A 62977-nucleotide genomic window follows, 5' to 3' on the forward strand; every position below is an offset into this window, starting at 1 on the left:
CTCCACTGTCTCACCCTGGCGTAACAAGGGTGAGTGGCGCCGAGAAGAGGTAGCAGCGATCCCAGAGCGATGTACAAATACATCGGCGCCAGAATCCTGGCGCCGGATGAATCTGTACTTCGCCTTGATGCTGTACCACTTCACGGTGCCAGTGATGGTGGTGGTCTGCTCTTCTCCCTCAGGCTCAGCTGCCAGGTCAGCCCCCCTCAACGGGTCGCGAGCTGTGGCACAAGTAGAGGCCATGCTGGAGAGAGGAGGAGATGTTGCTGCTACCGCTGCTGGACGCGAATGAATAAGGCAGAGATCTATCTATTTATATACCTAGGCTGCTTCCCCCAAGGAAAGGGAGGTAGCCGAGACAGGACGACACACTCCCCATTAACTCATCCATTCAAACACATTCATTCGCATCTTAGCCCCAAGGCAGAGATACAAAGGTTAATACATGATACAGTAATTCCTGTTACTTTTCAGCAATATAAAAACAATAAGTACAAAGACGACGAGATTAATACAAAATAAATGAAGAATAAAGAACAATTATTAACACTACACCGACGCTTCCATCTCGTAAGCAGTGGTGCCCTCCCCCCTCCCACCTCAATGCCCTCCCCTCTAGCTCACACCCCAACTGTGTATTTCTCCTAACGCTTTCTGTCACATCCATATCCACACCACAACGCTCCTTCACTTCCTCATTTGTCAGTCTGTTTTTCCTTTTAACTCCACATGCTCCTTTCAGTAATCCTTCCTCCATCCCCCTCACTTGCCATGACGCGAGACTGGTGTGCATTGGTACGCTGTGGATAACCAAGACAGCCAGGCATCGCGGAGCTGGGCGGCACACGTCAACACTACCACCTAACATTGGGGTAACTAAGGCGGTAACCGTTGGTATGGCGGCGATATGTGAATGTAGAGGTAGACGGCCTGGCGCCATGACCTAAGCGAAGCAGATGTACACTACACCATCCCAAGAGCGACACTGAGGGTCGCTGACTGGGCATAGGGGTTTTAAATGGGTTGAGGCAGACAGGTAGACGCCGCATTGGGGGCGGGGCTTGCAATAAAGAAAATTCCCACAAAATGTAGGGGACCCTTATGTAACTTCGACGAATCTTTATACCGTCCATTGTCGTTTCGTTTTTATTTTCTCTCTCTCTCTCTCTCTCTTGTTCTTACGTTGCCTCATGTTCAAAGGTACTTTTATTTCTTAATGGCGGTGGTCTAATATGAATTTCCATGTGGCTCTATATGTGGACACTCAGTGGATTGTGTTTTCCATTCTTTCCAGCTAATCTACAGTTTATCACATCTTACCTGGCTTATTTCCCAGCGATATCTATACTGCATTCGGATTCTACACTAAGTTATTGGCTGCTTAATCAGTTGCTTTGTACTGTGATCGTATCGTATCATTTATAAAAGCTCCAATAAGCTTGTATGGGTCGGCCTTAGTCACATGATGGCTCTCCACGCTGCTTGATCTCTGGCAGCCTCCCTATTCAGTCCCTTATCCCTGAGGTCACACTCTATGACCTCGTTTCAGGTCTTTTTCGGTCTGCCTCTCGCAACCCTACCCCCGACGTTCACACTTCTTACTGTAGATCCATAATATCTGAATGTTTCTTGTCTGCTTCTTACCATTTGTAGAGGTTCCCTGTACTGTGTGTGTGTGTGTGTGTGTGTGTGTGTGTGTGTGTGTGTGTGTGTGTGTGTGTGTGTGTGTGTGTGTGTGTGTGTGTGTGCGCGCGAAGTGAAAACACGAGTAATGGGGACAAGGATGGCGTTGGTAATGAATGGTGATGGATGGAATATCTCAAATTTGTTGTATGCTGATGATGCATGGTGTGGCATGAAAATGAAAAGTCAAGAGTGAGAGCAGTGGAGATGAGACTGCTGAGGAATGTATGTGGAGTACAGAGAGTGGATAGGATACGAAATAACGATTCGCGGAAGATGTGGAGTGAAGAAGTCGGTGGACACCAGAATCGAAGAGAGTGTACTGAGATGGTATGGTCATGTGGAGAGAATGGATAACAATAGAGTGGTGAAAAAGGTATATCTGAGCGAATTTGATGGAGGGAGGAGGAGAGGTAGGCAAAGGAGAAGGTTGAGAGATATGGTGGATGAGTGTGCTGGGATGAGAGGTATGGAAGTCGGTGAGCCTGGCTGGATGAATGTTGTGAGAAGTGCATAACCAGGAATTTGGCACCCCATTTTAACGTGACAGCGTTCTAATTCATTGTATCAGATAGGTATATGAGAAGCTACAGAACGTGGTGAAAGTTTTTTTGGTTTATCTGATGGAGCCAGGATTCCGGGGGCTTGACTAATGAGTGAATGGAAGCGTGGTCCATTGAACTGGGCAAACTTAGGTTGTCTGGACGTTGCTACTTCTCACCCTGCCGTAGGGTGGTAAAGGAGGTCTGGATGATGATGATGATGATGATGATGATAATGATGATTATGATTATTATTATCATTATTATTATGTGGAAATTGTGAGGCGTGAAAGGACTGAACTTTCTGGTGAGTCTTTTGAGTGTGTGGAAGAGTTTTGTTATCTGGGACACATGTTATGTGATGGAGGTGGGGATGGAGCAGCTCTGTGGCTAGAGTGAGCAATGGTTGGAAGAAGTTCAGGGAGCTGTTGCCTCTCCTGACACTGAGAGGGCTCTCCCTACGTGCTAAGGGGTCTTTGTATGTGGCATGTGTTAGGAGTGTAATGCTGTATGGTAGCGAGACCTGGGCAGTAAAGAGAGAGGATATTCACAGACTCAAACGTACAGAAATGACAATGATTAGGTGGATGTGCAGTGCGTCCCTGAGTGTGAGGCCTGGGGGAGGAGGGGGGGCTAAGTTTGTGACGGAAGAGTTGAGAGGTAGGATTGGACTGGAGTGTACTGGTGGTGTGATGAGGAGGGGTAGATTGAGATGGTTTGGTAGGAAGGATGGGAGTGGAGTGTATTGGTGTGGTGATGAGGAGGGATAGATTGAGATGGTTTGGGAGAATGGATGAGACTGGAGTGTATTGATGTGATGAAGAAGGGTAGATTGAGATGGTTTGGGCATGTGGAGAGGATGGGGGATGACAGTTGGGTGCAGAAAGTGAGAAATGTGAACATTAGAGTTAGGGATGCGAGAAGCAGACCGAAAAAAAAAAAAAAAAAAAAAAACGGGGCGAAGTCATTGGGTGCGACCTCATGGATAAGGGACTGAATAGGGAGGCTGCCAGAGATCGAACATCATGGAGAGCCGCCAGTAGGTGACTAAGGCAATGCATGCAAACAGGTTGGAGCGTTTATAAACGAAACGAGACGAAAAACGAAGCGATGATAGTACCGTACAACTGGCCTGGACATGGCACTTGTACTGTAGATGCCACACAACAGTAAAAGTGATTTTGTTCTCACCAAACACTACCAGTCTGATGTAGCTATTCAGTCGAGGTGTTTACTGTGCACGGCCATGTAAGACAATGCACACACGGGGCTGGAGGTGACTGGGTTGATCACAGAGGACTGGGGTGACCTAGAGGTTCACCTACCACAACAACAGGGGGTCAGAGCTCATGGTACGACACTCCAGCCATTGTGGAAGTGTTGCCACTGAGAGGATATGATAATAAACATAGTGTCAGTGAGGGGCAGCGTCTGTGGCAGCCATCCAACGCGGGTGACGCTAAGCACCTGTGCACACGTCAGTCCTGGCAACACCCTTCACTGGTGCACTTAAGGTAGGCTACCAGTGCAAGGGGCCAAAAGAACACCGGGGCAAGGTCTGACTGATGATATGATGAGTGACATTATCTGGCTACCCCACATCACCAAGACATGTCACTCAGCAAAACCATACAGGTGATGGAGCACGAGGAACCTACCGCACTCAGTGTAAACATGAGAAGACCAAAGACACAACACATACGGTAATGAAGAGACCAACACAGCGGCAACTGAGCAAAATATCGGAGGTGGCCGACTACTTCAAGGATTAATGGATATGATTCCAAGGTGGCGACCATCATCCACTCACTTGATGTAGTGCTGCCTACTTCTTTCTTTACCTCTATCATTCTTTTTCTGTGTCTGCTCTCCTCTCTTTCTCTTTCTCACCAGCATCCACTCACTTGATGTAGTGCTGCTTACTTCTTCCTTCACCTTTATCATTCTTTTTCTGTGTCTGTCCTCCTCTCTTCCTATTTCTCCCATCTTTCCTGTCACTTTTTGTTACTCCTCTTTCCTTTTCAGGTGGCTTTACATTGAGTGACAAGCCTAATGGTTTCCTGTAAGCCAGGAAACCATTTACAACGTTGGGTGGTAACCATATAACCAACCCATACGTGTTCCTTAAGTGTCAACAAGTGGGTTGGCGGAGGGTTAGTGCCCCTCCCCGTAAAACAACTAACTCAAGAGACAAACGGCCACCCCTTGCCGGATTATGGCGTCTGGCGATAGATAGATAGATAGATACGGAATTATGACGTCTGGCGATATAGATAGATAAATATATAGATAGATGAGGGATTATACCGTCTGGCGATAGATAGATATATAGATAGATATGGGATTATGGCGTCTGGCGATAGATAGACAGATGGATAGATAGGGGATTTTGGCGTCTGGTGATAGATAGATAGATAGATGGATAGATACGGGATTATGGCGTCTGGCGATAGACTGATAGGTAATGAATTATGGCGTCTGGCGATAGATAGATAGACAGATTGATAGATATGAGATTATGGCGTCTGGCGATAGATGGATAGGTACGGGATTATGGCGTCTGGCGATAGATAGACAGATAGATTGATAGATACGAGATTCTGGAGACTGGCGATAGATAGATAGGACGAATAACTGTCTATCTATCTATCTATTGCCAGACGCCTCAATCCTGCAAGGAGTGGCCATAAACAAATCGCCTCCATGTCATCCTGTCCCCCGCCATTTCACTGCCCTGCTCCCAGCTCACACACCCCTCTCCCATATACCTCTCCACTCCATCCCTTCATCTCATCCTTGGCCTTCCCCTCCCTCTCACCCTCTCCACCTCACTCACATACACTCTCCTCGTCAGTTTCTCACTCTCCATCCTCTCCACATGGCCAAACCACCTCAGTGTGTTTCTCCTAACGCTTCCTATCACATCCACATCCACACCACAACGCTCCTTCACATCCTCATTTGTCAGTCTGTCTCTCCATGTAACTCCACATGCTCCTCTCATTTTTTTTTCAATGCAAGGAAGAAGGAACCAAAGGCCAGGAGCCCGCAAACCGTTCCTTCCAAGAAAAAATAAAAAAACAATACAAAGGAGAGCCCAATTCAAGATCCTTTCATTTCGAGATGCCTGGACACACTGCGTTTGAAAGACTGGAGATCATAGGATGTAAGAAATACAGGCAGAGGGAGACAGTTCCAGAGCTGACCTGTTGCATAAATGAAGGACTGCCCAAAGGATCCTAGTGAGATATGCCACCTTCCCCTCCCTCTATAAAACAACGATAATAAATACAAGGAAATTATAGTACATGTAAAGACAGCGAGGAAAACTATTTAGTATGTGTTTGTTTATGTAGATGCATTTCTGATGGATTGATAAGTCTACAGGAAGTTGTTACATAAGAAGATGAAGGGTGAGCGGTTCTTCACATCCCTATCTATCTATCTATCTATTGCCAGACGCCTTAATCCAGCAAAGAGTGGCCGCAGACCAAACGCCTCCCAGTCGCTCTGTCCCCCACCATTTGACTGCCCTCCTCTCATCTCACTCCCCCCTCCTTCATTTACCTCTCAACTCCATCCCTCCACCTCATCCTCGGTCTCCCCCTCCCTCTCCCTCCCTCCACTTCACCTACATACACCCTCTTAGTCTTTCATTCTCCATTCTCTCCACATGTCCAATAAGGCTTAAAGATACAGTAATACACAACTCTGTACGGTAAGTGTTATGCACAGCTTTGTTTTACTGTTTACATAGAACTATTCCTACTTGTTTTTATATATTTGCTTTAGAATCCATTGTCATTATACAGTGAACTACGCTATGTTGTAGTTTCCTCTTTCTTGCTTTACTATCCTTATCGATCAGCATGTAGAATTAGATCTCGTAGTCATAGTCTACTCTGTAACAAGCAGTCTCGAAAGGATCATAGGGTCTGTTGCTGTTTGCTGTTCTTTGTATTCCTTTGTACTCCCTCTTAACACTATCTTGGAGGGCGCGGGCTATGGCATTATCCCCAGCTGACACCCCCCCCCCCTCCTCTCCTCGGCTCTGTAAATGAGTAGCGTGTAATTTTTCCCACGTGCATGTCCGTCGTGTGTGTGTGTGTTGATATTCGCCCCGCACATGTAGGGGCACGGGCAAACAGAGAGCCCGTCAGGGAAATGGCGGAATCAAGCTCTCGATTCAGAGCAAAGCGGGAACAGCAGGCTGAAGGACGAGGGGAAGGCGGCAGGGGCAGGGGAAGGTGCGATGGTCAGTGGTGAAAAACGGCTGGGCGAAAAAAAGCACCTCAAGTCTGCCCATCAGAGTCCGAGATGTCGGTGTACTCGGAGTCGCGATCTATATCCTCGTACAACTCTAGCTCCCCCGAGTCCCTAAGGCGAGGTGGAACGCCTAATGGGGAGTCGTGAAGGACCCGGCTAAGAGCTAGAGTTATGCCGCGTTCGAGCCTGGCTGCGAGGAGCTCACGAGTACACACGCAGCATCGTCGGACTCAGCAGAGGATGGCAGAACAAGGGCAGGTGAGGGGCTTGCAGGCGGCGGATCGGTGGATGAAGTTGTGAGATCCACTCCCTCAGCAGCAGGTGGAGAAACGGGGGGGGGGGAAGGGCCCTCGACGTCGCGGTGGTCGGGCGAAACGGGGACGGCAGCCCTTTCCCCCTCAGCTGCAGACGGCAAGGAGTGGATCTCAGCAACGGTGGTGATGGTGTCAAGCTCCATGGCCGTGATCGGTGCCGGGTCGGTAGGGGGAGAGACAGACGAGCCAGTCGCCCTGTTGAGGGGTCCGTCCAGGCACAGCCGTTTGCGCGGTGTGCAGCGGGGCCGAGGTGGAGGTGGCCGGGACTTGGGCTGCGCAGGAGGCCGCCGGGGACGACGATCTGGACGAGGGGCTGAATATGCGTATCCGACAAAGCTCTGGGGGATGACAAGTCTTGGTAGCCCGTTCTCCTCAAAGATCTGAGGGAGGAGAACGTGCAACAGAGCCTTGTCACCCCCACAAAAAGCCCGTGCCGTAGCGACTCACATCGAGACCAGGAGATTAGTCTCCCCAGAACACCCAGGATCACGAGACTGGCGTCTCTGGGCCGTGGGGCGCCGCCGTGCATGGGCAGAGCCCTGCACAGCAGCACCTCCCGGCCCAGTGACATCCGTAGCCTCGGGACCCTTGGGTGACTGACGGAGCCGAAACTCCACAGCCTCACCCTCGCCAAGGGAGCGCCGAAAGTGTCGGGGGTTAGGTGCAACGATCCGGAGTCTGTGCACGAAAACATCAGCACCGGTGTCCCGGCGCTTGATGAAGCCGTACCCAGACTTCACGTTGAACCACACCACCGCACCTGTGATCTTCGTGACTCCCGGCGGCCTAGAACTACTGCTTAATGCCACCCTCAACGGGTCGTAGGCGGTGGCAGTAGATCGCTGGTCGGGCATAGCTGGGAAGGTCTCACTAAGCCGGCAGTGATCCTCCTACGGCTGCTAGACCGGAACTGCATGTCCGTCGCTTATTTGTTTTTCCACATTAGCAGACGATTTCCACGGAGCGGCAACTCTGTCAGCCTGTCTGTCTCTCCACGTAGCTCCACATTCCTCTCAGATAACTTATTTCCACACCACTTTTCACACGAATAAAGATTGGTTAGGAGAAACACATTAAGGTGGTTTGGCCATGTGGAGAGGATGGAGAGAGTGAGACTGACGAGAAGAGTGTATGTGTGGTGGAGGGGCGGAGATGGAGGGCGAGGCCAAGGATGAGATGGAAGGATAGAGTGGAGAGGTATATGAGAGAGGGCAGTGTGAGCTGGGAGCAGGGCAGTGAACTGGTGGGAGACAGATCGACAAGGAGGCGATTAGGTTGTGGCCACCCCTTACGTAATTAAGGCGTGTGGCAATACTGTAGATTGATAGATGGTTCAACTGAAAGAACAGGCAGTATCAAAGAACTGATGAACAATATCCTGCCTCACCTTTGTTCATCTCGGCAAGATGGGCAAGCTGTTGAAACACTATCAACACTGAGAATAGACACACAGCTCGAGCGTCCTTCCCCTCTCACGGTTAGAGGGTGACTGACGGGATTCGAAGCTTCTCTGGGTCGAGATAAAATACTTGTTTTTATTATGCTGATTAATGTTTACCTTTAGTATTATTCCTATCTATATATCCATCTATAGTCAGACGCCTTCATTTGCGTAAGGAGTGGCCACAAACAAATCGTCTCTATGCCACCCTGTCCCCTGCCATGTCGCTACCCTCCCCCCATCTTACACCCCCCCGTTTATGTACTTCTCTACTCCATCCCTTCATCTCTTCTTTGGTCTCCCCCTCCCTCTCCCCCCTCCATCTCACTCACATACACTCCTAGTTAGTCTCTCACCCTCCATACTCCCAAGTTACATCCCCCGCTCTCTCTTATAGGCCCTATCCTACCGCTCTCCTCCATTCCACCATCTCCTCCTCGGTCTCCACCTCCCTCTCCACCCTCCACCTCATTCACGTACACTCTCCTAGTTAGTCTCTCACCCTCCATACTCCCAGCTTTCACCCCGTGTCTCATACCTCTCTCCTCCATACCCCCATCTCTTCCTCGGTCTCCCCTTCCCTCTCCCCTCTGCACCTCACTCACATACATTCTCCTAGTTAGTCTCTCACCCTCCATACTCTGAATTTTCACCCCGTGTCTCACATACCTCCCCCCTCCATCCCTCCATCTCTTCCTCGGTCTCCCCTTCTCTCTACCTCGTCCATATTACTCACATCAACTCTCCTAGTTAGGCTCTCACTCCTCATACTCCGAACTTTAACCTCTTCCTCGGTCTTCCCCTCCCTCTCTCCCCCCCTCCAACTCACTGACATACACTCTCCTAGTTAGTCTCTCACCCTCCATTCTCCCATCACTAATCTAGTCGTCTGGGTTGATGATATTCATCTGAAATATAAACCACATTTTTATTTATCCTTTTTACTGGCATGCATCCCAACCCGCACCAGGGTGGTGGTGGTGGTGGTGGTAATAGCAATGGTGGTGGTGGTGGTGGTGGTGGTAATAGCAATGGTGGTGGTGGTGGTGGTGGTGGTAATAGCAATGGTGGTGGTGGTGGTAAGCCAGGAGACCATTTACATCGGTGGGTAGTAACCATATAACCAACCCATACGTGTGTGACATAATTATTATAATGTCACAAAATGTAAGTTGGTCCAGTACACCAAGCTAAGGTTTACAATCAACGCCTTATCTGGAATATTGCTCACCCTTGTGGAATGGATGTGGGCAGGCTTCACTAAAACAACTGGACAAAATTCAGAACAAAGCTGCTGGAATTATTAATAACCTTACTATTACAAATGAACTACCTCCCCTACAGGTGAGAAGGAATGTTGCTTCCCTTGCATTATTTTACAGATATTTCTATGGCAAATGCTCAGACGAAGTTGCGTCCATTGTGCCACCTCTCCATGCCTTCCCCTGTGCTACACGGGCATCTGGTAGCACTCATGACTGGAATGCCACACTGCCATACTGCAAAACTTCAGCCTATCAGAATCCTTTTATTCCCCGAACTGCATCTCTTTGCAGCTCGCTTCCCTAGAGTTGTGTCCCCCCAAATTCCACCCACAGTAAAGTTGTTCAAGTCCAACTGTTACAGATTTCCTATGAATGGGGGACACCTGTAATCTATCTATCTATCTATTGCCAGACGCCTCAATCCCGCAAGGGGTGGCCACAAACAAATAGCCTCCATGTCACCCTGTCCCCCTCCATTTCACTGCCCTGTTCCGAGCTCACATCCACCTCTCTCATATACCTCTCCACTCCATCCCTCCATCTCATCCTTGGTCTCTCTCATATACCTGTAATCTGGTGTATGGATTTGTTTGTTTGTTTTTTATTCATTTGTTTTTCCTTCCTCTCTTCTGTTATTTACAAAAAAAGTGATGACACTACAGGACTCAGAATTACAGCTAGGTTCAAGTTGCGGCAGCGAGCAATTCTAACCCATAGCTTTCCATCTCAGGTCCTACAGATTGTTCTCTCTCTCTCTCTTTCTCTCTCTCTTTAAGATTTGGCCAGTAATTGTCTGATCGAGTGATTTTTGCTGTTGGCTAATGACGTGAAACCGGGGCTGGGACACGTTTTAATTACTCGGGTGTTTAGGCTTGTGTTGGGGGTGGTGGCAGTACGAAGAGCTGGTGGTGGTGGTGTGTGTGTGTGTGTGTGTGTGTGTGTGTGTGTAATTCACCACTGGGTCGGTCAGGATCACTTGATGGTCGTGATCGTCAGCTTTTACCCTCCCGGAAGGGAGCTGAGAGCTCATATAGTCCGATCTAAGGGCAAGGCTGTGACCTTCACACACGCACACACCCGTCCCCTTGCTCAAGGGGGACAGTAACCACCCACTTCGTCAGTGAAACTTTTCGCAACCTGAGCGAGGCGCGAACTCCCGTCCACCAGTTGGCAAGCGAGAACGTTACCACTGCACCAGTGTGTGTGTGTGTGTGTGTGTGTGTGTGTGTGTGTGTGTAGTTGTAGATGACAGTAAGAAAGTAATAAAGACTGGCACCAAGCCCAAGAGAACTATATGGCACTAAAACCGCTGCTTAAAAAAATGACGGGTGTGCTATGGTGGAATAAAGGTAGAGGAGAAGGAGGGGAAGACATTAAATGTGAGACAAGATAAGGGTTTGAGACAGGAAGCGCATGAGGTGTGTGATGGAAAACACAGGGGATTCTCCAAGAAGATCGGCTAAGGTAGGGGCACGTCCAAGGAAGTAAAGGAACGGGAGAGTCCGTCTGCGCACGACGTGGAACGGAGGGCAGTCAAGCAAAAGATGGTGGACCGTGAGTGGAGCCTGGCAACATTGACAGGTAGGAGGAGTGCCTCCTGACATCAGAAAGCCATGTGTGATCCGCGTGTGGCCAAGGCGCAGACGGGCTAGGGCTGTTTCCAAACGCCTGTTGCGATGGGAGGACGACTGCCAGGGAGTGACAGTATGTGTGATGTAACGGAGTTTGTTGTCAGTTGTAGACGTCCATTCTGCTTGCCATCGCTGGCCAAGGAGACAGGTAACAATCGGGAAATAATCAGTTCCCGGGATAGGATGAGGTGTGACAGAGCGAGAGGTGACAGCTGTATGTGCCAGGCAGTCAACCCTCTCATTATCCGGTATCCCAGCATGGCTTGGGACCCAACAGAAGGAGACAGACTTCAGTCTGGTGTTAATGTGGAACAACCATTCCTGTACCTTCAGCACTAGCGGGTTGCTGGCAGGGATAGACTGAATACCATGTAGTGCACTAAGTGAATCTGTGAAAATAACAAGTGTGTAACCTTGATCGGTATATAACACGAAGGGCCAGTAAAATGGCCAGCAATTCAGCAGTGAAAATACTTGCGACTGGTGGAAGACGGATCTGATAGGTATGGTCTGGGAAAAGAGCAGCAAAATCCGAGCCCACAGAAGACTTAGAGCCATCTGTGTACACTGGGGTCGCTGAGGAGTGACAATGCATATGGTCCATAAAAAGATGATAGAGTTCCTGTGGGGTGGAACAGGACTTTGGACAAGAGAGCAGGACATCACAGACAGTAGGGCGAGGAAGAAGCCAAGGCGGGAACATAGAATCTCGCAGAGGGAGAACTGAAATAGCAGGGAAAAAAGGGGATGGATATAAATTGGAGACCCTACAAGGAAAAGATGAAGATAACGAGGGCGGAAAAGGAGGGGAGAGGTGCGTAACAGAGGAAGGGAAACCTGCAGATGGGTGTTGAAGAAGGAGAATGTGGTAACGGAGAGTCAACTTGTCACGTCTGGAGGATAGAGTGGACATACCCGACTCGACATATACAGTAGGCTCGTAACCGGGGTGGAGCGAAAAGCACCCAACGCCAGACGTAAACCATGATGAACAGAATCTAGGCGCCGAAGGGAGGCAGATGAGGCAGATGCATAAACCTGACAGCCATAATCAGTCTTCGACAAAACTAAGACTGTATGGAGCCGGAGCACAGTTGTACGGTCTGCACCCCAGGACATATGGCTGAGAGTTTGTAATAACCGAAGTCTGAGGGAAGCAGAGGTCTTAAGGGAAGTGAGATGCGGGGACCAAGTCAGTCGAGAATCAAGGATATGGCAAAGGAAAGGGGCTGATAATCGATATGGCAGGGGAGTACCATATAGTGTAAGAGGAGGTTGAGGGATTGAATGACGGCTAGTAAAAGTTATAGCACAGGATTTCGTGGGGGAGAATTATTTAAAGCCATGATTCGTGGCCCACCCTGCAGCGGCATCTATAGCTGATTGACGTAGGGCTCGTAAGGCCTGGACATCCGCCCCAGCTGTAATATTATTTCTTCAGCGAGAAAGGCAGTTATGTATCCCTTATAGCCCGTAATATATAGCCAACATTTACTGTCCGCAATAGGTCAGGAGTTTTGTGCGATGTCACGCCACTGTATCTAAAAAAAAATGCCTAAAAAAAAAAATCAACTCGGATTGAACCGCCGATGTTAGCTAGCCCGAAAAGTTACCAGACATTTCTAGTAATATAATTATTTGGAATGATTTCAGTGGTAATCAGATGTACTGAGAGAGGAGATTATACTAGTTTTTGTATAACATAATGCTCAACCACGCTAGTATGCCCTTTTTTTGTCCAGAATTTCAAATATACTAGCTCTTCCAGAATCAACAAGCATGCAAATGTAACCATATGGAAATACGAGTTGTCGAGCGGTCCATTCAAAACACACATTCTCAAAGTTCTTATTTTAACATATTTCCGCTTGATTACTGTACCTTAATGCTTCTGCAGTGTGTAATGATGTGGTAGGACATATATAAACGCTTCTGAGATGAGTCAAACGTGAAACTGAAATGATTAGGCTACAAAAGAAGAGATTTTCTTGTCGTTCATTCATGTTTTCTCACCCTTTGTTTACGTTACGTTCCATTCATAATTATACTCGTTACGGCAATGTTTACGTTGCAGACCTTTAAATTCATTCATACAAAAGTTTGTACTTCATTCAAGAAAGAAGAAATGCGAGAGAAAGAAGAAAGGAGAAAGAAAGAAGAAAGGAGGAAGAAGAAATGACAAAGAAAGAAGAAACAAGAAAATAAAAGAAAGAAGAAATGGATTAAAGATGAAAGGAGAAAGAAAGAAATGGAAGAAATGAAGAAAATAATGAGAAAGAAAGTAGGAGAAGAAGTCATGGAAGAAAGGAGAAAAAGGAAATGGAAGAAAGAATTGGAAGAAAGGAGAAAGAACGAAGAAATGAGACAAAGAAGAGAAAAGAAAGACGAAGGGGGAAAGAAGAAAAATGAGAAAATAGAAGAAAGGAGAAAGAGGAAATGGAAGAAAGAAAGGAGAAAGAATAAAACAGAAGAAAGTAGAAAGACGAAAATAGAAAATGAAAAAAGAAAGAAAGAAGAGGAAGGAGGAAGAGGAAAAGGAGAAAGAAGAGGAGGAGGAGGAGAAGGAGGCAGAGGAGGAAGGATGGGTAAGAGGAAGAAGAGGTATAGGAAGAAGGGGAAGAGGAAGACGAAGGAGGGAAAGAGAAAAGGCAGATGAAGAAGAGGGAATAGAGGAAGAGAAAGAGGAAGAATCCCAGCAAACACAAACAGAGCGGCCCTCCGTAGGCCAAACGTATGTCATACCGGCGGCCCAACGGTGGCAATTTACATAGGGCCGCTGTCAGCCGTGCTCATAGGTTCTACGGAGGCCCGCTAACAGAGGCCCAGCGCAGTCACTGCTACCATTAACTGCTTATAATATAAGGTAAAAAAATCTCTACCAAATGCTCATAAATTTACTATCATTGATAAGGATCACTCTGTGTGTCATTACAGTTCATATAAATTAATCCATCTAGGGAATAAATAAAATCCAAGATACTTACAATGACTTTTATTCTGAAATTAACTCATATAATCGCAAATGTTTGTTTAGTAGTGAAGAAAGTACTTCTAAAGAAAAGTATTCCAACTCATGCTTAATTCAAAATTACAGATCAGATGTAGCTATAGCTATTCCCTAGTTTAGATGAGAAATTTAGTTGTTTATCTCTTCAGTTTGAGGGTACTCCAGCTACTGTTTGGATTACTTTGTTCAATCTATACCCTCAAACTGAAAGGATTATTCAATGTCTAGTTTTTAACCTCAGCAAAACCACTAATATAATAATAAAAACGTTCCTCTTCATTTCTCAGACTATATACAAAGTATATCTTTGACTAGTAATTGTGAATAGCACCCCCACTCATTAAGTGTTGTCACATATAGCAATTGATTCTATTCCTATACTGAGTATTTACATTACCTGTATTAGTATGATTATCTCATCTCAAACTGCCATGAAATAGTGAGATTCAATTCTAACAAAGGCAATAACTTCAAGCAACTGTTAAAAAAAAAGTATACTAGTACTTAACAGGGTATACATTTCAAAGTGAAAAATAGTTTCAGTACAAAATTTCTTACATTTACAAGTAAAGTATGCTATGAACTTTATAAGGCCACTTTACAGTATGTGCTTCAGTTTCCCTGAATTTATAAAGCTGAAAACTATGTAAGAAATAAGATTGTTAAAATGACCGTGCACCCCTGACCAACTACAAATATACAAAATTATAAATGACTTCATATATGTACATCAAAATTTTTAACACCTAGTCAAGTATTCACTGTACGAAATTGCCAGTAAATGTTTGACGGTATATCATAAACTTGATAACACTGTGTTAGAAATGAGGCAGAAAAAAATTGACTTTCCACAGACTTCCATCCATCCATCCATTGCCAGACGCCATGTATCCCAGACAGGGTGGCCAAGGGCTCAGAGTTAATTGTTTTACAGGGAGGGGCACCAATCCTCCACCAACCCCACTTGACGTAGGGATGCCAACAGCATCTGGTGTTCCCAGGCGGTCACCCATCCAAGTACTAACCAGACCCAACGTTGCTTATAATGACTGCATGCCATGTGCTCCGATATATCATATTTAGAACATTAGCATAGCAAGAACTAATAACTATTTATAAACATTTTCAATAGAGATGGTGAAAATAGTTTAGGTACTCAGCTGTAGTCTACAGTGCTTTATATGAAGTACAACACTAAGATAAAGTAATACATTATTTTAAAAAATATATATATTTTTCAGTAAAGGAAATGTGTTCCTGTATCATTAACCATAAAAAGCTGTGTTACCAATGAGGTATATTAGTCAGGTAGCGGTAGTATGTATGTACTTATGTGGTATGAGAAAACGACAATGTGCCAGTAAACTTCTAGGGGGATAAGTTACCATAATGATGCAAATGGATGGAACTCTCAAGAGGCACATGTAAAGCAATTAGGCATTTGGATATAGTTTAAGGGGTGAAGGAAAAAAAAATCTTGCATGTCTACATGGTATCACTGTCCTGTGGCTGGGTGCCTCTTATTTCTCTCTGGCGACACCCTCCATCTCTGTTCCTGGCTGTACGAAACCACTCCTTCATTACTTTCTCTATTGAGGCTGATGTTGCAATCCTGTGTTCTGGATTCTTACGCACACTTTCTGTAAAAATAAATGCTACTTTGAGTTCATTAAACTGATATAAAAATTAAGAATGCAGATCCATATGAGGTGGAATGGGAGTGAATCAAATTTTACAAAATGGAATAAAAATCATTATCATCATCATCTGGACATCAAGTTAAACCCTTAGCTCAGAGATAATCTCAAAGCTTCAGCCCAAGTTTTCCTTGGTCATACTCTTGTTCTGCTTCCATCAGCATTCATACCTTCACACCAGAATCCTCAGGCATTCTCTCCACATGTCCAAACCACCTCAACCTACCCCTACAAAAGACCATAGCACTGCTAAAAAAAGTAAGTTGTTGGCATCATTCATTGAAGGCCCTCCAGAACTAGGCATTATTCTGACTGGAAAACTAGGCAGTATTCTTAAGGAGCAACTGATTAATAAGAAGTATGGTACTGAAAAAGCTGCGCAGTGGTGTTGTTGCCAACATTGTCATATGAGAGTGACACATGGACAATGAGTTAAGCTAATTTGTCAGAGATTTAGTCCACTGAGTTGAGCTACATTGGAGTGATCACAATCAAGAGAAGGATTGATAATGTAACTAAGTGAACAATGTGAAATATCTGGAATGGTGGAGCAAGGCATGAAATGAACTGTGGTGTAATGGAATGGATTAAAAGGAACACACTGAACTGATTTGGATATATGCAATTTCAAAGGGGAAACCATGTGTGGTTCAGATGAGAGTGGTGCAGTACTGGTATATCACTGAGAGAAAAGGTGGGAACAGACAAATGGTTGAAAGAATAAGAGAAAAGTGCAAGGATAACGTATCCTAGAAATATTTCTGCCATGGCCATTCCCTGGTGGGGGATTCCCAAGAGGGAACGAGGCATCAGAGATGACACCTTTCATCAGGGGTTCTCAACGTGGGCAATATGGCCACTTTGGGGGCCATGGAAAATTTGTAGGGGGGCCACAGGACAAAATTAGACAAATGGGGAGGCCACAAGGGGTTGAGAAACCCTGACTTGGATGAAGGCTGTTACCAAGCGAGCATATCTTAACTACTTACTAATTATTGTGTCCTTCAGCTTCAGGCTGCAAAAGCGGAGTTCTGCTCCTTTACCGCACCAATTGTACTGCATGGCTAAGGAGTTTGTCACAGTGTGACGTAGAATACGCCTCACCGTGTCCTGAGGACCTGCTCCGCCTATTACACTAAGTCTTGCAATCTGAAAGGGTAATTACAGGGTCATTATCTTTTGCAAAATATCCCCCCAAAAGACATTATAAATTATTTACTCTACCCTAAATATAAGGCTTTAAAACCACTGCCCCCCAATTAAGTCCCTGTAAAGAAATATCTATCTATCTATGGTCCATCACCATATCCCATACAGGGTGGCCATGACACCTTGAGCAGTAGCTTTTCTGTGGTTGCCTTTTACGACACGCAAGGAGCAAGAAGGTTTATTCTTAATCCCATGATCCAAGGAAATAGAAACTGAGATATAGAACAAGAAAGTGGTCAGTCTGTGCTGAGTCTTCGTGTAACTGTGACAGAGTTCCTTGCCTGACTGTGATGAGGAGGTCACTCACCAAGCTTATGGAAACAATACACTCATGTTAGTGAAATACACATTATTAGTAGTAGTATCAATGTTATGCACTGCCTATGAGTGTCCAAACTTGCTCTGAAATATCAATGCAAACATCATTCACACAACTTACAACTTTTTTTTCTTGTTCAGGATCCACAAGTTTTGATTCCAGGGCAGCCATATCCACAATTTCATTTCGAGAGATCCCTCAAGTCCCTCTTGATCCTGCTCTTGAAGTGAATTATGTCTCAAGAGTGTGTCCAGTTTTGCAGAAAGGGAATGAAGTATAGTACATAGCTCCTCCAGTACCATGAAGATCCTTGCATCATGGGCTGTAATTACAAAATGCATGTCACTGACCTACATACAACCCTAATATTGTATAGCAAGCCCTCTAAGGTTACAGCCTTGAAACTTACAGTGGATATTGAAACAGGATGATGAAATGAGGAGTAAGAAAACACTATCTATCTATCTATCCTATTGCCCGACGCCATGATCCCCAAGGGGGGTGGCCGCGAGTAAATTGCCTCCTGGCTGACCTGTCCCCCACCAGCCAACAGCCATCCTCCCACTCAATAGACACACACATTTAAACATAAGTAAACAGCCAAAACAAATGGTGTGTTAGAGCAAGTGTGCAGTGAGAGACTTCAGAAGAGCGCTGTCCATTTTAACAGCAATAGAACACAGTGTTGCAACCCTGCACTGAAGAAAGAGTGAAGAGACTTGGTAAGAGAAGAGAGTTGATGAGACAAACGACATTTTAGAACTGCTCAATTTCAGGTGCAGTATCTCATTGGTTCACACATTCTTAAGAGGAAGGTTTTACAGTGCTGACTGTACTGTTTGGAATTTTGCTTAACTGTAATTATATACACTTGCTCTGAAAAATATCAGTGCAGGGTGTGATTGATGACTACAGAAAAGATACCTTCAACCTGAGACATGTCAGGAGGGTTAGTTAATATGTGGGTGTTTTATTTCAGATATTTGTGTATTACAAAAATGTTGAATGGGAAGGACTAAATAAATGTCCATGCATAATGCTGGCAATTCATCAAGTGTAAAGGGCTGCCAACATGTGGCTGAAACAACTGACACATCCCAATACATATCATCACTGGTCTCAAACTGTACTGGTATGCACTGATATTTTCTGGAACTAATGCACAGTACTGTAAACTTATGCAGCAGTAAGAATGCAATAAAATTCAGTGGTGTATAAAAAAGGAAATTACCATAAAGACAATAGAGTATACTGTCTTACCTCTTAACGATATATGCTCAGATTGTAACTGAGACACTGACCCATCCAGACTTGATCTCGATGCGGTGTTGATGGGGCTTGGTGATGATGGCTTAGGTGGAACTGGTGTCATTGTTGCTTTCTTGTTGGAGCAACCTGCATCACTGTCACTGCTATGAGCCACCCGTATGCATTTTCTTGTCTTACTCTGAACTCTTGAACCAGAACCTCTCTCATCTGAGCTTTCATGGTCAGTGTATCTATCTGGAGATCTGCAATAAGGAATAAAAAATAGGTAATCAATTCCTCATAAACACATCCTTGAATAGGTAATCAATTCCTCATAAACACATCCTTGAATAGGTATTCAATTCCTCATAAACACACCCTTGCACACTAGCACAATCACACACTGAGTGGGAACCTCAAATTACTAAATACTGTATACTGTTTACCATACTGAAATTATACACTGTGGCAATATACTGTATGGTACCCTGGCGTTTAGTGCAGCATTTTTGTCTGCAGATCCCCATACTAAAATAAACCTATACTATAATAACACATAACCTCATGGGAAAAATTTATTTTGTTTGCAAACCTGCTAAAACACCCCCCACCCCAACATGACACTTATACCTATTTCAACAGGGAAAAAAAAAAAACTCATTTAAATGCTGTGTTGTTAGGCTATTTCACTATTTGAGAGAAGTAAGTCAGACAGTTCATACCTCTTTCTTCTTTTTGAATGACGAAAGCTGAAATCCTCAGCATCAGAATCAGTATCTGCTGTGTGTAGGTCAGAATGATACACAGCCTCTGGTAACTTAGCTCTGGCTTTCTCATAGGTATCTGTGGGTATATAAAGGAATTATATACGGTATGTATTAGCTTACCGGACCATCACTAAGAGTGCTCTAAAACAGTATTCTTTTATCAATGGTCACCCGTTGTGGGATTATGGTACTTGGCTAAAGAAAGGCAGAAATTTTCCTCCCACCCTGTCAATGCACAATTCATAATCACAGAAAATATTTCTTTTATACATTATTCTAGATACCCCATAATAACACTGAGGAGCTCTTCCTCAACATTTCCTCATTCTATTATGATAATTATGACTACATCATCTTAAGTCAGGTTAAGTAAGACATGATCAGGGAAGGTTTAGAATTAACAGTTTTCCTTTTACTTACCCAGTAATCAGAATTTGCCCAGTAGCCCTGGAGTGTAAGAACACAGACATGTGACACAAGATGACAGATGACAAGACAGACACCAGACACACACACACAGGTACTGAATAAGATGTGGATATGATGCCTCTTAATTCTGTTCAGAAATGTTGATAACATAAATAAGCAAGGAAAGGATTGGTGAAAAATGAAGTGACCCAAGTAATGGAATTAATGTATAGCATAGTGAAATCTGATTGGGCCTACTTTGAAATAAATATATATGCACAATATTATATTGTCCCATGGCAGTGCATTCTGTTTTTCCATGTTAGGTAGCTACCTTACCATTATGGTACTGAGTAAAAAAAAAAAAAAAAAATTACCTGATTCATACATTATTTTTATGGAGTACTTCAACCATTCTGTTGTGGGTGAGTCTCTGTTTTTGACAGCGCTGGTTAAACGAGTTGCAGACTGGTATTTAGGCCACACTGCTTCATGTCTGCTCTTCAGCCATGTTGAGGGAATGACAGCCACATCTTTTGTTTCAGTGAACTCAACAACCAGAAACATTTCAGCCATCTGTAAGAAAACAATACATAACAGGTACTACAATGTTATGATAAAAATGGTTGCAAAAAGGAAGAAATATACATTTTTCTAAGAAAAAAATAAATGGCAGACATACTGGTACGACATGATAATGTTTCAGGAATACCCATGCACAACCACTGCCTGGAAAGTAAAAGTGCCTTCTCAAATGTACAGTAATTTTTTATCAATATCATATTCACTGTGCTAAAGGCTGACTGGTTACTGCACATAGTACACACAGAATACATAGATACACAATAACCCCTAACTCTGATGATGAATACTTGGCATCTCATGAACTTCATTCTGGCTTCACATGAATATGTTGCAAATGTGCTGACACCTGCAGTTTTAACCTCCTCCTCTTTGTCCAGTAAGAATTACCATCTGCCATTCTCACATCTATAAGTAATATCACTCTTTCGCCAGTATTAAATGTTATGAGTATTTCAACCAGAATTACATGCCTTTTTTTTGCAGTAAAGATGAGATGATCCTGCAGCAAGTAGCTTTAACTGTTCCTCTCCCGCCTTCCGACTCAGTGAATCAAAACATCAAGTTCGTCAATTCATAATTTTTCGAATTCATACTTCCTTCCATACAATACTGTCGATACATTGTATATTGTTTAATATATTTTGGTTTAAAACCCATAACACACCTTTAAAACTAGATTTTCTAAAAGTATATTGTTTGAAGAGCCGAAAGTAGCACACATTTACTGCATAATTTCATGGGGACACGTTCCCAGACCTGCCTAAACTCGCACATTCACACACCTTAACACTCACATACATGAAATATCCTTATGTTTAAACATGTAAAGTAACACATTAATAATGAATAAAGAGGGGAAAAACATGAAAATAACAGTATACAGTAGTTCTTACTATTACTTAAGTAAATAGGATTGTTGATGTCCCCTCTGAGGCTAAGGGACAGTTAGGGCCTCACAGCCCTCACTCATCACTGGCAGAACTGGCTGACTGGGCAGGGCTGGCTGGCTGCACGGGGCTGGCTGATGAGTCTGGACTGGCGGATGAGACTGGGCTAGCTGGCTGGGTGGTGCTGGCTGATGGTGCTGGACCAATCGATAAGACTGGGCTAGCTGGCTGGGTGGTGCTGGCTGATGGTGCTGGACCAATCGATAAGACTGGGCTAGCTGGCTGGGTGGGGCTGGACCAATCGATAAGACTGGGCTAGCTGGCTGGGCAGGGCTAGCTAATGAGGCTGGACCGGTGGACAAGTGTGTGTGGTCTAATGCCGACAGTGTGAGGACGTTTTTGTTGCGTTTGCACATTCGCTGTTCACTGAGCCGTGGATGATCCATCGTTGTTGCAAATCATTCCTATAGTATAGTGGGCATAGGGTACTAAAATTTTGACACTGTATAAGCGAAATATCGTACAATGAGGCATTGTAAAATGAGGGTTTACTGTAATAAACAAATAAAATAACACATGACTTATAATTCAGGGGTTTAAAAGATTTCCCTTTTTAGCTTATTTTCTTTTTACTCTAACTTGGCCTAAAATTGCCATCTCTCCTTCTTGAATGCTTAGTTGTAACATAAGACTAACACTAAAATAGGGCGCCAGTATGAAAAGTGCTTGGTAAAGGAGGTGGAGCCATACTGTTGTCTTTTTCTATCAACGCGCTATGTGAAATAAACAGCAAAAGGACAATAATCTGGGCCAAGTTAAAGTCAAAAGAGTATAGTAATTTTCCTCCTTGGAAAGCACCATGTGGAGAGAATGGAGAATGAAAGACTGACTAAGAGGGTGTATGTAGGTGAGGTGGAGGGAGGGAGAGGGAGGGGTAGACCGAGGATGAGGTGGAGGGATGGAGTTGAGAGGTATATGAGGGAGGGGGGGGTGAGTTGGGGGGAGGGTAGTCGAATGGTGGGTGACAGAGTGACTTGGAGGCGTTTTGTCTGCGGCCACCCTTTGCGGGATTAGGGTGTCGGGCTATAGATAGACAGATAGATAGGAAAGCACCATTTGGTGGGAGGTCTGAATAACAACCAATAATCCAGTACAAATTACACTCAGCCATGACTTAAACCCTTCCACACCTGCCCCACAGTCCTTCATTCGAACCCTAACATCCGTAATTATCATTCATATTTGGATTGACGGCATTACAATATTTTCATCCTGAAAAGGGATGCCTTCATGTGGTGGCACTGATGTAGCTAGGTGGTGAAGCTACCTGGTTATACAAACATCCTCAATGCCCTCCCTACCCCTCAAATGGAGGATGATGGGCTGCAGGAGAGTGGCAACTTCACCCTGCAGTCCACTGGGTTCACAGTCAGATAATCCTGAGGTTACAACTGCTTCTAATTATTACATCACTCTAACTCCATCACCCGTCATTATACTCTTTTGACACTAACCTGGCATAAAATTGCCATCTCTCCATCATGAATGCTGATTTACAATACATTAGCATTAGAATATGATGCTAGTGTGGATAGTGGAAGGATGGCCTGCTGGCGACTCCTGACCAAAGCCTATAGTTGTCATCACTATCATCATTGTCATAACAATAATAATAATCATCATAATCATCATCATCATCATCATCACTATCCAGACCTTTATTCCCACATACAGCAAGGTTGAGGTAGGATCTAAGTATTGTATCATCACCACCACCATCATCATCATCATCATCACCCTACTTTACCCTTTCTACTGTAACTTGGTATAAAACTGACATCTCTCCACCTTCACTGCTGAGTTGTAACATGAGAATAGCACTAGAATATAATGCTAGAAATGAAGTACTATGGAAATCATGTTGAGCCAAAGTACTGTCTCATTCTGCCACTGAGATACGTGAAATAGGCAGCAAAAGGATCAAAACCTGGGCCAAGTTAAGGCAAAAGGACTAGAGTGAAATGTTACTCTGACAATTATGGCTTAAATGCAAAACCGTCATTTTACTTCATACTTTTTTCTTTTAATGTATCTGACTCTGGACATATGTTTAACAGTCCTTTCCCTGAGGCCCAGCAGTTCTACAAACCGTAGACCTCCACATGTCACCACTTCAGCACTAACACCCGCCACCCATACTGAATACATACTAGGGGTGTCTCATACAGGACTGGTGTAATGGTATTAGTGGGGGTGTTTTTATGGTATGTCAAATTCAAATCCCTTAAACCATTCCATGCCCCAGCCGGGATTCAAATCTGTGTCCATTGGGATAGTGGATCACCTCTCTACTGATTCACCACCTGCTTACATAATGCTACCTGCAGACATGGAGCAATACCTTTTTTACCTCAGCCTGGCCCAGATGTTTGTCCTTTTGCAGCTTACTACAGGTGGCTGAATGGCAGAAAAAGACGATGCTACAGCTCAACACACAGTACTGTACTTTCCACACACTTCTTTGCAACAAGTACCATATTCTAGTGTTCATCTACTGTTACAGCCTAGCAGTCACAATGACAAGATGGCAATTTTAGGTCGTTACCATTAAAAAAAAAAAAAAAAAAAAAAAAAAAAAAAATTATCCTTGACTTAACCTACTGAGCCTAGGGGATTTTTTTTTTTTTTTTGGTCAGTATCTCATTGTACCATTTTTTTTTTCCCTGCACTCTATTAAACTTCCATCCTTACTCGTCAAACTGCTTCCATCGTTACTCATCACATTGCTTCCATACTACTCATCACACAGCCTCCATCCTTACTCATCATACTGCTTCCATCCTTACTCACCACACACTACTTCCACAAAATAACCAACAAAACCAGCACAAACATCACATGAATTCAAACATAAGTGACTGCACCTGAGCTCCCTGATAATTAATGATGCCAACACAGGAAATGTTTGGCTTGATGTGGGTAAGGCCTCCCAGTTTCTTCAGTGACAGTGCAAATACAACCGGCACCTCTTGCAGTTTTGCTCGTTGTAGTGTCTTTTCCACAGCATCATCTGGACCTCCTGCAGGGGAAGAGTGCCTTATATTACTCTTGCTTCTGCTTGGCCTAAAACTGTCAGCTCTTCCTATCTGACCTTACCTGTGTCGTAGCAGGAGTCTCTTCCTGCTACGACACAGGTAAGGTCAGATAGGAATTACACCTGACCTGTCCGGTAATGTCCCCCCCAAAATCCCCCTTGGGTTAATCCCCGCTTACAATCTACCCCACCCCACCTCACCTTTACCCCACCCTTTCACACACACACAGGCATAAAAAGGAACCCTTGTAGAGTCAGTATGTCACTCCCTCTCACTATCTTGACCACTGAAGATGGTGGCAGTGTCCACCGAAACTGTTTGGTAATTATATTCTTCGTCTACAAGTGTGGGTTTTATTCACCGTCTTTGATTATCACGCAAGAGTGATTCATCCAGCCAATACTACGAGCTCTGTATCTTTTTATAGCCCTTCTTCGTGACTAGCATCGTATTCTAGTTATCAATAGTTACAACTGAGCATTCAAGTTGGAGGGATCACAACTTTAAGCAATTACAGTAAACAAACAAACAAAAAGCAAGTGTCGTCCTCTTGACCTCTCGTCTTCGCAGGAATGTAGCGGTGGCGCCATCTTGTGCGTGGAATGCGTGAAGTGCAGGCTCTTGAGTGGAAGGAGCACGGAGCCACGGGAGACTTAATAATATTCGCTAGTCAGCCAGTCTAGAAGCCTGGGACATTTGCCTGAAATAATAATAATAATAATAATAATAATAATAGTAATAATAATAATAAAAAACAACAAAACCAGTCATATACATAATTCAATATCTTAGTCACTCGATGCGTCCATTCCGCCTCTTCTGTATGAGACGCATTTCTGTAAGCTATTTTTTCTAACATGGGAGGTTCGATACGTTTGATTAAGCCTATCCATAAGACTCCTAAAGCTGAGTAAATGCCTCTGAAAGTTGCAAAATATAAAATATAAAACGTCTATATGATATAAAAACCTTTGTTCACCTCCGGGACTCGATCTGTGTTAGATAAGACTGGTTTGGTTAAGGTACGGTAGGGATGGGATTGTTGTGGCAGGGTGGGGTAGCGTTGGGTCGGTTATGGCCAGGTGGGGTAAGGTTGGGTTAGTTTTGGCAGGACGGCGTAGGATTGGGCCGGTTTTGGCAGGGTAGGGTAGGACTGGGTCGGTTTTGGCAGGGTGGGGTAGGATTGGGTCAGTTTTGGCAGGATGGGGAAGGGTTGGTCATGTTTGGCAGGGTGGAGTAGGACAGGGTTGGTTTTGGCAGGGTGGGGTAGGATCGGGTCGGTTTTGACAGAGTGAGGTTAGATTGGGCTGATTATGCCGAGGTAGGGTAGGGATGGGTCGGTTATGGCAGGGTTGAATAGAGTTGGGTCGATTAGGGCAGGCGAGGGTAAGCATGGGTAGGTTATGGTTGCGTTGGGGAGGGTAGGATAGGTTATGGCAGGGTAGGATAGGGCTGGGTGGTGGTGGGTTGGGCTGGGTAGGGTAGTGTAGGGCTGGGTAAGGTAGGGTAGGGTAGGGTAGGCTGAATCAGGGTAGTGTAGGGTACAGAAGAGAGGTGGGTATAACTGCCGTTTAGTTCCGTCATATCCAACGCCTATTTCACTCAGTTATACTACACTGTCTCATCATATTTGGGGCGATCTTCTCTACGATTTTTGTTCTTCTCCGCTTAGTTCAGTCCTTTAGTTCATTCATGACCCTTGGCTTTCCTTTTTATTTTTTTTTTATGTGGTGGAGCGCAGGTGCACGAGGCTAGACCACCATTAGTCCAGAATATTAAAGGGTAAGCCACCAAGCTACGCCCTGGTAACGTCTACACATCAAAACATATGTCCACCTCTGGGACTTGAACCGCGGAGCGCTGGACGCAGAGCTCTCGGTTTGCGGATGTCACTTTTACTCTTTGCTAGCTTCTGACGATATCCTACAGCTTCAGAAAACCCTCTTAGGATGACGGGACAGAATCATATTTTAATCTTTCAAGCCGAGAAACATTATTTACATTGTCCTAGCTGACCGCATGATTTTATTCAGCTTAGGAGATCCCCTGATAGAGATGGGGTTGATGATGGCAGTATTTAACCCTTCCAGTTCGAAATTTCTTTCTACTGTAGAGGTGAAGAAAATCATCCGAAGGTAGAGAGAAGAAAACAGGAAAAGTAATGTAGTGGTGAAAGGGCTGTACAGGGGAGGGTAGGTTAAAGTAGGGTAGAGTTGGGTCGGCAATGGCAGGGTAGGGTAGGGTAGGCTGAGGTAGGCTAGTGTAGGGTTGAGAAGAGTAGGGTAGGGTAAATTGAATTGAATAAGTATATACAATAAAATCTGGCGATACAACAACCAGGGTCATATGCCGCCGGATGACAACGAGAATAAAAGCACTCGAAAAGATGAAACACACACACACACACACACACAAAATACAATTGATAATTAAAACAAGAAAAACACAAAAACACTAAGAACACTAAAACCACTGTATACTAAATTTTACACGGTAGTGCAGCTGCCTACACCAAGCAAAGGTTTCCCCCTCCACCACAACAAGCATGCTCTCCAAGTACCAACAGAAGACTAAAATCCCTCTCCTGCCCGGTGCTCAGAGAGGTAACGATGGCACAATTCCCCAACAGTGGACAACATCAGCAAAAGCCGAAGAGTCAGGGGGACGAAGCATTCCACACAGAAAGTAGGGGGAGAGTCCTCCATTAAAAATCAATGAGAGAACCAGGAATGGCCCATTCGGAGCCAGCATAAAGCCGTCTCCCACCTGCATTCAGACCTCGGCAAATGAAGGGGCCCGTTTACCCACAAATATCACACATTTTGTTGGCCCCCACCGCATCCCACCTACTCTGCCAGTGGGAGCAAACAGGGAGTGGTTAGATGAATATCACTGAGCAAGGCAGGGGAGAGGTGAGGATGGGCGAGAGGCAGCAGCCTTTGCCAGAGCGTCAGCATGCTCATTGCCCACAATGGTACAAAACCACAAAGCAGTCCCTAGCAAGCACAGCCATTCTAAAACACTGTAGACAACAAAAGAGGATTGGACGGGAAAACACAAAATGGAGATCGGCAGAGTCGCTAAAAACTGTATAACAAACAGGAGGGAAGCTAAATATCAATTTGACTGCGAGTAAAATAGCAGTAAGTTCTACGATAAAAGTAGATACGATGGGGGGAAGACTCCTACCACGAATGAAATCGGGAAATATAACACCCAAGCCTGTCCCCTCACGGGATTTCAATCCATCAGTACATACGAGAATCGAGACACTGTGAGAGGAAGCATGTTCTAAAAAAATAGCAAAGAGCCGCCTGTGAGGAAAGAAAGGCCCCTCTCTCAGGAAAGTAAACACACGGTTGCACCCCTGAGAGGAGCCAGGGAGCCATCCTTGGTACACGCACAGGACAAACAAGAAAGGTTGGAACATCCACATCCCCCATGGCAGCCTTCACCCTGTACCCAAACGGATCTGGATAGCGAGGATACGGCGAGGCAGACACTCCCTCCGGAACGGAGCCAAAATCTTCCTGAACTTTAGCAAAGACGGTGACACTAAGGACACTAGTTTGAGGCACTCCCTCCTCTTGAGGATATGAGGGAAACAAGGTGGCACCAATACGGAAAAATTCCATAATCAGTAAAGACAACCTACCACGCAAACCAAGATGGTGACCTGCAATACCTGGCTTGTGAAACGGTAGGACAACAGCCCCCCGCCAAGAAGCAGGAGTGGACGAATCTCTCCAAATTCTATTTATAAGACTCAGGAGGAAGGACACTGCTTCATCATCCAGGTACCTCAGCACTGCATGGGGAATATTATCGACTCCGGAGAAGTGTCATGACAGGGAAAGGGTAGACCAAAGTTTACAACAAGACAAAGGGATGTTGTAAGTCTCTCCGCCCCCAGAACGGATGTCCAACACCTTAATCTCCTCCACCTCCCTAAGCCTGGCAAAAACCGAAGAACGAGTATCCCTACAGGAGACCTCAGCGGTAGGATAGGGTAGGGAACGCTAGGGCAGGGTAGGCTGGGGTAGGGTATTATAGGGCAGAGAAAAGTAGGTTAGGATGGGTTGGTTTAGGCTAAAGTAGGACAGAATAGGAGAGGGGTAAAATGTGCCTAGTCCAGGAACGAAAAATATATCAGTTATCCATGTAACTAGCGTTTTCTATTTCGGTAGATTATTTTCTTGTCTGCCTAAAGTATCGTGATGTACGAACAATGAGATTAGATATCGAAACTGTAAGATGCGAATTAGTTACAAAGACGGTATTTTGTTTTGGCTAACGTTACATCGATACGTTCAGCTAAGAGCAACTCGGCAGAACTGAACAGTATATGACGTGCTAGATGAACGCTGTGACCGGAAAATAAATATATATGTATATATACTTCAGCATACAGTAAGCGATTTTATGTTAACTGAAGAGAAGCCACCACAGCTAATGGGTTAAGTTTACACACACACACACACACACGTTGCGAAAAGTTTCACTGACGAAGTGGGTGGTTACTGTCCCCCTTGAGCAAGGGGACTGGTGTGTGCGTGTGTGGTCACAGCCTTGCCCTTAGATCGGACTATATGAGCTCTCAGCTCCCTTCCGGGAGGGTAAAAGCTGACGATCACGACCATCAAGTGATCCTGACCGACCCGGTGAATTACACACACACACACACACACACCATTACTTGCAACTGGCTGGCCTATCATACAGCCATATCCTATATTCATGAAGTACAACACATCTTACATTTATGTCAATCAATCAATCAATCAGTTCCTGTGGCACCCTCGGGGATGCATAGGGCCTCGATGAACTCACACCACCACATCCTATCTTGTGCTAACCCCTCAAGATCTCCCCAACACTCATCTCCAGCTTCCCATCTCATTGTCCTCACCCACGTCTCTTTTGGCCTTCCTCTACCTCTCCTACCAAGTGCCACCCACCCTGGTGTACCTCGTACTATTCCCTGTCTCCTATACACATGTCCTAGCCACTTCCATCGTGAGAACCTAACATATTCATCGACCGGCTGCACTCCCGTTATTTCTCTAATTCTACTATTTGGTATCCTTTCCCACCACTTAACTCCTAATATTCTTCTAAGTGCTTTGTTTTCAAACACCAAGAATTTATTTTCCATAGTCACTGTGCTGTACCAAGACTCGTGTCCATAAATTAAGATACTCCTAACCATTACCTTATAAAGTTTGATTTTTGTATGCACAGAAAAATTGTTATTATTCCAAATATTTTTAAGCATTCCCATTGCCTGATTAGCCTTCTTTAACCTTTCCTCGAATTCAAAGTTCAAAGAACCATCCTTGGCTAAATAAGTACCTAAATATTTAAACCTATCAACTTGCTTTACAACCATACCTCCAATTACACATTCCTGCGCATTTTCCATATTCATATTGATTATTTCAGTTTTTCCACAATTAATAACCAAACCCACCTTGCGACCTTCACTCACCAAACAGTCCAACACTCTCTGCATCTCTTCTGGCCCATCACAAATCAAAACTATATCATCTGCATAATCTAAATCCAAAAAGTTTCCTGTTCTCTCCCCAAAGTATACCTGCACCGGTTTCTGTTCCAACGCGTTTCATAATGTAATCAATGACCAATATAAATAGTAAAGGCGATAGAACACCACCTTGAATTACTCCGGACTTGACTTCAAATGAATCACTCAGACAACCATCAACCATCACTTTACAAAATGTGTCCTCATGCATGTTCATAATGACCCTCACAAACTCCTCTGGTATTCCATAATGTCTCATGATCTTCCCCATAGTCTCTCTCGAAACACTATCAAAAGCCTTTTCAAAATCAACAAAACAAAGACTTAACGGTACTCTCATTTCATTAACTTGCTGCATCAAATGCCTCACTATAAAGATCTGATCATTGCAACCACGTCCCTTTCTAAAACCAGCCTGTTCATCCCTCAGAATACCCTCAACCACCGGCTCCAACCTATTTAACAACACCCTACTGAAAACTTTCAAAGCTATCGGTGACAAAGAGATTCCCCTCCAATTACCACATTCACTCAGGTCTCCCTTCTTCGGAACTTTAACAATTACACCATTCTTCCAAACTGATGGTAGTAACCCCGTCACCCATATCTTATTGAATAGCTTGGTCAAGATCATTATTAATCTATCCCCCTCCACTTTAAACATTTCCGGAAATAAACCATCCTCCCCTGGTGCCTTATTATTCTTTAACTGTTTTACTGCTTTCTCCACTTCTGCAAGCCTCAACTCTCCTGTTTCTATATTTAAATCTTCCTAAGCAGACGGTATATCCTCTTCTGGTGGTATTGGTCTATTAAGAACTGTCTCAAAATGCTCTTTCCATCTATTTTTAATATCTCCATCTTTGGTCAATAAATTTCCTTCCCTGTCTCTAACTGGTATTTCCTTGCGTTTACCTGCATTACCACTCAGTTCTCTAATCGATTCATATGCTATTCTTTGACTCTGTCCATCATTTTTGTTTATTAAGATTTCAGTCTCTGCAACCTTTTCATCCACACATCTTCTTTTATCTCTCCTAGCTAACCTTCTTACTTCTGAATTCAAACTCCAGCACGCAGCTCTTGCTAATTCAATCTCTCGTTCATCAACGCATTGCATCTCACTCCTCAATTTAGCCTCACCTCTCTTTTTTATCATATCCCACGTTTCCTCTGATATCCATTTCTTTCTCCTGAATCTATGTCTCCTTCCAATCGTACATTCAGCAGTCTCATGCAAAACTTTGTTCACATCCTCCCACATCTCATCTACACTTCTCTCCCCCTCTTCCAACGTTTCCAACACCAAAAACCTATTTCTGCATTCTAATCTGAATTCCTCCTTTTCTTCTCCTTCCCTTCTAAGCTTAACAATATCGTATCTACCAACACCAGATTTTTCCTTCTTCTGATTTTTAAGTTTAAACCTTATTTTTGCAATGCTGAGTTGATGGTCACTACCAATATCCGCTCCCGTTTAACATGAACATCTAGCAGAGAACTTCTATGCCTCCTACTGATAGCGATGTGATCAATCTGATTTTTATATTTTCCACACGGCGACACCCAAGTTGTCTTGTGTATATTGCAATGCTGAAAGAGTGTGCCCCCGATGACTAAGTCATTTGCTAGACAGAAGCTTCCAAACCTCACTCTGTTTTCACTCATCCTACTACCAACTCCCATCTTACCCATACATGCCTCAAATCCCTCATTTGAACAGCCCATTACTGCATCAAAGTCTCCAACGCAGATCAAAACATCATGTCTAGGTACCCTTCCTACTCCTTCTTGCAACTTTTCATAAAATGTGTCTTTCCTTTCATCGAGTGCATCATTAGTACGTGCATAACACACAAACAGACTGATGTTGCCATGATTTGATTTAAACCGTGCGTATAACAATCGCTCATCTATAGGATCCCACTCACATAAAGCCTTATTTGCCTTACAACCCAGCAACAATCCTACTCCCTGATAATGCATTCCGTCCTGTCGGCCAGATATCAATAAACGTATACCATCCTCCAAATCCAACTTATCGACTCCAGTTAATCTAGTTTCTGTCAGAGCACAAATATCAAGTCCGTAATTTTGAAAAACCTTCACTAACTCATCGATTTTACCGTCATGATTTAGCGTTCTCACATTCCAGTTACCAATTTTAATTGTATTTTTTGCATTAACAAAGGAATTAGATTGTAATTGAGGCACCGTGAGATTCTTAGCACCCCCTGCCCATTTAAGGGCTGCACGGGACTGGGGGCCATTATTGTTCTTTCAGAGTCCATCAAGGTTTCTTTGGCTAACTTCCTGAACACCTCGCCATTGTGTTGCAGTCGCAGTAGGCAGCTAACTTGCCTGATTGCCCACACCCGAAAGACCCAGCTATGCTGTAGCCAGTCACGTGCCGGCATGCTTCCCAGCCATTTCACTCTCAAGGAGTTCCTCTGCCTGGATGTGAGGGGGATGTTTGTAGAGCAAGGAAGAGTGGCTGTGCGTGATAGAAATGAATGGAGAGAAATTGTGAATGAATAAATGATGACGCAGCCTTGGGGGGATATTCTCCTACATTTGTCTGATCAGCTGATCAGGCAGATGAGGGTAAAGGGATGGGTCTATTATGATGTGGCAGGTGTAAACCAGCTCTGCTGTAGGGCCTTGCTGTGGATGTCACTGATTGCACGGCGCAATTGTCCCTCGTGCGGTGAGGAATTGTCCCTTCTCCTCCTTGGGGCTAAGATGCGAATGACCGTGTTAGAGTGGATGAGTAAGTGTCGACCTGTCTCGGCTACCCCACTTTCCTTGGGGGAAGCATCCTGGGTATATATATATATATATATATATATATATATGTATATATGTGTGTGTGTGTGTGTGTGCCCTAGTCAAAATGACCTGAGTAGGTAATTCCTTGGGGATTGGGAGCCATTCCTCACCTCACCTGTCCTCACTCCCTACATCCACCCCTCCCCTTCTTTCTCTCTCTCTCTCTCTCTCTATGTCTATTTGCCTCTCTCATATACAGTATATATATATATATATATATATAGATAGATAGATAGATAGATATATACATAGATAGATAGATATAGATAGATGGATAGATAGATAGATAGACAGAGATAGATAGATAAATCGATCTACAGAAAAACAGCCAGACAGATATAGGTAGAAATAGACAAGTAGACGGATAGATAGTTTTGTGTGTGTGTGTGTGTTCTAATACAGTCTCCCCATTCCTCTTATTTTTTTTTACGTCATTATTATCCACACAAAAGAAACCTACTGTAACTTATAAAAGATACTGTACCCACACAGTGAAATTGTGGGAAGTGCCATAATAGAACGAATTAAGCCCGACCAGAATCGTATTCTTCCATATGAATAGTTATCGACACAGTGAAATCAAGACCTACTGTAACGACATCTTACACTGAGATGGTTATATTGTGAACATGGGCCTCGTCTACTTCCTATGTTGGTATGTAAACCCATATGCTTAACATCTATCTATCTATCTATAGCCCGACGCCCTAATCCCGCAAAGGGTGGCCACAGAGAAAACGCCTCCAAGTCGCTCTGTCACCCACCATTTGACTACCCTCCTCCCAACTCACCCCCCCCCCTCCCTCATATACCTCTCAACTCCATCCCTCCACCTCATCCTCGGTCTAGCCCTCCCTCTCCCTCCCTCCACCTCACCTACATACACCCTCTTAGTTAGTCTTTCATTCTCCATTCTCTCCACATGTCCAAACCACCTCAGTGCATTTCTCCTAATCTTCTCAATCACATTCACATCCACCCCACAACGTTCCTTCACTTCTTCATTCGTCAACCTGTCCCACCATGTCACTCCACATGCTCCTCTCAAGTAACTCATTTCCACTGCTCCCACTCTTGACTTGTTCCCCTCTTGCAAGGTCCACACCTCGCTTCCATACATCGGGGTAGGGATCACAATACTATCATGCGGTGACTTCTTAACTTCCATACTCACCTCCCTATTTCTCATCACTGCTTTCAGTGAACCAACAACCTTCCTTCCCTGCTGTACCCTTTCACGCACTTCATCCCCCAAAGTTCCATCCTTACTCATGACACTACCCAAGTACTTGAATATATACATATATATATATATATATATATATATATATATATATATATATATACCTCTCCAGTCCTTCCTTCCATCTCATCCTCAGCCTCCCCCATCCCCTTCCACCTCACCTACACTCTGCTAGTCAGTGTCTCTTCTCCATTCCCTCCAAATGGCCAGACCTTCTCAAGGTATTCCTCATAATACTTTCCATCACATGATACATTGCATAATAATTACCTTAAGCCATGCAAAGGAAGGCATGTTGCCTCGTGTTGTGGCCCCGTGTAGATAGATTAGTATGTAGTCCTCTGCAATTAACTGGTCTAGTGTTGTCAGCACATACCTGTACAAGTAATATATAAGTTTCATATACCTTTGTGCCATTAATGTATTAGGTGGTCCATCTATTGTGCTCTCCAGTCTTGTCTGTTGCAGGAAGGACTGTCTACTAATGTGAGGAACAAAGTCATTTTGGCTGCCTCATGACTTTATTAATTAACTGTACAGTCAGTGAACATAATAGAATAAACAGTAAAAGGCATGAAAAAGGCTATGGGAAGTAGAAAATGATGCAGGGTATGCACTATACTATTTTTACTATAACATGGCTCAGATTTTTGTCCTTTAGTGACTTATTTCATGTTGCTAGTGGGAGAAAAAGACAATACTACACCTGAACATCCTTTTCATAGCATATCTTTATAGGTGACATCATATTCTAGTGTTAATTTATTGTTACAACTCATCATTAATGATGTTGACATGGTAGTTTTAGGCCAAGTTAGAGTTAAAAGGATATAGTATTGCTGACTGAGCTGTCCCAGCAACACATGAACTTTGGTTGCATAATACATGGATCACCCTTGATAAGTTTCACTTATATATTTTATTAAGACTTTATACAAGTTTCATATACTGTACTTGTATTTCCATTGTGTAAGTTAGCAGTACCAGTCATATAAAAGTAGCTGATACTTTATTTATATTTCCATATAAATCACTGTTCCAGCATTAGGCCTACATTATTTTAAAATACAGTAATTTCATTCAAGCTGGAAGAAAACTTACATGAAGAGGTTGTCCATGACATAATCATAGTCTTTGCGTGACCTGTCAGGGAGGAAGCAGGCAGAAAAGACGATGATGGCCTCATTAGCCCCTGGATAGTAAACCCCGTGGCTCAACACTTTCTTGTACGGCTCAATCACCTGCAACATTATCATCACCAGCATCAGCATCATCATCATCATCATCCCAACCTCTTTTCCCATACAAGGGTGGGGTGAGGTAGGGTTAAGAGAGCAATAAAAAACACTAATAAACTAGAGGGAGAACTATCTAATTTCTGCCTAGTTAACTAGGCTGCACTCTCATTCACTCACCATTCATGCTCCTGGGATTCTGACTCCACCTTGCAGTCACAATCCTTACAGAGAGAGTGATGGCCTTGGGAGAGGGGGGGAGAACCAACACATCATCCATTTTGGGATGAGATACTCTAGAAAATATGAGTATGAAACGTATTGAAGACGAGGAAAATTTATATAATTAATGCTGAACGTAAGAATGCTAAAGATAGCAACATACAGTTAACAAATTAGAAAATTGCCAAATTTCGCAACATCAAAAGCAGTGTTTTGGTGATGAGACTTACGGCAGTGTCTGAGGGGCAGGACTCCCATCGGATGGCATGGATTTCTAATTTTGAGCATCCTGTAAGTTTTTTAAAATTTGCCTCCATTTGCTGTGACAGATAATGATGCATTCTAGAAGATGTGGCAGCACATACAAGAGAGTTTGCTGTATATACACAATATATATATATATATATATATATATATATATATATATATATATATATATATATATATATATACTCTATTTGTATGTCATCATCATCATCAGCAGCAGCAGCCATTATAAGTCTACTGCTGAACAAAGGCCTTCCCTTACCTTCTCCACGAATTCCTTGACTGAGGCAATCTCTGTCACATTTTCCCTGAAAATATCTTGTTCTCATATCTCCTCCTCCTGTCTGGCCTTTTTCTGCTATGCTTACAATCTGTTGATGTCCAGTCAGTCAGCCTCTTGCTCCATCGGTTATCCCTTATTCTAGCTACATGGCCAGCTCACCTCCATTTCTGTTCTTTTATAACTTCTATAATGTATTAACTTTTGTCTGCTTTCTCTCCCAAGTTGATCTTTTCCTGTCTCATAGAGATATTCCCAACACTGATTTTTCCATTGCTTTCTGAGAACGGATTAGTATATTTTCCATTGATTTTATTAGTTTCCAGGTATCACAACCACACATCATAGCTGGAATAATTCATTTGTTATACACTTTTTGTTTCATACATATTGCCAAGCTACTTTTCATAATGTCTTTCTGTTTACCAAAAGCTTTCCCTCCAATTGTAATGCGACTTTTTATTTTGTTATCGTGGTCTATCATTAATTTTAGTATTTGCCCCAAGTAACTGTACTCCTTGACTACTTCAAGAATTTCTTCTGGTATACTGATGATGCTCTTTGGTGTGTGAAGATTACACATTACAGTAGTTTTAGTCCAGTTCATCTTTAGCCCTACTTTGAGACTTTCTCTGTTCAGGTCATTTAACATTTCTTGCAATAAATGTACCATCATGCAATCCCATTTTGCCCATATAAAAAGGAGTCCTGAGGCCCAGGCATAGGCTACCCATTCCTAATATTTATAGGCAATGGTGACCAGCCCCACTTTCCCGTGAGTGGCATTGTGCAAGCAAAGAGCCCCCAACTCCCTCCTCAGATGAAACCCATAGAGGCTCCATCTGGTCACAGTGCCTTAACCCACTAAACCACCAAAAACCATTTGGTTATACAGATATACTGACTGAAAGTATCCAAGCAGATATTGCTCATAAAGGTGTACAGTACGTACTATGGGTGGATGGGGTTTACTGCTCACACAATACCATTCTGGGACAATAGATTGGTCATTCTCACTTCAAAAATCAGGAATTAAGTAGACCAACCCAGGGTCCCTATGTTCCTGGTGGGGCAATAAAAGATTGGATGATGGATAAATGATGATGTACTGACCTTCATGTCAATCCTCCGTTCAATTCCAGATATGACAACTGATCGCCATGACCGTTCCTCACTGGTTTCCTGCACTGCTGTGTACTCAGGTAGTGGCTCTATCCTTGGCTGAGGACCCAGACCTGAATCAAGATAGAAGGGTCTTGTTATCTATTCTTTTTTCTTCTTCTTCTTTTTTTTTTTTTTTGAGAAGGGATGTCTTCATGTTGTGTCACTGATATAACCAGGCAACTCCACTGCCTGATAATGCTAATGCCCCTGAACTCTCATCCTATCCCCTGAAAAGAGGTTGATGGACTGCAGGGGAAGGACAATGTACACCTGCAGTCCACTGGGTTCATGTTTCAGATGAGCATGATGGCACAACAACAGCAGTTTTTTTTTTTTTTTTTTTTCCCCAAATAAAGCCACTGTAAGTTACAGAAAGATTGAGTGTTAAAGTTCTTTTGTCACCTGTAAAGCTCACTTGCCAATTTCCCTGTTTCGGTAGTAGATGGATGGCTATCATCAACTCGGGAGATACTACCATGAGAGTGGTATGTGATTACAAGCTCTGTAACAAGGCACATAATCATCACTCTCAGGCATGAAACTTTGACAAATTGTTAGAGTCCAGGATGAGACATTTATATTGTTACAAAGCTTACCGAACATCTCTGATATCTTTTTTCAGCAGTTATCAGCAACTGTAGGAAAGTAATTAGCTAGTTTTGGCACTTAATTTAGTTGCCAGTTCATATAAAACATAAGTAATACCATGATCAACCCTGTATAGTATGACGATTCCACGAGAGGAAACATGGCATCATTTTGCTTGTGCATGTACCTTATATATCCTACTGGCTGCATGGAAAAAACTGTGATATTATGGAACTTATCACTGTAGTGCATTTATTTTAGGTGAATAACCAAGGGGACGCATTCCTGCCTAATAACTATAGATTCATGAAATTCATGCAAGGTCACATGCTATAAAACTGCTTCAAAGAAACTTGGATTTTCATACAAAATCCATAATGTCTACCCTAATGAGCAGTTAGCTGTAATTTGCAAGTCATGTGCAGTCTCAGCATAAATAATGCTTTCCCATGTGGAGTGGATGTGGAGATGTTCCACTAAAACAACTGGACAAAATTCAGAGCAAAGCTATAAGAATAATTAATAATCCTGCAATTATAAATTAACTACCTCTCTTACAAGTCAGACAAAGTATTGCCTCCCTTGAATTATTTTACAGATACTTTTATGGCAAATTCTCAGACAAAGTTGCATCCATTGTGCCACCTCTCCATACATTCCCCTGTGCTACATGGGCATCTGGTAGCACCATGACTTGACTGTCACACTGCCATATTGTAGAACTTCTGCATATCAGAATTCCTTTATTCTCCAAACTACTTCTCTCTGGAACTTGATTCCCCAGATTTTTCCCCAAAACTTCAGCCTTCAGCAGTTTAAGTCAAACTGTTGCAGAGTTTTTATGAATGGAGGATACCTGTAATTTGGTGTATGATATTTTGTTTTGTTTGGTTTTTCCTTCCTCTGTTTGTCTTTTGTTTAGAAAAAAAAAAAAAAAAGGACAAGAACCCAGTAAATTGCAGGTTGAAGTTGCCCTTGCATTCAATCATCCTCCTTTCAGGGGATAGGAAGACTGGGAGGGCTTGTATAACTGGGCAGTAGTATCACCCCATTACACTGGTGTCACCTTGTGAAGTCATCCCTATCCAGAACCATGCAACCTTTTGATACAGCCAGACCAATTGTCAGTCAGCAATACTCACACGCCATGATGGATTTCACCATGGGTGTCTGGAGAGGGGGGCAAGGGGGGGCAGTTGCCCCACCTTAGAATTCCAAAGTGTGTCTGGAACTTTTCCGGACGTCACGTATATTTTCGTTCCTTTGAGTTATAGCATATCAGCATATGAATACTTTTCGCCTGCAATTTAAGTACATCTTGATACTATATTTTATAGTGAATTATATGTTCAGTCGGCACATATATGTATAATTTCTTTAATTTTGCCCCCCCTTACAAAAAATCCTGCAGATGCCCCTGGATTTCACAGTTCATCCAGTGTATCTGTGTCAACACGGGTGAGCACATTGGTGAACTCGCCACATGAAAGCATCTGTGTATCATCTTCATCACTGTCACATAGGTTCTTTTCATGTAACCTTTTGTTGTAACCAAACAGCTCTTAGCAATACTTACATTCCATAATGGATTCCTGCCGTACATCTAGTGTGTCTGCATCATCAATGAACTTGTCTTGTGAAAGCACCTGTGCGTGACTGTCATTATTTCATATAACCCTTTGATATATTCAGACCAGGTGATGACATAATTATGGAGGTATGCAAAATGTAGGAGGACTGCTTGATGTAACAGAATGGGTTAAGGTAAGCCTGTGCCCATGGTCAGACACGATGAAATGGCTGTTAATCCTTTGCCCAGAGTTAACACATAAAGAAAAAGAGAAAAAAAAACTCACGCTCCATGATGGATTCCTCTAGTTCATCTGGTGTGTCTATGTCATCTGGCGTAAGCATATCAGTGAACTCATCATGTGAGAGCATCTGTGCGTCATCGTCGTCGTCGTCATCATTGTCATTGGTGTGTTGGCTGAGGGAGGAGAGGGAGTGTTGGTCGTCCTCCACCGCCACTGTCAGAAGCTCCTCTGTCACTGTCAAACGTTTCTTCCGGGTCACCTCCAAGCTTGACGGACGCTCTGTAGAAGAGATGCTCAAAAATAAGAAACTGGGAGTGAGATTCTTGAACATAACTGTATTTATGATCAAGGCCCTGTTGTAACTGTGATATGTATTCCCATGAAGGACAAAGAAAGGACAGTACAGTGTCTTCCCATGTCTCTTGTTCTTCCCAGAAAAAGAAATCTTGGTTATGAGAGATATTATCGTAGGTTAATATATATATTTTTTGAGGGAAGAACAAGAAAAGGGCAGTACAGAATCTCTCATATCTCTGGTTCTTCCTGTAAAATACATATAAGTTATAACAGGGAATCGATTGCAAATGTGTTTGAGAATCCCACCTTGGGATTGGATTCATAAATACACATAGCCCCGTATTCTCTTTGGTTAAGTAGGCCCCCCCTAGATTTTATCTGTGTGTCTGATATAATGTACCATTGTATCTCTGTTTCTAATATACTGTTGATATATACAGTTAACTTTTGTGGTAGATGGGGGGGACAATCATCCTGTCACTCAGTGTAGGGATGCCCTATGGTCTCTACACTGAGTGACAAGCCTAAAGGTTTCCTGTACCCTGGAAACCATTTACTACACTGGGTGGCAACCATATAACTGGGTTTTTTGGCAAGGTTAAGTATACCCCAGATTCCCCTATCAAAAATCACTTATCATGGCAAATGTTTTGGAGAGCCTCAGAGGACCCAATACCAGCCAAGGACCCCAACCAAATGGACAGGTTTCATGGCCATGTGGAATGTGAGAGGTGTGAATCAGGACAGCAAGAGGGCGGAAGTGGTGAATGTGTTCAAGAGTGCGAGATATGCCATGATGACACTGTGTGAAACAAAGATGAAAGGGTGTGCAGTGGAGGAGTGGGAGGGTGTAAAGTGTGTGAGGTCAGGCATGAATGGGTGAGGAAGATGCAAGGAAGGAGTTGCTTTGTTGATGAATGAGGTGTGGCAGAATGGAATGAGAGATTACAAATGTGTCACCTTGAGATGTATGTATGTCATGTTCAAGTTTGAGAAGGTGAAAGTGGCTGCCACTGTGATTCTAGCATATGCACAGTGTGATGACAGGAGTGAGAGAGAGAAAGACAGGTTTTGGAATGAGCTGGATGAAGCAGTGGGAGAAATGCCTAGGAGCTAGAAAGTGATTGTAATGGGCAATATGAATGGAAGAGTAGGCACTGGTCCTGAGGATGACATAATGGGTTGTAATGGAGTACCAGGAGAAATTGATAACGGGAAGCAACTGAAGGATATATGTCAGGAAAGGAGGTCCTGCATTTGTAACTCGTATTTCAAACACAGAGATGCACATAAATATACATGGTATAGAGGGAATGGGGATCAAGTTGAAAGAAGCCTGATTGATTATGTGCTTGTGGAGGTCGATGCTGGGAATGGTTGCTGATACGAAGGCAGTAAGAGGACGATGTGGTCTGTCAGATCATATGATTGTGGTATGCAAGATCAAGCTGAAAGGAGTGAGGTGGACCAGGAGAGAGAGGAGCAGTCAGGGAGAAAGTCTGAAAGTCGAGAATCTGAGGATCACAGAAATGGATGAATACAGGACCAAAGTAGGGGAGTAGTTAGAATCAGTATATTGGAATGAAATGGATCTGGACAGCCTGTAGAATGCATATAGGGATTGCTTAGTTAGGAATGCTGAAGTGGTGTGTGGTGTGGCAAGAGTAACAACAAAGAAGAAAGGTACGGCATGGTGACGTGAAGAGATTAAGAGAGCAGTGAAGGAAAAGAGAATAAAGTGGCTGGAGTGGTTAAAGGACAGGGGTTCAATTGAAATAAGAACTGAATATATTGAGTGCAAGAAGCACGTAAAGAGACTAGTGAAGAGGAAAAGGAGATAAATGATGATCAAGGAAGAAAAATGAATGCAAATTCCTCTGAAAATAGGAAGTTATACTGGAAAGAGGTGCAGAAATGTAGAAGTGACAGTGGAAAGAAATGTGAAAGAGTGAAGGCCGTAAGTGGTAGATTTTTAACCCATGGGGATGAAGTAGGGACAAGAGGGAGAGAATATTTTGAAAGCTTGGTGAATAAATGTAGAGAGAGCAGAGCCACTGTAAACATGATTGAGGATGCGCAGAGGAAAGCAGTGATAGGAAACGTGACACTTGCACAGGTGAAGAATGCTGTGAAGTGGCTGAAACATGGGAAAGTAGCTGAGGTGTATGCAGAGATAATTAAGTGTAGTGGAGAGAGCAGAATGAAGTGCTTTTTGGTGATATGTAAGAAGGCATGGATGAGTGAAACTGTGCCAGCAGATTGAAAAAAGGCTGTGATTGTACCCTGGTAGTTGAGCAAAGTAGGTACAAGGATTATTGTGGCATAAGTTTATTAAGTGTGGTAGGGAAGGTATTTGGAAGAATTATTATAGAGAAAGTAAGAAAGATATCAGAAGTCCTAGTGAGTGGTGAACAGGGTGGCTTTAGGAGTGCCAGAGAATGTGTGGATCAAATATTTGCAGTGAGACAAATAGTGGAGAAGGCTTGTGAGAAGGACTTTAATGTGTTTATGGCATTCAAGGATCTGGAAAAAGCATACAGCAAAGTAGATAGAGAACGATTGTGGAAGATTTTGCACATGTACGATGTAGTTGGAAAATTGCTAGGTGCCATCAAGAGTTTTTATGATAGCAATGAAGCATGTGTAAGGGTAAATGGGCATCTAAGTGAATGGTTCATGATCGGTGTGGGTGTGTGACAAGGTTGTGTGATGTCCCCATGGTTGTTCAGTATATATATGGATGGGGTGATGAGAGAAGTAAAAACATGAGTAATGGAGAGAGGGATGGCATTGGTACTGAATGATGATGGATGGAATATCTCAAATTTGTTGTATGCTGATGATGGAGTACTACTTGCAAATACTGGACAAGAACTTAGTAGACTAGTGCAGAGTTTTGCAGATGTCTGTAACTGTCGTGCCTTGAAAGTAAATGTAGAAAAGAGTAAAGTGATGGTTATTGAGAAAGAAGGTGACTCCCAGTGTGATGTTACAGTGAATGGAGAAAGACTGCAATTGGTGAGAGAGTTCAAGTACCTGGGTACAGTGATAGAAAAGAGAGGAAAATGTGCAAAAAAAGTGGAAAGTCAAGTGACACAAGGAAGTAAAGAAGCTGGTGCTATTAAGACCTTGATAACAAACAGAGGCTTGAGTGTTGCAGCTGTGCGAGGCTAACATGAAGAAGTGTTCGTGCCAACTTTAACATATGGATGTGAGAGTATGGTGTGGCATGAAAATGAAAAGTCAAGAGTGAGAGCAGTAGAGATGGGACTGCTGAGGATTGTATGTGGAGTACAGAGAGTGGATAGGATACAAAATAATGATTCGTGAACAATGTGGAGTGAGGAAGTCTGTGGACACCAGAGTCAGAGAGAGTGCACTGAGATGGTATGGTCATATGGAGAGAATGGATAACAATAGAGTGGTGCAAAAGGTATATCTGAGCAAATTTGAAGAAGGGAGGAGGCGAGGTAGGCCAAGGAGAAGGTGGAGGGGTATGGTGGATGAGTGTGTGAGGAAGAAAGGTATGGAAGTCAGTGAGGCTAGGTAACTGACAGGAGATCAAGCTGGCTTGATGAATGTTGTGAGAAGAAGCTCATGATCAGGGATTTGGCACCCCTTTTTAACGTGATGGCATCCAGAGTGATTATATTGGATACGTTTATGTGAAACTACAGAGTGTGGTGAATGTTTTTAACGTATCAGATAGATCCAGGATTCTGGAGGCTTGAATGATGAGTGAATGGAAGCATGGACCATTGTACTGGGCAAATTTGGGCTGTCTAGACATTGCTGCTCCTCACCCTGCCCTAGGGTGGGAAAAGAGGTCCGGATGATACTGACTTTCAGTTATCTGCCATCACAATATACGGCTGAAGGCAGTATCTGGCGCTGCTGGCTCAGCTCTGTTAAAGCAATATCATTCATGGGAAAGTTTTTAGGATAGAGGGTCGACAGGGATAGTAACACAGTATCCTGCTCGACGCTGAATGTCGAGCCGATGGAGGGTATTATGCAATATCTGGTGTTTCACTTTATTTGGCATAGGGCTTGGCTGAATTATGCGGGATAATTGAAAGTTTACTGTACACATTTACAGTCACACTCTTCAGCCAGTCATCTGGAACAACACACTGATATATAATTGAGTTTTTCAAATCAGCAACTAAACCCACTCATATATATCTCCTGAGGCCTTCAGCTTTTCAGCAGTAAATCCAGAAACACCCACCACCTTCCCCAACTGCATATTGCCTATCGCTCTGCTCCCAGTATCAGCATCAATCAAAGTTCAAGGGCCAAACTTTGGATCTGCTGACTCTAAACTTTCCCTGTTCCAGTCAGACTCCTCATTCAGCAAACAGTTATAATGCTCTCTCCAGGGATCTTTAATATCTTCACTGTCTACCATTACCATTTTTTCATCATTCTTCATATACTGCTTACCTATGATATCCCTGTTTTCCCTTTTTGTCTGATTTTCTACCTTAAATACCATGTTCTTCCTTTTCAGATGAATAATGTTGGCAGTGATGATGATGATGATGATGATGATGATGATGATGGTCCTTTATGTATTATAAGTTGATGATGATGATGGTGGTGGTGGATCCTTGATGCTTCCTAAGTTTATAGTGATGATGATGACAATGAGAGTGATGATGTTGATGAAGATTCTTTACATATCCTAAGTTGATGATGAGAATAATGATGATCCTTTACCTTTCCTAAGGGTGACCTGGCCGGTTGGGGGTGAGACAACAGCGGTGTAGAGAGAATAATCGTCCTCTGTAGGGGTGACAGGTGGCTGTGAGGTTTCTTCCCTCTCTGCAAGTCGCACTCCCCCACACTCCTCACTGCCAGGCTCCACCAGGTATCGGAGGGTTGTCGGGGAGCTTGGGAAGTCCACTGGGGGTTGACAGGAAGGGAAATTGACAGATAGACTGATGCTTTAGTTTACTGGATGAATAAGTAGATTAGACAGATTGGTAGTTAGAATTATAGACTGTTTTTTACAATTGACTTATATGATCACATGCTTTTATGACTGTAACATTTAGCACATTTTTTTCATTGGTGTTTTTCACTGCTACATTGCCCATTTTTCTCATTATACCTGTATGTTCATTTCCTCACTTACAGTATATGATTGCTAGAACACTAAATTCATTAAAAAATCATTTATTATACAATCCATCCACCCATCCATCATCCAATCCTACATTGCCCCTTGAGGAGTGTAGGAGCCCGGGGCTAGGCAGTTGGTCCTGACATTTAAGATGAGAGTGACCAGCCTCACTCATCCCTGAATGGCACTACATGAGCAATCAACCCCAACCATCCCCTGGATATAAACCTTCACCGCTCAACCCCAATCACTCCTTGGATATAAACCTTCACCGGCTCAATCTGATTGGAGTGCAATAATTACCCACAAAACCACCAGGAGCCAAAATTTGGTTATATGGTTACCACCCAGTGTAGTAAATGATTTCCTGGTGTACAGGAAACCATCTGGCTTGTCACTCAGTGTAGAGTCACCCACAGGCAGAAGGAAGAGGAAAGAATGAAGGAAAGAAAGACAGAAGAAGGAGTGTAAAGTTACCCATAGGCAGAAAGACAAGGAAAGAATGAAGGAATGGAAGACAGAAGAGGATGGAAGGAAAGAAGGATGGAGGAGAGGAAAGGGCAGACACCCAACAGCAGCACTACACTGAGTGAGTGGATGGTGAGCATTCCCACCCACTTTCAAAAATGCATCCCATTCATATAATGATGGCATGCTGTTGATAAATAAGTAGACATTTTGTTGACCACAATAACATTCCTCTGTAGGCATAAATTTATAAAACTGCATTTTTCTTTTCTCCATCCAGTTGACACTACATCAAACTCAGTCTGTAACTTGCTTAACATCATACATGTACCATGTCCACTAACAATTACAGAATATATAGAAGAGTATGTATAATGCATGAATATTATAACCTCTTTCATGTTGTCTCTATATCAGAAAGGGTGTACTCAGGGTGTGTGTGAAGTTGAAGGGTGTATTATTATTATTTGTATTATTATTATTATTATTATTATTATTCTGTGGTAGGTGGGGGCACTCACCATCCACTCATTCAGTGTAATGCTGCTCGCGGGTGCCAGCCCTTTCCTCTCCTCCTTCCTTCTTTCCATCCTTCCTCTTCTGTCCTTCTTTCTTTCCTCTTCCTTCAGTCTGCGGGTGACTCTACATTGAGTGACAAGCCAAATGATTTCCTGTACACCAGGAAGCCAAATGCTGCACTTGGTGGTAACTATATAACCAGATTATGGCGCCTGTGGTTTAGTTGGTCATTAAGGCACTCCAATCGGATTGAGCCGATGGAAATTTATATCCAAGGGATGGTTGGGGTTTATTGCTCATGTAATGCCACTCAGGGATGAGTGCGACCAGTCACACTCATCATCAATGTCAGGACCAACCTGCCTTGCCCCGGGCTCCTACTCTCCTCGTGGGGCAACACAGGATTAGATGATGGATGGATGGATGGATTATTATTATTATTGTTATTATTACATGATTGGATGATGGATGGATGGATTATTATTATTATTATTATTATTATCATTATTATCATCATAGAGAAGTTAGAAGGAGAGTGGAAGATAAAAATGGTAGATTGATGGTGGAGAGGGGAGAAAAAGTGAGTAGACGGAGAGAACACTTTAAGGAACTGTTAAATATAGAGAATGAAAGTAATGTGAGTATAAGTGGCTTGGGAGTGGCTGGGAGCAGGAGGTAGGTGAGAAGGGAGGAAGAGATCAGTAGGATGGAAGTAGTGGAAGCAATGAAGTAAGTAAAAATGGGGAAAGCTCTAGGAATTGATGAGGTGTGTGGTGAAATGCTAAAGCATGGGGAAGAGATAGTGGTGAAATGGATATGGAAGATGTGAAGATTGGCTTGGTAGGAAGATAGAATCCTAGAGGATTGTAAGTCATGTATAATTTTTCCCCTGTACAAAGGAAAAGGTGAAAAAGAAGTGTGTATTAATCATAGGGGTATTTGTGTAATAGGAACAGTATATGGTAGGATGCTTACTGACAGAGTTAGAGAAATAACAGAGGAATAAGTTGGAGAAGAAGAGGGAGATTTTAGGAAGGGAAGAGGTTGTGTAAATCAGGTACTCATCCTTAGGTCTTTAGTGGAAAAGTTTCTAGAGAAGGGAAAGAAGTTGTATGCAGCCTTCATGGATTTGGAGAAGGTATATGACAGAATGGATAAACATAGCATGTGGAAAATATTAAAAATATACAGTAAAAGTCCTGTAATCTGAATGACAGGGGACTGAGGGTCTTTTGAACACCTTTTTTTTTTTTTTTTTTTTTTTTTTTGAGAGGGACCTCAGAAAACATTAGAAATATGTACATGATCATTAAATAAACACTTAATATAATATGGGTCATTGTTTTACTCGCTGGAAATGCATAAAGGTGTAGCTGAATAGTTGCAGGCAGTTATTCCAAGTCCAAGAGCAAGTCCAAGCCAGATAAATCCTTTGATAAAGCCCAGACAAAGCCCAGAGAAAAAATCCACTTGATAACTTAGTTTTCACTCAGTTCACTAAACAGTAACTTACTGTAATTCACTTAATTTTCACTTAATACACTTATATTTATTACTGCATTTAAAATTATCTGCCAGCTCAAAAAATTTGGAGTATTGGGATATTCAGATTATTGGTGGTTGGATTAAAGGACTTTTACTTAATAGAGTAAATGGGAAGCTGCTGAATGCTGTGAAGAATATGTATGAGGGTGCTAAGGCTGCAGTGCGTGTGGATGGTGAACTGAGTGAATTTTTCTATCTGAATGTTGGATTCAAACAGGGATGTGTCATGACTCCATCACTGTTCAATCTGTATATGGATAGGATTATAAAAGAGATGCAAGGTAGGGCAGTGAATACTGGTGCAGCCCTAATGAGAGAGAGCAGCATTTGGAAACTTCCTGTTCTGTTGTTTGCAGATAATACCGGTACTGTATTGTTAAGAAAAGACAAAGGGGAACTGCAAGGCTTGGTGAAAGAGTTTGGGAAAGCGTATAAGAAATGGAATCTAAAGGTGAACATAGGGAAAAGTAAAGTTATGGTCTTGGAGAGAAATGAAGTCACTGAATGGTCTGTGAGGTTGGATGATGTGGAAATGGAAAATGTGAGTCTGTTTAAGTACAGTACTTGGGTAGTGTGATGAGTAACGGTGGAAGTTTGGAGGATGAAGTGCTTCAAAGGGTACAACAGGGAAGAAAGGTTGCTGGTGCTTTGAAAACGGTGATAAAAAATAGAGAAGTGAGCATGGAAGTAAAAAAGCCGCTCCATGAGAGTATTGTGAAACCTGCTGTAACATATGGAAGCAAAGCTTGTGCCTTGTTGGAAGGACACAAGTCAAGTGTGACAGCAGTGGAAATGAGTTATTTGAGAGCAGCATGTGGAGTTACATGGAGAGACAGACAAATGAGGAAGTGAAGAAGCATTGTGGTGTGGATGTGTATGTGACAGAAAGGATTAGGAGAAATACACTGGCCATGTGGAAACAATGGAGAGTGAGAGACTAATGAGGAGAGTGTATGTGAGTGAGGTGGAGGAGGGGAGAGGGAGGAGGAGGAGGCCAAGAATGAGATGGAGGGATGGAATGGAGAGGTATGTGAGAGGGGTGTGTGAGCTGAGGGGAGGGCAGTGAAATGGCAAGGGACAGGGTGATGTGGAAGTGATTTGTTCGTGGCTACCCTTTACGGGATCAAGGCGACTGGGAGTTGATAGATAGGTAGATAGATTATTATTATTAGTAGTAGTAGTAGTAGTAGTATTAGGATTAGTATCAGTATTGTTATTACTATTATTACAGTACAGTAAATGTCCTCTAATACGAATCACATGGAACTGAGGGTCTTTTGATTGTTTTTTTTAGGACTATTAAGAGGGGCCTTTGAAAACATTTCAAATATGTACATGATCTTTAAATAAACACATAAATGATATGAATTATTGTTTTACTCACTGGAAATGCATAGAAGTGTAGATGAATAGATGAAGGCACGTATATCCAAGTCCATGGGCAAGTCCAAACCAGATAAATCCTTAGATATAGCCCAGAAGAATTGGAAAAACACCAGAAAAAATAGAAAATTTTTGCCTTGGCAAATTCTGAATATTGGGATTTTCGGACTATTGGTGGTCGGATTGGAGGACTTTTACTGTATTATTAATATTACTATTTTATCTATCCATCTATCTATCTATTGCCAGTTGGCTCAATCCCATAAGGGGTGACCACAAACAAATGGCCTCCATGTCGCCCAGTCCCCCGCCATTTCACTGCCCTCCTCCTAGCTCAAAACCTCCTCTCTCATATACCTCTCCACTCCATCCCTCCATCTCATCCTCAGCTGCCCCCTCCCTCTCTCCCTCTCCCCTTCACTCACATACACTCTCCTCATTAGTCTCTCACTCTCCATCCTCTCCACATGGCCAAACCACCCCAGTGTATTTCTCCTAACGCTCTCTATCACATCCACATCCACACCACAGTGCTCTTTTACTTTCTTATTTGTCAGACTGTCTCTCCATGTAACCTCACATGCTCCTCTCAAATAACTCATTTCCATTGCCATCACTCATGACTTGTGTCCTTCCAACAAGGTCCAAGCTTCACTTCCATATGTTAGAGTTGGCATCACAATACAGTACTATCATGCAGGCATTTTTTTTAAATATCATGCTCAGTTCCCTATTTCTTATCGCTGCTTTCAAAGAACCAGCAACCTCTCTTCCTTGCTGCACCTTTTCAAGCACTTCATCCTCCAGACTCGCACCCTTACTCATCACACTACCCAAGTACTCGTGCTTAAATGCACTCACATTTTCCATTTCCTCGTCATCCTACCTCACTGTACATTCATTGACTTCATTCCTCTTGAAGACCATAAATTTATTCTTTCCTACATTATTATTATGGAGAATGTGAGTACATTCAAGTACTTGGGTAGTGTGATGAGTAAGAATGGAACTTTGGGGGATGAAGTATGTGAAAGGGTACAGCAGGGAAGGAAGGTTGTTGGTTCACTGAAAGCAGTGATGAGAAATAGGAAGGTGAGTGTGTAAGTTAAGAAGTCACTGCATGATAGTATTGTGATCCCTACCCTGACGTATGGAAGCGAGGCGTGGACCTTGCAAGAGGGAAACAAGTCAAGAGTGAGAGCAGTGGAAATGAGTTACCTGAGAGGAGCATGTGGAGTGACATGGAGGGACAGGTTGACGAATGAAGAAATGAAGGAACGTTGTGGGGTGGATGTGGATGTGGTTGAGAAGATTAGGAGAAATACACTGAGGTGGTTTGGACATGTGGAGAGAATGGAGAGTGAAAGACTGACTAAGAGAGTGTATGTAGGTGAGGTGGAGGGAGGGAGAGGGAGGGGTAGACCGAGGATGAGGTGGAGGGATGGAGTTGAGAGGTACCGGTATATGAGGGAGGGGGGGGTGAGTTGGGGGGAGGGTAGTCAAATGGTGGGTGACAGAGCGACTTGGAGGCGTTTTGTCTGCGGCCACCCTTTGCGGAATTAGGGCGTCGGGCTATAGATAGATAGATAGATAGATGATATGGGAGGAAATATTGTACTGAACAGCAGAATTATTATGACTCCTATGCCCACAAACGTCAGCTGTGTTTACAGCCACAGCCCTTGCATCTACTTCTTCCCCATCTGACCACTGTCACTCCATCCCTCACTCACCACTCAGCTGTTTTGCAGAAAATAAAATAAATATGTAGGAATTGCAGGCACAGTAATTTTGTCTGGCAAAACGAACATTTATTCCTGTCAACTAGATTTCTCTTCTTTGCCAGAGCAAATGCAATGATGAGTGAGTGCCCTGGGACACCACGTATGCCCCAGCCTCAAAGAGACCCATGATGATGGCTCAACAGGACCTGGTACTCAATAAGGTTAGTTACACCTGTTTGGTTAGTGTGTTACATCTACTCAACCTCTGATCACTCTTTCAGTCATACTCATAGGTGATACGGTGATGGAAAGTAGTCAGATAAGGCATTAAAGGAGGTCTAGGGACCAGTCTAAGGTTCTATCTATTTATCTATAGCCCGACGCCCAAATCCCGCAAAGGGTGGCCGCAGACAAAATGCCTCCAAGTCGCTCTGTCACCCACCATTTGACTACCTTCCCCCCAACTCACTCTCCCCTCCTTCATATACCTCTCAACTCCATCCCTCCACCTCATCCTTGGTCTACCCCTCCCTCTCCCTCCCTGCACCTCACCTACATACACCCTCTTAGTCAGTCTTTCATTCTCCATTCTCTCCACATGTCTAAGGTTGCTGTTGTTACTTTTATAGAGGGGGAAGGGTATGGGTTCCACTTGGCCTCAAACATAGCCTTATTAAACCCATGTTTTAATTGTCCCGGTATCCCATAAATCATTATCCGATCCACTTTCCATAATTTAACCCCATCGGATAATGGTGGTGTGCTGTACTGGCATTATTCTTAGGCATCAGAGTATTGAATCACCCTGTAGAAACTTGAAGCCTGCTTTTAAATGCAGAACTTGGGGAGGCAGGAGGGAGGGTTGTACCTTACCTGTCACTGGTTCACAGATCGCTGTCTCTGTCTGTCTGTACCTCATAAATGTTCATTTAAAAAAAAGATCAGTATTACTGTCAGGAACTGTGCATTACTTGTCTCTGGCCGACAGATTTCTCTGTTAGGCACGGTGTACTGCGGGTGTGTGATGCTGAGGACAGGAATGAGAATTGCAGATGGATGCTGCAGATGATAAGATGTAAAGTTTTGCAAATGGCTGTACACAACCTGTCTGGGAATACATTACCTGTCTCTAACTGTACCTTACCTGTCTCTGGCTCATAGATCTCTGTGTCAGGTAGGGTGTACTCTGGATGTGTGAGGTTGAGAGGTGTGCCCCTGTGTGCGATGGGGGCCTCCGCTCCACTGAGGGCAAACATCTCCTCCTCCTCCTCCATCGCAGCGCCCACCAGGCGCCCATTCTGCTTGAACACAGCATTAATGTCTGCAGTTCACTGAGATGGTTAACCATGTTGAAAATATGGAGAATGACAGACTGACCAGGAGAGGGAATGTCAGTGAGGCAGAGGGTAGGGGGAGTGGGAGACCATGCATGAGATGAAGGAATGGGGTGGAAAGGTATATGAGAGAGGGGATATGAGTTGGAGAGAGAGAGAGCAGCCTCTTGGCAGAGGACAGGGTGACATGGAGATGATTCATTTGTGATTATGTTTTCCATGATTAAGGTGTCTTGCTATAGGCAGATTGATGGTGAATTGTTTAGCAATGAAGATAGTATTAGCATTAGAATAGTTTAAAAGAAAAAAAACCTGTCTGACACTATACTGCTTTACTGTACACAACAAGTTCAAGTGTTGTATAAGAAACTTTAATTTCTTACTCCTTATTTTAATTTTTTACTCTTTATTTTGAATATTTACCAGGAGTAGACTGTAGCACCAGTTGAACAGGGCGGCACTTCCGAGGTGGAGGGCAAGCTTGTGCCAGGGAGAGCTGGAGCCCTCATTTCACCAGCCCTCAGGAATTGATCCTTACCATCCCCCTTTGCTGAACATTTTCAGTGCTTTCATTTACACAGAGAGTAGGCCAGCATATTCTCTTAATACCTGTACCTTCAACTGTCTACACCACACTATATGCATGTAAAATATCACACCTCCTATTTCCATTCCCTTTACCAATGGCCGCTACATTAACATCAGCAAACGAGGTGATATCTCGGATTGCCACCACCGGCAAGGTAGGGCTGGCAGCACAGGGTCCTCCTGGTTGCCATGAAGCGACTGTACCAGCAGCAACTGTTGCAAATTCTGTTCTTGCTTGTCAGCGGAGAAGAGCAGGTGCAGCCTTATTCTTCGCCAGTGTCCGTGCTTTTGGTACCAATTAAAATTCAGTTCATTTTTTCCTACAGTCCATATCCTCTCTAGCCTTGTTCCTCACAGAACCCCAAATTTCTCCCTCTACTGAATTTCCCCATTTTGTTTTCCTGGTTACCATCTCCTCACAAACTTCTGTAACAAGGGCGGCACCTGTTGTTATACCAAATCTGAATATGCAGTTGACACTGTTTTAAACTTCACCTCAACTAATTTTGATTACTCACTGTATAAACTAAATTATCTAAATATTACCAAATGTGTCTGTGTAGTCTATCACTCCCCCAATGCTTCTTTAGAACCCAGTGTATTTGACTCCATATCCACACAGTTGAGTAACTTTAACTTTGTCCTTAGCACCAAGATTACCATTTTGGGTGATTTTAACGTACTTAATGTTGAATGGTTATTGCATTCTGCCAGGATTGACGATGCTGGTCTAGAGTGCGAGCCGTTTGCAGAATCATTTAATCTCACACAGTTGGTAAAGCAACTAACCAGAATACCAGATAATCCTGGCCATAATGCCCATCTCTTGGATCTGTTCCAGACAAATAATCCAGATCAATACAGGATAGAAGTACTGTCACCACTTGGATCCTCTGACCACAGTCTCATCAAAGCCTCATTAGTCAGCCCCCCCAGACCTCCCTATTCTGAACCTGTCAAGGTGACCCAATGGCACATTGATTATCTTGCTGACATTCCATGGCAGGCTATCTTCTCTAGTGATGTCAATTCTGTCCAGTCCCACATTAATGACTTAATACTGCCTGGTATAGATTTATTCATACCAGGTCAACAGTTAAGTAAAAGATCAAACTCTCCAAAATGGTTTGATAACAACTGTGCCAGAGCAATGGCCCAAAAGTCATTAGCATTTTTTTTTTTTTTTTTTTTTTTTTTTTACGTGTCCGACTCTGAGCAGAGGTTCAGGGCCTATTTCTTGGGGGCAGTGGCCTATCCCAAGGCCCAGTAGTCCTCCTACACCTCCACATGTCACCACTTTGGCACTAACACCCACTGTCCATATTGAATACATGCTAGGGCTGTCTCATACAGGACTGGTGTACTGGTATTAGCGGGGGTACTTTTATGACATGTCGGCGGGTCATCTGGTAGATCAGGAAAGTCTGCTTTTTAGGAAATTCAAATCCTTAAACTGTTCCCTGCCCCAGCCGGGATTCAATCCTGGGTCCATCAGGACTGCAAGCCGCCTCTCTACCGATTCAGCCACCGCATATAACTCTTACGTGTACGAAAAGTGTTAAGGATATGTATGATAAAAATGGTTTAATATATGGGACAGTACAAGTTTGACTCATTCCTGTGAAGATACAATTAGGTAAGAACACACACACACACACACACACACACACACACACACACACACACACACACACACACACACACACACACACACACACACACACACACAATGTATACATTATCATTACCTCAGTGCAGTCTGTATCACTAAAGTCTTACCTGCATGGGGAACCTGAGAGGGTCTCGAACAGACTGCTGGTAGGAGTAAATAGGAGGTGGGATGGATGTGTGATCTGAGAGGGGAGACTGGTTGGCAAGGGTACCACTGCTGCTGCTGCCACCTTCAGACAAGTCCATGCTCTCTTCACTGCCTGGCTCTCCTGCACCCTCACCCTCCCACCTGAAGAAACGTGAAGCTGTAAGAGTTACTCCCCTCTTTGGAGTGTAGGGATTCAAGACCATGTTATCATAGTCCAAAACATTTAGAGACAGGAGAGAGTAAATGGTAATAGTCAATCCCATGTTGCCCCCTTTAGAATGTATGGGTCTGAGTCTTGGCTACCTTTTTGTATTGTATGATACTGATTACAAAGACATCGACATGCTTGCATTCATCGGCTTCGGTCGCCTAATGACAACTCTAGACACTACTTGATCTCATGCAGCCACTTTGTTGTATGCTTTTTCCAGATCCATGAAAGCCATAAACACCTTATGGTCCTTCTCACAAGTTTTCTTTGTTATCTGTCTCACTGCAAATATTTTATCCACACATCCTCTGGCACTCCTAAAGCCACCCTGTTTATCACTTACTAGGACTTCTGATTTCTCTCTTACTTTCTCTGTAATAATTCTTCCATACACCTTCCCTACCACACTCAGTGAACTTATGCCATGATAATTCATGCACTCACTTCACTCACTGTTATTTTTTTACAGGGGTACAATCACAGCCATTTTCCACTCTGCAGGCACAGTTTCACTCATCCATGCCTTCTTATATATCTCCAACAAGCATTTAATTCCTCTCTCACCACTACACTTAATCATCTCTGCATACACGTCATCAACCCCAGCTGCTTTCCCATTTTTCAGCCGCTTCACAGCACTCTTCACCTGTGCGAGTGTCACGTCTCCTGGCACTGCATTCCTTCTCTGCACACCCCTAAAACCAATCATGTTCACAGCCACTCTGCTCCCTCTATTCCCATTTATCAGGCTTTCAAAATATTCTTTCCATCTCGTCCTTGCTTCATCCCCATGGGTTAATAATCTACCACCTACATCCTTCACACCATCACATTGTCTTTCTTTTTTTCACTTCTACATTCCTGCATCGTTCCAGAAGGAGAGTTAATGAGACAAAAAGCCTTTGACTCCACCTTGTTGAGAAGAGTGTATGTGAGGAGCCTCCCCACACAAGAGAGTTATACTCTACACAGGGGCGAATAAAACATTGTGTGTGTGTGTGTGTGTGTGTGTGTGTGTGTGTGTGTGTGTAATACTCACACGTGTGGCCGCTACTCACGTGTCGTTCATCTTCACCTAGAAAGAAAAAAAAGAACAGGTTAGAGATAACTCTCTAAGTACAAACTCATTATGGGATCTGGCTATAGATAGATGGATAGACAATTTTTTGTTGTTTCCTTTTTGTCATTTTTTTGCTTACCTTTTGGGGTTCTCTTTTTATCAACTTTATTTTGCCATTTCCATTTTTCTTGTCTGTCTATTTTGTTTAATTTTCTCTATAAAGGCTCCAACATGCTTGCATGAGTCAGACTTAGTCACTTAATTACAGCTGTCTGTGCTGCTCAGTCCCTGGCAGCCTCCCTATTCAGTCCTTTATCCCAGAGGTCACACTCTATGACCTCATCCCAGGTCTTTTTTGGTCTGCCTTTCACAACCCTACCCCCATCGTTCATACTTGTCACTTTCTACACCCAGTTGTCATCCCCCATCCTCTCCAGATACCCAGACCATCTCAGTATACCCCTCCTCACCACAACACCAATACACCTTTTATGTTTTCTCTTTATTTCGTATCATATATTTTTCTCAATTTTCTTCATTTGTCTTATAATAATTTAGCATTGGTTAAGAAGAGGTACATGATTGGATAATAAGGTGAAAGTCTTAGTGTTTTCTTGGTGGTAGGTAGGGGCACCCATCATCCACTCACTCATTGCAGGGATGCCTTATGGTCTCTAAACTGAGTGACAAGCCAAATGGTTTCATGTTCCGAGGAAACCATTTACTGCACTGGGTGGTAACCATATAATCAGGATTTTTGGCCAGGTTAAATGTCCTTCAGATTCCCCTATCTAAAATCACTTAATCATGGCAAATGTTTCAGAGAGCCTTAGTGGGCCCAATACCTGCCCAGGACCCCAACCAAATGAGTAGATTCGCGTGGCCATGTGGAATGTGAGAGGTGTGAATGAGGAGAGCAAGAGGGTGGAAGTGGCGAATGTGTTCAGGAGTGCAAGATATTCCTTGATGGCACTGTGTGAAACAAAAATGAAAGGATGTGAGCTGGAGGAGTGGGAGGGTGTGAAATAAGTAAGATCGGGCATGAATGGGTAAGGAAGATGCAGGGAAGGAGTTGCTTTTTTGATGAATGAAATGTGGCAGAACTGAATAAGAGATTACAAATGTGTCAGCTGGAGATCTATGTATGTCAACTTCAAGTTTCAGTAGGTGAAAGTGGCAGTAATTGTAGCTTATGCACCGTGTGATGACGAGTGAGAGAGAGAAAGACAGGTTTTGGGATGAGCTGGATGAAGCAATGGGAGAAATGCCCAGGAGCTATAAAGTGATCGTAATGGGCGATATGAATAGATGGAACGGGGATCATGTTGAAAGGAGCCTGATTGATTGCGTGCTCGTGGAGAGGTCGATGATGGGAATGGTTGATGATACGAGGGCAGCGAGAGGACGATGTGGAGTTTCTGTCAGATCATATGACAGTGGTGTGCAAGATCAAGCTGAAACAAGTGAGGTGGACCAGGTGAGAGAGGAGCAGTCAGGGAGAAAGACTGAATGTCGAGACGCTGAGGATCAAAGAAATGGCAGATGAATACAGGACCAAAGTAGGGGAGGAGTTAGAATAAGTGAATTGGAATGAAATGGATCTAGACAGCTTGTGGAATGCATATAGGGATTGCATTGTTAGGAATGCAAGGATCTAGACAGCTTGTGGAATGCATATAGGGATTGCATAGTTAGGAATGCAAAAGCAGTGTGTGGTGTGGCAAGGGTAACAAACAAACAAGAAAGGTATGGCGTGGTGGTTTGAAAAGGTTAAGAGAGCAGTGGAGGAAAAGAGGAAGAAGTGGCTAGAGAGGTTACAGAACAGGAGTCCAGTTGAAATAAGAACTGAATGTACTGAGAGAAGAAGCACATAAAGAGACTAGTGAAGAGGAAAAAGGAGAAGGTAAATGATGATCTAAGAAGAAAAATGAATGAAAATTACTCTGAAAATAGGAAGTTATTCTGGAAAGAGGTGCAGAAATGTAGAAGTGACAGCGGAAAGAAATGTGAAAGTGTGAAGGACGTAAGTGGTATATTATTGACCCACTGGGATGAAGTAAGGACCAGGAGGGAAGAGTATTTTGTAAGTCTGATGAATGTGAATGGAGAGAGCAAAGCGACAATTAACATGACTGGTTTTGGGGGTGTACAGAGAAGGAATGCAGCGCCAGGAAACGTGGCACTTGCAAAGGTGAAGAACGCTGTGAAGTGGCTGAAAAATGGGAAAGCAGTTGGAGTTGATGAGGTGTATACAGAGATGAAAAAGTGTAGTGAAGAGAGCAGAATGAAGTGCTTGTTGGGGATATGTAAGAAGGCATGGATGAGTGAAACTGTGCCAGCAGAGTGGAAAAAGCAGTTATTGTACCCCTGTACAAAAGTGAAGGTGAGTGAAGTGAGTGCAAGAATTTTTGTGGCATAAGTTATTGAGTGTTGTAGGGGAGGTATATGGAAGAATTATTGTAGAGAAAGTAAGAGAGAGTTGTCAGAAGTCCTAGTGAGTGATGAACAGGGTGGCTTTAGGAGTGGCAGAGGATGTGTGGATCAAATATTTTCAGTGAGACAGATAGTGGAGAAGGCTTGTGAGAAGGACTATAAGGTGTTTATGGCATTTATGGATCTGGAAAAAGCATTCAACAAAGAAGACAGAGAAGGACTGTGGAAGGTTTTGCGCATGTGCGGTGTAGATGGTAAGCTGCTAGGTGCCGTCACGAGTTTTAATGAAGGTAGTGAAGCATGTGTAAGGGTAAATGGGCATCGAAGTGGATGGTTCACAATCGGTGTGGGCATGCAACAAGGTTGTGTGATGTCCCCATGATTGTTAAATATATATATGGATGAGGTGATGAGAGAAGTAAAAACACGAGTAATGGAAAGAGGGATTGTGGTGGTAGTGAATGGTGATGGATGGAATATCTCAAATTTGTTGTATGCTGATGATGCAGTGCTACTTCCAAACCCCGGACAAGAGCTTGGTAGTCTAATTCAGAATTGTGCTGATGTCTGTGAGTGTCGTGCCTTGAGGGTAAATGTAGAAAGGAGTAAAGTGATAGTCTCCCAGTGTGATGTTACAGTGAATGGAGAGAGACTGGAATTGGTGAGAGAGTTCAAATACCTGGGTACAGTGATAGAAAAGAGAGGAAAATCTGCTGAATTGGAAAGTAGTGGGACACAAGGAAGGAAAGTAGCTGGTGCAATGAAGGCCTTGACGTGAAACAGAGGCTTGAGTGCTGCAGCTGAGTGATGCATACATGAAGGAGTGTTAGTGCCAACTTTAACATATGGATGTGAGAGTACGGTGTGGCATGAAAATGAAAAGTCAAGAGTGAGAGCAGTAGAGATGTGACTGCTGAGGAATGTATGTGGAGTAAAGAGACTGGACAGGATATGAAATAATGTGATTCGTGAAAGGTGCGGAGTGAGGAAGTCTGTGGACACCAGAATCGAAGAGAGTGTACCGAGATGGTATGGTCATCTGGAAAGAATGGATAACCACAGGGTGGTGAAAAAGATATATCTGAGCGAATTTGAAGAAAGGAGGAGGCGAGGTAGGCCAAGGAGAAGGTGGAGGGATATGGTGGATGAGTGTGTGAGGAAGAGAGGTATGGAAGTCAGTGAGGCTAGGGAACTGACAAGAGACTGAGCTGGCTAGATGAATGTTGTGAGAAGTGCATGATCAGGGATTTGGCACCCCTTTTTAATGTGACAGCGTCTGGATTGACTCTTTGGATACGTTTATGTGAAGCTACAGAATGTGTTGAATGGTTTTGGCGTGTCAGATAGAGCCAGAATTCCGGAGGCTTGAACAATGAGTGAATGGAAGCGTGGCCCGTTGGGTTGGGCAAATGTAGGTTCTCTGGACGTTGTTACTCCTCACCCTGCCCCAGGGTTGGAAAGGGGGTCCAAATGATGATGATGATGATGATGATGATGATTATTATGATGATGATGATGATGATGATGATGATTGTTATTATAATATCCCTACGCGACCCCTCACCAACCACTCACTCAATGTAGTGCTGCTTTTGTGTCTGCACTTTCCTCTCTTCCTTCTTTCCTCTTCTTTCATTATTTCCTTCATTCTTTCCTCTTCCTTCTCCCTATAGGTGACTCTGCACTGAGTGACAAGCCAAATGGTTTCCTTTACACCTGGAAACCATTTACTATGCTGGGTGGTAACCATATAACCAAATTATGGCACCTGGTGGTTTAGTGGGTAATTAAGGTGCTCCAATCAGATTGAGCCGGTGCATGTTTATATCCAAGGAATGATTAGGGTTTATTGTTGGGGTTTATTGCCACTCAAGGATGTGAGGCTGGTCACTCTCATCTTAAATGCCAGGACCAGCTTGCCTAGCCCCTGGCTCCTACATTTCTCGTGGGGTGACATTGGATTGGTTGATGGATGAATGGATGGATTGTTATTATAAAATTTTATTTTTGTTACTACTTCTGCTACTATTACTACTGCTAATATTTTTTTTCACTTAAGATCACCTCCATCCATATTTTATATTACAGTATGAAGATCAGTACCAACCTTCATAATACAAGGCCCCATTTGGAGTTGTAATGTGAAGTACCGGTACTACTGCTGTTACTATTACTACTACTACTACTACTACTATACTACAATTGTTATTGGCACCATAACAATTTTCATACTACAGACGAATCTCATACATGATAATACCGTATATGAGAGAGAGAGAGAGAGAGAGAGAGAGAGAGAGAGAGTTTAATATACACATCCCAGGCCTGTTATTTTCTTGAACTGAATAACTTTTCCAGGATGAAAGGCCTCATCAACTCTGCTTAATTTTTACAGTAAAATATTCACGGGTCCAGAAAGATGACGGTAATATTTGGAGAGAGAAAAAGGGGTTGTGGGGTGGTGGTGATTATGATGACGTTGATGATGGTAACAATTATTATAAAGCTGCTGCAGCTGCTGGTGATGATGATGATAATGATGATGGTAATGATGATAATGATCTTTCTGCCACTGCTGCTGCTGTTGTTGTTGTTGTTGTTGTTGTTGCTGCTGATGCTGATGATGATGATGGTTGAACAGTAACATTAGGAGTGACACTAAAGAAAGGAACAAGGAAAGATGAGGAACATGAAGAGAGACCTAGCAATGACCCGAAGAGACTGGAGGAGGGATTGGAGAGGGAAGAGAGGAGGGGAAGAAAGAACAGAGGAGGAAGGAAAAGGGAGGGGACTCGAGAAAGAAGAAAAGGATGAATGATGAGAAATGTGAGGGGAGGAGAGACTAAACGGAAGGTAGAGAGAAAGGGTAGAAAGAGAGGAGGGGGAGGAAGAGAGGAGTGACGGGAGGAAGAGAGGGAAAGGTAGATAAGGAGGGGAAAGAGAGAAGGGAAGCAAGTGAGAAGAGGAAGAAAGAGAGGAGAGAAACAAGTGAGAAGAGGAAGAAAGAGAGGAGGGAAGCAAGAGAACAGGGGGAGGATGAGAGGATAGACGGGGAAGGAAGGGAGAGAGGAGGGAGAGGAAGAAAGGATTGCGTGAGAGAGGAGGAAATGAAGAAGGAGAGGAAGAGAGAAAATAAGAAGAGTGTAGGAGAGGAAAATATGAGATGGATGAAAAAGAGAGAAACGAGAGGAAAAGAGTGGGAGAGGAAAAAAGAAGTGTGAGGAAGAAACTGGGAGAAGGGAAGAGGAGCGGAAGATGAGAGACTCAGGCTAGGAGGAACAGAGAAGGGGGACGACGAGAGGAGAGGAATGGAGAAAGAGAAGGGGTAGGGAGCGAGCTGAGGGAGGAAAAGGGTTAAGAAGGGAAGAGACGAGGAAATGAATGGATCAGAGGTAGAGGTGAGGAAGAGAAGAAAGAGGGGCGGCACGAAGAGATACGAGGGCAAGGGGGAAAGGAATGAATTGAAGAGATAGCGAAGGAAAATCGAAAGGAGGGGGATGGAGAGGTGATAGAAGGAGGGAGCGCACAGGAATGGAGGGAGGGAGGGATAGAACAGGGACGGAGGGAGGGAGGGATAGAACAGGGACGGAGGGAGGGAGGGAGGGAGGGAGAGAACAGGGATGGAGGGAGGGAGGGAGAGAACAGGGATGGAGGAGAGGAAAGAGGAAGATAAGAGAAATGGTGGGAAGAAAGAAGGGAGAGAACGGAGCGGGGATATAAAGGGAGGACGGGAGAGAGGAGAGAAAATAAGAATGGAGAGAAGATAAGAAAACAGACAGAAGGAAAGGAGGGAAGACTAAAGGGGAGAGAGAGGAGAGGCAGGATAATGGTGGGAAACTTGAAAACAGGAAACAGGAAAAGGAGAGGAGATAGAAGGAAGTAGAGACAGAAACCGCAGAGAGAGAGAGAGAGAGAGAGAGAGAGAACTAAAGGACACGTATTGTTGACACCCAGACCCGGTACACAACACTGTACCCAGTCCGCGGTGCAACACACACACACACACACACACACACACTGTAAAAAACTGCATAAAAAGAGAGACGACAAAGACGTAAGGAAATTTAGTTTCCCAAATAGGGCATTTGATCAGTGGAATGCACTACCGAAGGAAATAGTGTGTGCCAAAACAATTCATAAATTTAAGGATATGTACGATAAATATGGTTTAAGACACGGGACAGTACGAGCTTGACTCATTCCTGTAAAGATACAATTAGGTAAGAACAATTAGGTAAGAACAAACATATACTTGTATACAGAACAGGAGAAACTTGGAATGTGACATCCGTAGACTGTCAGGCAGCAAGATTTTCTCATAGCGAATTTATAGCCGATCGAAAGTTAGGTTAGGTCACTTTGGGCAGGGTTTGGTCTGATTAGGTAATTTTTGGTTGGGTTGGGTTCAGTTCGACTAGATATAGACGGATTAGGTTAGATTGCTTTAGAATACGTCCGTTTTGATAGGTTTTGGGTTGGGTTTTATTTGGTTGGGTTAGGCTGGGTTAGGTTCGGTTGGATTAGGTCATTTTAGGCTTGACTGGGTTGGGCTAGGTCAGGTATGGTATGGTTAAGTGAGACTGGGTAGGATTAGGCAGTGTTACATGCGGTTAGGCTGCGTCAGAATTAGTTAGCTTAGGTAGGGAGGTTACGTGAGATAGTGAGGTTAAATACAATTAGACTGGGTTAGGTGAGGTCGTTAGATTAGTTTGGGTTATTTTAGGTTGAATTAGGTCACTCGAGGTTAGGCCAGGTTCAGTTCGAGCAAATATAGATAGGTTAGGCGAGACTGGCCTAAAATAAGATTCAGACAACGTTATAAACACAACCCCCTCCTCCCATCTGATTCTGTGACCTACGTCTTGGCTTCAGTCTTTCTCTCCCTATTTCACTCTCTCGTAAAAGTCTTGGTCCCTG

At 43.4% G+C, this 62977-nt stretch overlaps 2 protein-coding genes across 2 annotated transcripts in view; both read right to left on the reverse strand.

The window, feature by feature from the left end:
* Positions 1-243, reverse strand: part of LOC145389939 (uncharacterized) — an 11220-nt gene extending 10977 nt beyond the window's left edge. The window contains exon 1 of the mRNA XM_080265049.1: positions 15-243. Within this exon, the coding sequence (XP_080121175.1) occupies positions 15-243 (229 nt within the window). The remainder of the gene's footprint in view (positions 1-14) is intronic.
* A 33981-nt stretch (positions 244-34224) lies between these two features.
* On the reverse strand, positions 34225-55641 carry LOC145389937 (uncharacterized). Its single transcript, XM_080265047.1, has 8 exons — positions 55626-55641; positions 54317-54497; positions 51760-51913; positions 44571-44756; positions 39594-39830; positions 37099-37220; positions 35083-35222; positions 34225-34357 (listed from the first exon to the last, which is right to left on the reverse strand). Exons 1-8 carry the CDS (start codon positions 55634-55636, stop codon positions 34225-34227), a joined length of 1164 nt encoding a protein of 387 aa, XP_080121173.1. The 5' UTR covers positions 55637-55641.
* Between the last annotated feature and the right edge of the window lie 7336 nt (positions 55642-62977).

Source organism: Coenobita brevimanus, unplaced genomic scaffold (genome assembly GCF_032717465.1).
Source record: "Coenobita brevimanus isolate Jiangsu-jjx unplaced genomic scaffold, ASM3271746v2 jjx.HiC_scaffold_2628, whole genome shotgun sequence".
Lineage (NCBI taxonomy): Eukaryota > Metazoa > Arthropoda > Malacostraca > Decapoda > Coenobitidae > Coenobita > Coenobita brevimanus.

Excerpts from the sequence above, each read along its gene's own strand:
- LOC145389937 (XM_080265047.1), bottom strand. Across the intron at positions 44,757-51,759 it reads GATCTATGAGCCAGAGACAG|TGGACTTCCCAAGCTCCCCG; the intron begins GTAAGGTACAGT and ends GTCAACCCCCAG. Across the intron at positions 34,358-35,082 it reads GTCATGGACAACCTCTTCAT|GTATGTGCTGACAACACTAG; the intron begins GTAAGTTTTCTT and ends TTACTTGTACAG.